This window comes from Amblyomma americanum, chromosome 3 (genome assembly GCF_052857255.1).
Source record: "Amblyomma americanum isolate KBUSLIRL-KWMA chromosome 3, ASM5285725v1, whole genome shotgun sequence".
NCBI lineage: Eukaryota > Metazoa > Arthropoda > Arachnida > Ixodida > Ixodidae > Amblyomma > Amblyomma americanum.
In genome coordinates, this window is record NC_135499.1 from 141839920 (window position 1) to 141912008 (window position 72089).

The window sequence follows — 72089 nt, forward strand, 5'->3', positions numbered from 1 at the left end:
GGCGGCGCGAAATTCTGATTCTGTAATAAGGGCGTCAAGCTCGCGCTGGGGTGAGCCCGCGTAATCAGGGTTCTTGCAAGGGACATCGGGGGTGGTATAGGTGCATTTCACCTGCGCGAGGAAGGCGTTGGATGTGAGCGGGGCGGCGAATACTAAGCCGCGTCTGGGATTTCGATTGCGTGGGAACCTTTGCCTAATTTTTTTAAGCACCTTCGTCACGCTCCATTTTCTGGCATTTTTTAAATCTTACTCGTATTCTTTTCTTAATTTGCCTGTTTATAATTTTTGGCAATCGTCGTGAATGTAAGGAATTGTGAAAATTGGTTTTTGAGAAAAGTAAATGGTGCGGTAGTTGCCTCACATATCTCGGTGGACACACCCAAACCCCTCCGTAAGGGCAGAGAGGCAGAGGGAAGGGGGCAGTGAAAGAAGGAGGAGGCAAAGATGTGCCTTAGTGGAGTCTCCGGTATAATTTCGACCACCTGGGCATTTTAAACGTGCACTGACATCGCATACTACATGAGCCTCTAGATTGCGACGTCTATAAGCAATACTGCCTAAAACAAATTCTGCTCTTTCTATTCGATCACCCGCCGCGGTGGCTCAGTGGTTAGGGCGCTCGACTACTGATCCGGAGTTCCCGGGTTCGAACCCGACCGCGGCGGCTGCGTTTTTATGGAGGCAAAACGCTAAAGGCGCCCGTGTGCTGTGCGATGTCGGGGCACGTTAAAGATCCCCAGGTGGTCGTAATTATTACGGAGCCCTCCACTACGGGCAGCTCTTTATTCCTTTGTTCTTTCACTCCCTCCTTTATCCCTTCCCTTACGGCGCGGTTCAGGTGTCCAACGATATATAAGACAGATACTGCGCGATTTCCTTTCCCCGAAAACCAACTATTATTATTCTTTCTATTCACCTCCCGCGGTGCCTCAGTTGTTAGGGCACTCGGCTACTGATACGGAGTACCCGGGTTCGAACCCGAACGCGGCGGCCGCGTTTCGATGGAGGCGAAAGCGACCACCTGGGGATCTTTAACGTGCACTGACATCGCACAGCACAGGGTTACCTTTGCGTTTCGCCTCCATCGAAACACAGCCGCCGCGGTCGGGTTAGAACCCGGGTGTTGCTTTGACTTGCACCCCACCAGTCATTTGAAGGAGTTCGCGGATTCCTTTATCTATCAGACACAACTGCACGCTGTCGTAGTGAAAATGTGCAATGTTTACCAAATGGTGTTTACAAACATCTGTCGAGAACAGAAAGTATCAGACGGACAAAGCGCCAAGAGAGCCACTCGATCCGCAGTTGATGATCCCAGTGTGTGTTGTTGAACACGTTGCAAAGCGCTAGTAATTAATGCAATCTAAGAGTCATCATTTTGATGGGCTATCTCTATGACTCTCCCGAACACTGGCGATGCGCTGCTTTCCACCACATGCGATGGAATTTATATCAGGTTACTGATATTTTTGCACCACGGTGCAAATATTGCGCGTTGTGCTTGTTTACAAGCTGACCAGTGGTAATAACAAAGAGGACAGCCGAGATATATTTTTGTTAAGGTGGAAAAGTCCAGTAACTGTCTTTGTTGACAGAGATGTCCACTGCCAAGTGAGGTAGTGAATAATAATAATAATAATTGGTTTTTTGGGGAAAGGAAATTGCGCAGTATCTGTCTCATATATCGTTGGACACCTGAACTGCGCCATAAGGCAAGGGATAAAGGAGGGAGTGAAAGAAGAAAGGAAGAAGAGGTGCCGTAGTGGAGGGCTCCGGAATAATTTCGACCACCTGGGGATCTTTAACGTGCACTGACATCGCACAGCACACGGGCGCCTTAGCGTTTTTCCTCCATAAAAACGCAGCCGCCGCGGTCGGGTTCGAACCCGGGAACTCCGGATCAGTAGTCAAGCGCCCTAACCACTGAGCCACCGCGGCGGGGCAGGTAGTGAATGCGCTTCTGCTTTTCTCGAAACTAGTCGTCAGCGTTTGCGACAGATGTTATGTTGATCCTATCCATGGTACTTGCGGACACCACACTACAACGAGTTCAATCTTTCTTTTACAGCGAAGCTGTATACCTCTACCATCCAATTAAATTTTTCGTGTCGTCAGCAAAAACCCCAAGAGCGGAAGAGTACACAGATATGTGCGACAGGCGTCGCTTCCTTAAAGCCAATTTTCAGTTCATATTCCTTCCCTTACGGCGCGGTTTGGGTGTCCACCAAGATATGTGTGACCGGCGTCATTTCCTTTCCTTGAAAATTGGTTTTTGGGGAAAGGAAACGACGCTGTATCTGTCTCACATCTCGGCTGACACCCGAACCGGGCCCTAAGGGAAGGGATAAAGGAGCGCCTAAGAAAAGAAAGGAAGAAAGGGGTGCCTGTAGTGGAGGGCTCCGGAATAATTTCGACCACCTGGTTATTATTAACGAGCCACCGCGGCGGGTGTTTCCTTTCCTTAAATGGGCTGCAATTCAAACGCGAGGCATCGTTAGACGGGTTTCCCGCCCACCCGGTGGCAGTGGGCGGGGCCTGCCGGAGATTGATGCGGCAAGCGCTAGTCAGGCGTCGCACCGAAAAGACGATTGAGTTCCCGGGTTCGAACACGACCGCGGGGGCTGCGTTTTTATGGAGGAAAAATGCTAGAGCTTCGTGTGCTGTTCGATGTCAGTGCACGTTAAAGATCCCCAGGTGGTCGAAATTATTCCGGAGCCCTCCACTACGGCACCTCTCTCTTCCTTTCTTCTTTCACACCCTCCTTTATCCCTTCCCTTACGGCGCGGTTCAGGTGTCCGCCGTTATATGAGACAGTTACTGCGCCATTTTCTTTCCCCAAAAGCCAATTAATATTATTATTAATATTATTTTCTGGCGAATGCCAGCAGTGAAAGCAGGAGAAAAAAATTAATCCGGATTAACTCAGATAATCCAGGATATACAAAGCGAAAGATGTCGGCGTTCACTGTGTTCATTGGTGTTGGCGTGGACAATGTTCTGGACAGCGATTGCTTTGAGGAAAGGAAGTTCGCATAACTGGCTCCATGGATATGCGGACGCCTCATTCGTGTTTTTGTACAAGTGGCGGTGGTGAGAGAGAGATGTGTCTCGAATGCATTAGCGCTGACAGCGTTGTGGCTGACATGCGGCACTGCAGCAATAGCTAGACCGCAGCGTTCATTTGGTGATCAATCTCTCGCGATCAACCATTAACTGCATGCCACCTCCCAGGGTGGCAGGGAGGGTGCGCTGTCTATCCAGTGTGCGGAACGCAATCAAAGCCGGCTTTTGCAGTTGGACACCAACGCCACGTACATGAAAGCGAGATTGAGGTCTCCACTGAGCGACGGAACCGATTGTGCGCCTTTCCTTTCGTGAAAATGAACGGCTTTTGCAAAGTTGTCAACGCCAATGAACTCTATGAACGCCGTCGGCTCACTTGTTTGGTTTGGTTTTGTAGCGATAGCTGCATTACGGTAGCTTTCCGAGCCTTAGGCGTGGCGGCGCTGCAACCATGTGGCGGCGCCGCTACACTGTCACGTGGTTGGTCACGTGTTGCGGAGCAGCTGCCGGCGGCAAGGCGCCGTGGCTGATCACGTGGTTCGTCACGTGGTTGGCCACGTGACCAAGTTCCACTCGACCAGCTGTAGCTATCGCGTCACTTCAGGTTTCACCAGAGCTAAACCACCGCCAATTTTTTTTGAGGAAAGGAAATGGCACAGTAACCGTCTCACATATCATCGTGGACACCCGAACCGAGCCATAAAGGAAGAGATAAAGGAGGGAGAGAAAGAAGAGAAAACTCAAAATTGAAAGTTGGATTTTGAGGAAAGGCGCGGCGCTGCGCAGCGACGGAACCCCTGTGGCTCGGTGCTACTAGTGGCGCATGCGCAGTAGTGAATACAGAGCAAAAAAGAGAGAAATATTCGCGAAGAGGCGCGCGTTGTGACGTCATGTGCCTCCTCGGAGCACCGCCAAGGCCAAATCGCAAGTTCGCGGCAGTAAAGCTTTCGCTTGAAAAGAAATTCCGGGGGCACTTTGGCGACTTAAAGTGCGGTGAGTTGAAATTGTATAGTGCGGTGTTGTGCTTGTGTCGCTGATGCTTGTGATGACGTTCATTAAAGACTACAAAGAGCGTTTACGCGGCATTCTTCCGGATCGGCGTTCAGGAGGCGTCTGGCAGAATTGTGTGGGGAGCGCTCCTCTCGAACAGTGGAAGCGCCACTCAATGACGTCTCACACTCATCAGCCACACGGCTTTATCATTTTATTTGCGATTCAACCTGACGCAACTGCTTCCACATTGGAGGGCGCTTAAGCTTCGTCTTTAAGATTGGGACGCGACAGCGTTGCAGCGTTGCCAAGGGGTCCACGGAAGAGAACCCCACCACCTGTTCGGCGCGAGGCCTTGCCCGCTAGACAATTTAAGGAAAGGAAATGACGCCTGTCTCATATATCTCGGTGGACATCCGAACCGCGTTTGATTGAAAGCTTTAGTAACTTTTGTGCGAACATCCCCGTTAGCGAGTCATGAGCTTATATATAGGCTTTCGCCTTTATAACACGAGCACTCAGGTTCGGTCCTGCATAGCTTGACAAAAAGCCGCCGTGGTGGCTCAGTGGTTATGGCGCTTGGCTGCTGACCCGAAAGACGCGGGTTCGATACCGGCCACGGAGATCGCATTTCGACGGAGGCGAAATTCTAGAGGCCCATGTGTTGTGCGATGTCAGTGCACGTTAAAGAACCGCGGGTGGTCAAAAACACTTTCCTTGCTCAAAGCAACCACGCTATAGGTCGCACGCACGATTTTCCGCATCACTAATAAGGAACATGGCATGCGCGAAGAGGACACACTAAAACTAGTCAGAAGCCCGGTCGTTAGCCGTATCACGTACAGCCTACCCTACGAGTGCCTGAACAGGATCGAAATACAACAAGCGTTTTTCCTGCTGCGTAAAGTGTGTAAGACAGCGCTCCGACTACCGCAGAACACGTCTACAGAAAAAGTCATGGCCCTGGGACTGCAAAACACCTTCGAGGAGCTACGGGAGGCGCAGCTCGAGTTGCAAAAACTAAGACTGCTGCAGACGACGACTGGAAGAGCGCGCTTACAGAGACTCGAATACCGCGAGCAGATGCAAGAAATGACGAGGACGGAAACGATCCCGGAAGAGCTTCGTAAATCCCTCAAGGTAGCGCCAATACCAAGAAACATGGACCCCAACCTCCACCGAGGCAGAAGAGTAACAATAATAATAATTGTTTTTTTGGGGGGGAAAGGAAATGGCGCAGTATCTGTCTCACATATCGTTGGACACCTGAACCGCGCCGTAAGGGAAGGGATAAGGAGGGAGTGAAAGAAGAAAGGAAGGAGGTGCCGTAGTGGAGGGCTCCGCAATAATTTCGACCACCTGGGGATCTTTAACGTGCACTGACAGAGAGCGAGGGCCAAATTGTTCGATAAAACATACGCTCATTATGACACGACCGCCTATGAAGACGCGTCTTCGAGAGGAGGAGACACCAAACTTTCACTGGTCACGGTGGTCGATTCGTTTCTGCACGAAATAACTAGCGTGCCTATGCGAGACTGCACGGTAGCAGAGGCCGAGGAAGTAGCCGTGGCTCTAGCGCTGGCGGAGGGCTATAGAACCGGGCGGTCGCTAACAATACTCACGGACTCTCAAACAGGCTGCCGAAATTACATGAATGACAGAATACGTCGTCACGCGTTCCGTATATTCCTCGCTGCGAACGACGGAATTAAAAGCCACGAAGAAGAAAACGACAAGACCACAGAAAAACTTGTGTGGGTACCGGGACACACGGGGGTGGCAGGGAACGAAGAGGCCGACATGATAGCTCGAGGATAAACTACTTTCCGAGCATCCAACAAGACCGCGGAACTCGTACCAGCGCACAAGGAATACTCGTTCATACTACAAAACAAGAGAGGCAGAAGGATCCGATATCCCCCGTCCCACAAATATCTCAACAGAGAGTAATATTAATAATAATTGGTTTTTAGGGAAAGGAAATGGCGCATTATCTGTCTCATATATCGTTGGACACCTGAACCGCGCCGTAAGGGAAGGGATAAAGGAGGGAGTCAAATAATAAAGGAAGAATTAGGTGCCGTAGTGGAGGGCTCCGGAATAATTTTGACCACCTAGGGATCATTAACGTGCACTGACATCGCACAGCACACGGGCGCCTTAGCGTTTTTCCTCCATAAAAACGCAGCCGCCGCGGTAGGGTTCGAACCCGGGAACTCCGGATCAGTAGTCGAGCGCCCTAACCACTGAGCCACCGCGGCGGGGCTCAGAGAGGAAGCTATCATTTGGAGACAATTACAGACATGTTCTTACCCCAACCTGCACATACTAAACAAAATGCTCATACGATATAAGAGGACAAGCGTCTCTAGTGCGACGAAAAACCCACACTATATCACATCACATGAGCCTGTCAAAACATTGACGTAGTCCCCAAAATACAAAATCCCAGTGCAGAGCAATGGGAGCTCTGCTGTCCAGCGACCCCTGTGAAGACCAACAAGGTCTGGTACAGCGAGCTCAAGCTGGCGGCAGTGGACAGCGGAGCCCTGGACTGAGGGCAACCGACCATTGAGTAGATTTGGACGAGCTCAACAGAGGACTCATGGGTCTACAGCCAAGAAAACATCTCTGAAGTTTCCGCAAAACAGCAGACTACAACATTTTGGCAGTGGCTTAGCTCAGGTATGCCATGATATACGTAGCGAGAGAAGCAGTTCCCCTTTTTACGCATGTTTTCGAGTTTGTTGTTGTGACTATAATGTTAAGCATTTAAGACGTATTCGGTGAAACACATACATTCATACATATAGTCGTGACTGGTATTTCACAATAGACAGATCTGCGTATACGGAAGTGGGGGGGGGGGGCGGGGGATTCCTCCGACTTGCAGGGCGGGGGATTCCTCCGACTTGCACCGCTCACGTCACTTGAATGATCAGACATCTGCACGCTGTCGTGGTGCAACCATGCAATGAAAGGGATCGCCAACCTTATTGAAACTATGAATCAATAAACTAATTAGAAAAAATTTTATTTACATATGTACACATGCCAAGGTTACCGGATACAACTTCGTACACGACCACACACCAAGCGCCAAAAGAGCCAATTGATTCCGCAGTTGATGACCCCAGTGCATGTTCTTGAACACGCTGCAAAGCGCTAGTAATTAATACAATCTAAGCGTCATCATTTTGTTTCGCTATCGCGGTGACTCTCCCGAACACTGGTGATGCGCTGAATTCCACCAGTTGCGAAGGAATATATATCGGGTTACTGATATTTTCGTATCACGAGGTAAATATGTCGCGTTGCGTTTGTTTACAAGCTGACCTGCGGTAATAACCCACAGGACGGCACAGATATATTTTTGTTAAGGTGGAAAGGTGAAGTAACTGTTTTTGTTGACAGAGATGTCCACTGCCAAGCGAGATAATAACTGCGCTTCAGCTTTTCTCGAAACTAGTCGTCACTGTCCGCGACAGCTGGATAGATGGATGTAAAAACTTTTTTAGCAAGAGAATTCGAGGCCTGCAGGCCTCCTGGGTCTCCGCACGACCCCACTCACGGTCTGAACGTTAATGTGGTAGTGGTTCATGACGAATGCGGCCCGGCTGACGGCGACCTTCGGCCTGGCCAGGTCCGCTGACCGTAGTGAGGTCTCCTAGTCCTCCCAGAATCGGAGAGGCACCGGCCCGGTGAGGGGAGGGGACGCCGGGCATGATATGAGGATGTGGGTAAGGGTGGCCTTGCGGTGGTGGTGGTGGTAATGGTTTTATTAAAAATAATGGTAAAAAGGAAGGAAAAGATTTTTGCTAATCCCGGCATCTGCCATCAATACTGAAGCACCTGAGCTGGGGTAGCGGAAATAAAGGACAGCAGGCAGAATGGAGAAATGAAATGAAAGAGGTGAGGGGAGAGGAATAGAGGATACGGGGAGAAGTAATATGTACAAACTATTTACACAATAAGAAATGTGTCCAGGTTGTGCGCGTGATTAGTTCATTTTAGAGGAATTAATCATACACGCGCACAGCACTGTGATGGTTACAACTGGAGTGGGGCGTCCAGTTATTAATCGTTCAAGGTAGAACTCGCGGAGCGTTCGGTCACTGCGTGTAACTACCTGACGGAGAACAGACGGGACGTCAAGCCCGTGTGTTCGAGGAATGCAGAGAGGCTCACAAAAGTGCGCTCACGAGTGCGCGCACTGCCCTGGGGCCACAGTAGCGTCTTGAGGGAATCAGGTAGTATGCCCAGCGCCCTATATGCCGTCAGCATATCGCAACGAGCATCGGCGAACGCGGCACAGTGAAGGAGCAGGTGTTCTAGTGTTTCCACTGCACCGCATCCGTCACACACATCACTCGTCGCGATTCCGTGAAGCACCCGTCGTTCCCCGGGCCACACGCAGCCAATGCGCGCGCGGAGGATCATTGCACGTTGTGACCGTGTTAAGTGCGCGACAGCCGGTGATACTGTCGATGCGCTCACCTCCCGCGATGCGTGGGTCGGGGTGCTGCTTTCGGAGATGGTCGTGGATGGCCGCACGCACGTCCTCTAGCGCAAGGGGCAGATCGCTGGCAGGGAGTTGGTGTGCAGCAGTCGCGAGGTCGTCAGCTTCTTCGTTGCCGGCGATGCCACAGTGACCGGGCACCCCTGTGCACGCACGGCACAACCTCTCTGCGCGAGGCGCTCGATGCGCGAGCGAATTTCCCGCACTAGTTGGGTACCGCGGCCGTTAGATTGCAGGCAGCTGAGGGCGGCGCGGGAGTCGCACAGCAGAGCACTCCTGGGTGGCGGAGGGCCGAGGGTGAGCAGCAGGTCCAGCCCGAGTAGGATCCCCATCAACTCCGCCGTGGTGGAGGAGCCCAGGAAGGCTGCGTGTTGCTGGCTGTGCAGTTGCAGGGCGGGGATGGTGGCCGCCGCAGCAAGGGAGCAGCTGTCGCGGGCCACTGAGCCGTCGGTGTACACGAGGAGATGGTCCTGGAGCTCCTCGTGTATGACGGCTCTGGCCAGCTGCTGCACAGCACAGAGGGGTGTGCTGCGCTTTCCCGCAATGTGGGGAAATTGAAAATTGGTTTTTGGAGAAAAGAAAGGGCGCAGTATGTCTCACTATTCGGCGGACACCTGAATGGCGCCGTAAGGGAAAGAGTGAAAGAAGAAATGAAGAAAGAGGTGCTGCAGTGGGAGCACAAAATGCGTATGGGGGGTACCGGCATTTTAGTATATGTGCGATAGTTTGCGTATATTACCTCTCCACCTATCGTCTCTTCCTGCCTCCTTAATAATAATAATTGGGTTTTTGGGGGAAAGGAAATGGCGTAGTTTCTGTCTCATATATCGCTGGACACCTGAACCGCGCCGTATGGGAAGGGTAAAGGAGGGAGTGAAAGAAGAAAGGAAGAGAGAGGTGCCCGTAGTGGAGGGCTCCGGAATAATTTCGACCACCTGGCGATCTTTAACGTGCACTGATATCGCACGGCACACGGGCGCCTTAGCGTTTTTTTCCTCCCTCTGATTTCATTTCTGGATTCTGCTTGCTATCTTTTTTTTACGCTGCCCCAGCTCAGGTGCTTCAGTATCGATGGTAGATGCCGGCCTAGCAAAAATCTTTTCCTTCATTTTTATTATTACTTTAATAAAACCACTTACTTACTACTACTACTACTGTCAGTCAGTTGTTGCCAGGAAGAAAGAAAAGGAAAGTGCACAGGCCTGCCCACTGGCTCAAGCCGAGCCACAATCGCTACCACGTGCAGATAGTAGGAGAGTTGAAAGATGGGATAGAAACACAGGATAGCATAGACGCGCTTAAGACAAGGCCGATCCCGGAGGTAGTGCAATACCAGGCCAACCGGTAGCGTGAGTGAAGCATCCTTCAAACTCTCCGCCACATTTCCAAAAATAAGTCCATTAAACCCGTAACAGATACTCTACGGAGTCCGGACATTCGCTACTACTACTACTACCGGCATAAATTTAGAAAGATTGGCTGGTGTAGGAAGCGTTCGCGTCTGCAGGGAACGCCAGATTAACCGATCTCTGGTAGTGAGGGATGGGTGGTGTGGCGGGTAGACGTTATCTCGATGCTATCCATGGTGCGTGCGGGCACTATACTACTACGAGTTTAATTCGTTTTTTTTAGGCAACCAACTTGCGTGGCAGGAAGGTGTTTGAAGCATTAAGGGAGTGGAGGCAGATACGTTTTCTTGAAGTTATCAAGATTATTTGTTTTGAATAAACGTTATACGGCCGCAGGGAAGCTCACGCCATTCGATCCCTGGTATAACGACCTCACCCACAAGCCCAAACGACGGCCCTTCTGTTTAATAATGTTTTTCCTCCTCCTCTTCGCAGGTAGAGCTTGGTGTCAAAGGTAACACAGGAGTAGACTGTCTGCACTTGTCAATAACTTGAGGGCACCCTGACTACCGTCTCAAATGGAAAGCGTCGGAGAAATCCTCGTTGAAGGCACAACGTAATGGTACGGTGTTTGCCCCTTGTCTCTACACAGAATTACCGGCGTTGTTCGTTTAAATGTCTTGATTTCTCGTACAGCAAGAGAGGGATAAAAAGACTATGCACGCTTTTTCAGCTCAAAAAGACGAGGACAAAAGAAAGTGGACACGCCACAGGCACCATTGTTCTGTTCTCCAGAGCATATTTCCCCACGTGCGCATCGAAGATTTTGAGCGTTTCATCACTGTCCTGAAACCAGAGCATGGACGACGAGACTGTCGACACACACACACACACACACACACACACACACACACACACACACACACACACACACACACACACACACACACACACACACACACACACACACACACACACACACACACACACACACACACACACACACACACACACACACACACACACACACACACGCACACGCACACGCACACGCACACACACACACGCACGCACGCACGCACGCAGACACACACACACACACACACACACACACACACACACACACACACACACACACACACACACACACACATATATATATATATATATATATATATATATATATATATATATATATATATATATATATATATATATATATATATATATATATATATATATATATATATATATATATATATATGCTAGTAACAGCTACCGGCCTGTGCTCTAGATCATACTCGCGTCAAGTCATTGTTCGCAGTAGCTCAAAGGGGGCTTCTACGAAGTCTCAGTTCTTATGAGAAACGTAAACGCAAGTGTAGCTCCGTAAGTGTAGCTGCGTTTGAAGCTAGGGATCACTTCCTTAGTACCATCGTTTGGTTAGCAGTTGTAGACATTCTCTTTTTAAACGGACTGAACTAAGCCTCTTCAGAGTAGTTGTTAGGAAATTAAAAGATGAACAGACGGCTAACACCACCTCACAGATCACTACTTATTCTGTTCTAAAACTACAGCACCAGCTTTGATTTGTCCCGTCAGTCGATCGCATGGTGTGAGGCCTATAAACGTGCCCTAGCACAGTCCACCTTCACTTTGCCGGAGGAAGTAGGCGGATAGAAACGAATTTGAGCTAGGCCTGAATCTCGCAACCTGGCAATTCCTTCAGTCGTATTGAGTTAAAAGCTATACAAGAGAGTGAGTGCCCTTATTATGCAGTACACCTCAAAGCAGCATGGTCCCTAAATTGGTTCGCTGTGGTCAATTTTATCCTTTCGCGTTCTAGAAGTGCTAGAATTGGAAGCAAAAAGCCAATGGAGGCAAAATTCTGGAGGCCCATGTAGTGTTCGATGTCAGCGCACGTCAAAGAACCCCAGGTGGTCGAAATTTCCGGAGCCCTTCACTACGGCGTCTCTCATAGCCTGAGTCGCTTTGGGACGTTAAACCCCCATAAACCAAACCAAACCAATCCATAATAATTCTGCGTCTCTGAGGACAACTGTAGCTTCATATTGCACCACAATTGTAGGATAAAATTGCCTCCCAGCAGTTTTTATTCGCCTCAAATGCCACGTGTCGGAGAAAGCGTCAACTAAAACATCTAGATCATCAGGTTGGGTCTATGAACTGCAAGCTACTGTGGCGTAACGTGAGGCGACACATGGCGCGGGTTAAACGTTACACATCCTAAGGAGCCTCATGTCTTGAAACGCTGCGTCGGGTCTCATTTAAACGAAGAGGTTCATTATCGAAACGTGCTGCCTCCAGCAAATGTTTAATAATGCCTGCTTTATCCCAACCCAGTGAATTTATTCCTCTATACGTACACGTGTTCGTTTCATCGCCAAGCAAGGCGAAGGCCGTCTATACCCGACAGCCTTTTAGAATGCTCTTACGGATCTGTGCAGCAAACGCATAAGAATGTCTGCGTTTACAATACATGCAGCCTACAAAAGACCGACAGTTTTAAATATTTAAGCAGTATCGCCTGCTCGCGCATCCTGCATCCCTCTAGATGCCTTTTCATCTTAATTTTTAAGCGAAAGTACTACTCTCCAAATGTTTCGGCATGGCCCATCGCACACTGAACGGCTTCATAAACCACGCAAGTTGAGATACATCCTTGTAATTGATGCCGGCGCTTGTGATGATTTCAAGCACTTTTATCCTGCTTCCATGCGGCTTCAACGAGAAGTGATTAAAAGTGTGGAGAGTTTCTCCCTGCAACCACTTAATCAACAACGCAACACATAATATCCTTTTGAGGATCACAACTGTTGTAATTTTCCACGTTTCAGACGAAACGATACGTCTAATCTATTTATTGATTATTCGTTCTTCAAAGATTCCACGCCGGAGAGGAGAACCTGACAAAAAAAGAGAAGGACGAGAAGTGACGAACACCAGGACGACTCTTCTGCAAATATTTCCATACCGGTTGTCACGTGAGGAATATATGGTCACGAAATCGCCGCAATTTATGATGTCGATTCCATGGGCGAATGTATTTCTTCGTCTTTTGTCTTTATTTATCAATGTTGGTGATTGTGATGATACGGTACACAAGGCCATTCCATTTTCGGGTTATGCCGTTTCGCTGTTGACACTTTAAAATTATGTTGAGCAGAGCGCACATAGCCCCCATACGTAAAAAACTCGCCGTGACCTAACTTGGCTAAACCTGGAAATCAGCGAAAAGCAAGGACGCTTGCTAAGCGTCTGAGGCTCGTCCATGGTAGCTCCGATACACGCTGACGACAGCCGTTCTATATATACCCACACGACCACGTGGCTATGACGTGGTTCACACGGTCTTACAACACGCCCATCGGATGTCATCACGTGGCTTCTTATCACCCAGTCGGATGTTCTTAAGGTCAAATTTCAACCCAAAGGTCGCCCTATGTCAAAGGTTTCAGGTCAACTCAAGGTCATGGGTCAAGGGTTCGACACCATAACTGCACCACATATATTCATAAACGACTAACGTTGTTGGGCTGAAGGTCGTTCAGGGTCATTCTTCGGCCTACGCGACGATTGCTTTACCTAAGTGTAGTGAAGGTTTTCGCTTCAAAATTTACATTCGTTTAAAATCTCCAAGACAATTTTAAGCTCGTGTCGGAAGTGTTTCTTCGGTTTCAGATATAACTGCTACAAAAGAAACACGATTTATTCAACCCACCAAACCATCTGAATATGAGATGAGACCCGAAATTTTCTTCCGGCACAATCACAGGGGCAGCGGGGTGCGTTCCTTTGTTCCTCTGCAGATTCTCTGGCACTTCCTGCGCGGGCAAATCCCCAAAGCGAATTATACGGGCGCGAATTGAAAGCGGGAGTAACGCGGCGCGTAGCGTGGAAGATGAATTCATATCTCTAGGCTTTCTGCAGAAACGGTAACGCTGCTCCGGCAGATGTTTTTAAAGCCTGTGACGCCCAGCTCTCGTGACATTCTGTTGCAGAAGGTATGTGAAATTTCCGACACGTCCGCTTTCGACTGCTCGTGCAGCCTCGAGTTACGTTGTCAGAGCGTTAAGGCGTCCACGTCCACCAATATTTAGGCGGCAGCGTGAGCAGACTAACTGCAATGAGCGTAAGCATTGGACCGGTAAATGAGTCAGGAACTGTGTTTCCTCGCGCGGAACGACTGGGGGCTAAGCTGCACATTTCTGTGTCAGCTTCTGCGCTGGCAATGAGCTGGAGGTGTTATAAAACTGATAGCTGAGGCGACTTCTGTGGACCACGTGAATAGAATAAAGTTGAGACGTCGCAACTCCCAAGGAACAAGGAAGGAGAAAATGAAATATTGGTCTAAAGATGTATTTTTAGCTGTCAGCTACCTACTAGTATCGTGTTGCAGCGCGTGAATTCTTTTTTTTTTCCGCGGCTGTCATACTATTCTGCACCTGAAAGCATAGCAGCGTCACACATCCACACATCTTACAAAGCTGCGAAGCGCCAGGTGGGGTACACAAGTGCAGTTAAAAGAGACAAAGACGGGTGTTGAACATTGAGAATGGTATAGTGATGCATTACCCGAAGCCGAAAATTAAACCCACAACGTGGTGCAGAGTTCCAGAACGCCTTAGCTTCTTCAGCCATTCGTCAAAACGACCCCACGTTACACTTTGTAATACTGAAATGGGACCCTTGAAAGACTTTGAGTGACGCGCCTAAAAAATGACCGTTAAAAGCGCGTACGCAAGTTCTCCGATACTTGTATTCGCAATTCTACGAACTTGTCCCAAACTGATTACACAAAGATCTGTGGCAAGCTAAGCTTGAAAAGCTTAGAAAGAGCACAAATACGATTTTATACAGAATTCATAATGCTTGGCTGCTGCCATAAGATGAAAATGATCCATAATTGCATAGATCAGCTCAACTGTAAAGGTATGCGTGCCCTAGCAGAGGGTCAATAACCTGGTCACGCTAACGTGTACAGATATTTGAATTACTAGCCCTTTTGCTTCAAAAAGACATTAAATTACCTGTATATAGGTCGCTTCTCACGGGCGTCAGGGACTTTCACGCGAATCGATTAAACCTGATATCGTAGTCTCGGCAGATCATGGGTCAGAGAGTTGTGGCTATTTTAGAAATATTTTAGCCCTAGTAAGGATGTTGACCACGTTTATAGACAGCCCCGAAAAGTATGCACACCAGATTACATCCGGTACTAACCGAACCGCGATACATGCAGTCCTGAACAGTTGCGGATATTTCCTGATACCTCACTGTTCAATGGGAGTCAAGAAAAACTTGGTTCCATGGACACCGGAAATATATCTGTACCGGTTACCAAATAGCATGTTTCTGTGACATGCCTGATGCTCAGGTGCTCCGAAGTGAGCTCTAGGATAACAATGGGAGCCTGTTATTATTGTTAGCCGGACAAGCTCTACTTTCGCAAGTTTTTCCGGTTCTTCATATCTGTGTCTTGCAGCGCAGGTCCTCCGAGCAAGTCTTAGTCAGCATTTCGTTTTGGACATCCATGTTCAAATCTAATACCCACACGATATTCAATTTTTTTAAGGATGATATTGTAAGCGACAGAAGAGATCAAGCACACGCTCACAAAGCGGCGCTCCCTAAACAGGAATTCTTATCGAAAAGCCAGACCACGTGGAATGACCCAGAAGGAAAACTAAGGTCTACATAGTAGGAACCGTGTGGTGGGGAGCGGAGGAGGGTTCCGACGTTCGAGGACAGCCCGTTCTTTCCTTGTGGTTCGCACAGGTTGTCGGAAACAGCGGGCGGAAAACAGCGAAGAGATAGCACGAAAATGCGGGTAATGCGCTTCCTCCTGTTTTGAAATTGCTTCCCCACTCGGGCCTAACGGGATCGGTCGCTGTGCTCAGCTACCGAGGGCTTGCGAGCCACTTATGCGAAAAGCCACTCAGCAAAGCGCGCTCTGCGAGACCGAGTATTTTCCTTTATTTTCCTTTATAGAGTGGCATGTGGGCCACATAGTTTAGAGGAAGGGTAGTAGACCCCAGTGTATATGCGGGCATATATTGCAGGGTTGGCGACGGTGTTCGTTTAGAGTTGCCTCCACACAAGCTCTTGGGGTTTGGCGAGAGAAATATGTGCGGGGGAATATAGAAGTCTAGCCAAGCGGTAGTGCATGGTTATTTCACACGCCACCCTTTTCCCTTCATGAATTCTGGTCTCAGCTCTACTTCTGTTGCAGTTTCGTAGTTTAATCCCGTTTACACTGCGAGTAAATCTAATTAGAAAAGAAACAGCAGTTGACTAGCAGATAGACAAAGGAGAACTGCTTCTCTTCCGATCCGAGCTTGTTACTTGGCACCCCATGTCAATAAATACTTGGAGCATTGTGGGAGCCACACTCGGAGTCAGCGATTGTGAATCCGAATTCCGCATTTGCACGTTGCCGCAGTTCGTAATTGCCTGTCTTTACCATCTGACGCTTGTCTGCCAAAAGTGACGCGATAGTCAGAAGTCATTCTACCGTGAGAAACGCTTTCAAAGTATAGACATGAATATTGGAATAAAGGGTGTGCGAGCCTACTGTATCAGCACCGACAAGCATAAAGGCTTCTGAAGGAGGAGGAGGAGGGGGGGAGGGGGGGCTTGCTCTTGATTCCGGCACGGCTGGTAAATAATCTCGAGAGGCCGTTTTAACGAATTCGCCCACGCCTGTGAAGTGCCTAGTATTGGAAATAAGGGGTCTCCAAATTAGCTACGCCAGAAAAGATAACATCCCGCTTTGTTATGGAAAGAAAGCAATTTATTATTTAGACACAGGCTTCAGTGAAGGAATACCCATTTTTTTTTTACCATGTGTGCATTATATTTCTAAGTCCAGACACATGAGACCGTTGCTTACATTCACTTTTATTACATTACTCGTTGTAACGAGATTGCCTCATCCAGTTTTCGGCGAAGGCTTGAAAACGGCGTAGCAAAACTACGCACAAAGAATCTACCCGCTTGGCTTTCAGAAGACTTTTGACAGGTATAAGTATGTAGATACAATTACAGTTCAATACGACGATACAGTTTTATACATTCAGCACCAATTCCATGGCACGAACCTACAAACTGCTTTTTGAAATCACCCTTTTCGCTAGTGCATTCTTGTATCTATGTTAACTTTCTTCGCGCCCGAAAGGATATTCCTTGCGTTATTCAGCAAAACTAGCATTTGTTTATGAGGTGCGTCTCGACGAAGTTTCATGCAGTGTACTGGATGAAAAAAAAAAGAGAGACTGGCTTACAGGCCAATCCTTGCTATGGTTGGACCATGCGATTGTCTTCACGCCGGAGGGCAGTCATTTGTGCGGTTGCGCGCTGTCATTTGAGAGTTTCTGCGGGAGCTTATGTGTACCTTGAGGCTATTGTCTTCGTTTACTCGCTCTTTCTTGCTTTCTTCTTTTCCTCCCATGCACGCCTGGTTGGTGTGAATAATATAGCCTCCTTCCTATAACGCAGACACGTATGCATGTGCTGTCAAGATCACAATATTACGGGAAGTGGGAAAGCGTGAAATAACTGCCCTCTGCGCCACCTAATGGCGCACGCCCGCTCGTTCTTCCTTCGCAGGCATGTCTGTGACCACACCCCTACCTTATGCGCGCGAACGTAGATCGGAACCGACGCCAGGCGCCGCCGTAACCCGCCGCAGTGGCTCAGTGGTTAACGCGCTCGGCTACTGATCCGGAGCTCCCGGGTTCGAACCCGACCGTGGCGACGGCGTTTCGATGGAAGCGAAATGCAAAGGCGCCCGTGTGCTGTGCGATGTCAGTGCACGTTAAAGATACCCAGGTGGTCGACATTATTCCTATCGCGCGCGAACGTCTATCGGATCCGGCGCCAGGCATCTCTTCGATATTCGGCTTTCGTCTGCAATGTCGTACAGTCCTCGTGCAGACTTGATCGATGTGGATGGCGATTTCAGCGGGCATTAGCAACGTGGGACTAGACAAGCGGAACACGCTCAACTTGTTCATAGGTTTAGAAGCCTGTATTCTTGCTGGTATTTTTTTTGTTCCGTGAAAGTAACGATTCACATATGCAAAACGCGTAACGCGCGCTACTTTCACTGTTGCCTCCTTTCTGTCCTTCTGTATGGCATCTCTTTTCCGTACGTTCTCGGTCTCGATGTGCCTAGCGCACTCTGGTTGACGCAAGAACAGCTTCAACCAGTGAGCGCCGTAGACGCCAAGTTCACGGGCATTAGCGTCGCTCAGTGCTGTACTAGCGTACATATCTGATGAAAGTGTTGCCGAGCCTTATGATTTTAATTTTAAAGCGAAAGCTTTACTGCTCGCATCCCCAGCTTCTTCGCCGTGTGCGCCGTGTGCTCGAGTGTTACCTTGAACCGAGAAGAACCCACGTGACAGCTATGACGTCACTCAGCCTCCACCGCCGAAATCGAGCGCTCGCCTCTGTTTCTATAGGCCGTCGGCGTTCATTGTGTTCTTAGCGTTGGTGTTAACATTACAGACTCCAATAACATGGGCATGTCAGAAGAACGATCAGGTATCCATAGTAGAAAACCCGTGTGCGGAACAGGGGGAGGGGATGCTCTCCAGCGACAACGTGGACATCCAACGTGGATTGGTCTGGCGAGCCTACTGGACAGCCATCCTCAGCGGTGCCTTGGACCAGGGGGACCGACCCGGTGGAAAGAAGACGGAAGACATAATCAGAAGATGGAAGGCGTCGTCAGAAGCCGCGAAAATCACAACTCTTTTAGAGCACAATAACTTTTTTTCTCCTCCTCCTCCTCCAATGATTTTGAGGAGAGGAATGCGCGTAACTGGTTCCCTGGGACACTGGACGCCCCAATTGCGCTTTGAGACAGGAATTCAACATAGGCAATTAGACAATTATAAATACTAATCCTACTAGGTTTCAACAGCGTAATATTCTTATTTAGCCTAATGTGAGGACTAATTATGGAAAATTTACAGCAATATTGGCCGGCATATCCTGTTGGAATACTTTACCATGTGAAATTAAAGCGTCGTGTACTGTTTACTCATTTCATCATTGCATTATAGAGCATTTAATTCATTTGCTGTGTAGTGCACATGTCTAAACAGCAGTAATCCCTGTTTGAAGTCTCCTTTTCTTTGCATTATATTTCACAAATGTTACTGTATATAGTTTTTATTCCGTTTTTCACACATAATATTGTTTTCGTCGCTTTCTGTAGGTCGTATATTTATTCTAATTACTTAATATACCGCATTCTATTGTTTGCGATTTTACCCCACTTGCTTTGCTCTATAAGGTCCCCCCAGACAGTAGTGTACCATGGGACCTCCTTCTGTACTGATTTTATTGTATTAATTATTACTGTGTGCGCTACTCAACAAACTTGAAACTTGTAATTTGATCGGGTCCGGGAGCGGTATTGAGAAATTTTAATAGGGCGGCGCGAAATTCTGTTTCTGTAATAAGGGCGTCAAGCTCGCGCTGGGGTGAGCCCGCGTAATCGGGGTACTTGCAAGGACATCGGGGGTGGTCTGTCTGTCTGTCTGTTGCTGCCAGGAAGAAAGGAAAGTGCACAGGCCTGCTCACTGGCTCAGGCCGAGCCACAATCGCTACCACGTGCAGATCGAAGGAGAGTTGAAAGATGGGATAGAAAGACAGGATAGTAAAGACGCGCTAAAGACAAGGCCGATCCCGAGTGTAGTGCAATACCGGGCCAACCAGTGGCGGGAGTGAAGCATCCTTCAAACTCTCCGCCACATTTCCAAAAATAAGTCCAACTTAGACCCGTAACAGATTCTCTACGGGTCCGGACACAACGCCGGATACATCGGGGGTGGTATAGGTGCATTTCACCTGCGCGAGGAAGGCGTCGAATGTGAGCGGGGCGGCGAATGCTAAGCCGAGTCTGGGATTTGGATTGCGTGGGAACCTTTGCCTAATTTTTTTTAAGCACCTTCGTCACGCTCCATTTTCTGGCATTTTTTAAAATCTTACTCGTATTCTTTTCTTAATTTGCCTGTTTTTAATTTTTGGCAATCGTCGTGAATGTAAGGAATTGTAAAAATTGGTTTTTGAAAAAAGTAAATGGTGCGGTAGTTGCCTCACATATCTCGGTGGACACACCCAAACAACTCCGTAAGGGCAGAGAGGCAGAGGGAAGGGTGCAGTGAAAGAAGGAGGAGGCAAAGAGGTGCCTTAGTGGGGTCTCCGGTATAATTTCGACCACCTGGGCATTTTAAACGTGCACTGACATCGCATACCACGTGAGCCTCTAGATTGCGACGGCTATAAGCAATACTGCCTGAAACAAATTCTGCTCTTTCTATTCGATCACCCGCCGCGGTGGCTCAGTGGTTAGGGCGCTCGACTACTGATCCGGAGTTCCCGGGTTCGAACCCGACCGCGGCGGCTGCGTTTTTATGGAGGCAAAACGCTAAAGGCGCCCGTGTGCTGTGCGATGTCAGGGCACGTTAAAGATCCCCAGGTGGTCGTAATTATTACGGAGCCCTCCACTCCGGGCACCTCTTTCTTCCTTTGTTCTTTCACTCCCTCCTTTATCCCTTCCCTTACGGCGCGTTTCAGGTGTCCAACGATATATAAGACAGGTACTGCGCCATTTCCTTTCCCCCAAAACCAACTATTATTATTATTCTTTCTATTCACCTACCGCGGTGCCTCAGTTGTTAGGGCACTCGGCTACTGATACGGAGTACCCGGGTTCGAACCCGAACGCGGCGGCCGCGTTTCGATGGAGGCGAAAGCGACCACCTGGGGATCTTTAACGTGCACTGACATCGCACAGCACAGGGTTGCCTTTAAAGGCGTTTCGCCTCCATCGAAACACAGCCGCCGCGGTCGGGTTAGAACAAAGGTGTTGCTTTGACTTGCACCCCACCAGTCATTTGAAGGAGTTTGCGGATTCCTTTATCTATCAGACACATCTGCACGCTGTCGTAGTGAAAACGTGCAATGTTTACCAAATGGTGTTTACAAACATCTGTCGAGAACAGAAAGTATAATCGACGGACAAAGCGCCAAGAGAGCCACTCGATCCGCAGTTGATGATCCCAGTGTGTGTTGTTGAACACATTGCAAAGCGCTAGTAATTATTGCAATCTAAGAGTCATCATTTTGATGGGCTATCTCTATGACTCTCCCGAACACTGGCGATACGCTGCTTTCCACCACATGCGATGGAGTTTATATCAGGTTACTGATATTTTTGCACCACGGTGGAAATATTGCGCGTTGTGCTTGTCTACAAGCTGACCAGAGATAATAACAAAGAGGACAGCCGAGATATATATTTGTTAAGGTGGAAAATAATAATAATAATAATAATAATTGGTTTTTGGTGGAAAGGAAATGGCGCAGTATCTGTCTCATATATTGTTGGACACCTGAACCGCGCCGTAAGGGAAGGGATAAAGAGGGAGTGAAAGAAGAGAGGAACAAATAGGTCCGTAGTGGAGGGCTCCGGAATAATTTCCACCACCTGAGGATCTTTAACGTGCACTGACATCGCACAGCACACGGGCGCCTTAGCGATTTTCCTCCATAAAAACGCAGCCGCCGCGGTCGGGTTCGAACCCGGGAGCTCCGGATCAGTAGTCGAGCGCCCTAACCACTGAGCCACCGCGGCGGGGAGGTGGAAAAGTCCAGTAACTGTCTTTGTTGACAGAGATGTCCACTGCCAAGTGAGGTAGTGAATAATAATAATAATAATTGTTTTTTTGGGGAAAGGAAATGGCGCAGTATCTGTCTCATATATCGTTGGACACCTGAACCGCGCCATAAGGGAAGGGATAAAGGAGGGAGTGAAAGAAGAAAGGAAGAAGAGGTGCCGCAGTGGAGGGCTCCGGAATAATTTCGACCACCTGGGGATCTGTAACGTGCACTGACATCGCACAGCACACGGGCGCCTTTAGCGTTTTTCCTCCATAAAAACGCAGCCGCCGCGGTCGGGTTCGAACCCGGGAACTCCGGATCAGTAGTCAAGCGCCCTAACCACTGAGCCATCGCGGCGGGGCAGGTAGTGAATGCGCTTCTGCTTTTCTCGAGTCTAGTCGTCACCGTTTGCGACAGACGTTATGTTGATCCTATCCATGGTGCTTGCGGACACCACACTACAACGAGTTCAATCTTTCTTTTACAGCGAAGCTGTATACCTCTACCATCCAATTAAATTTACGTGTCGTCAGCAAAAACCCCAAGAGCGGAAGAGTACACAGATATGTGCGACAGGCGTCGCTTCCTTAAAGCCAATTTTCAGTTCATATTCCTTCCCTTATGGCGCGGTTTGGGTGTCCACCAAGATATGTGTGACCGGCGTCATTTCCTTTCCTTGAAAATTGGTTTTTGGGGAAAGGAAACGACGCAGTATCTGTCGCACATCTCGGCTGACACCCGAACCGGGCCCTAAGGGAAAGGATAAAGGAGCGCCTAAGAGAAGAAAGGAAGAAAGGGGTGCCTGTAGTGGAGGGCTCCGGAATAATTTCGACCACCTGGTTATTATTAACGAGCCACCGCGGCGGGTGTTTCCTTTCCTTAAATTGTCCAACTAGTCAGGCGTCGCACCGAAAAGACGATAGAGTTCCCGGGTTCGAACCCGACCGCGGCGGCTGCGTTTTTATGGAGGAAAAACGCTAGAGCTACTTGTGCTGTGCGATGTCAGTGCACGTTAAAGATCCCCAGGTGGTCGAAATTATTCCGGAGCCCTCCACTACGGCACCTCTCTCTTCCTTTCTTCTTTCACACCCTCCTTTACCCTTCCCTTACGGCGCGGTTCAGGTCTCCAAAGATATATGAGACAGATACTGCGTCATTTCCTTTCCCCCCAAAACCAATTATTTATTATTATCACTGGACTCTTTGGCAATGCTGCAACACACTGTCGTGTAACGCTCTTAAAGACGAATCACAAAAGAGTCGTGATGTAGAAAAATAAAGAAAAGTGTAAAAAAAGTTATAGAAATAAAAATTAAATAAATAAAAAGCAAATAAAACACAGCTAAAACTTTAAAAAGAACAGGTCAGTTCTTAAGAGCGGGACACGACAGCGCGTTGCAGCGTTGTCAAGGGGCCCACGAACGCCATCGTCCACGGAACGCCATCGCCCCCGACCTCCCTAAAATAGTGCTCAGACCGAAAGGTGGTCTCAAACTGATCGTGGAAGGTACTGACGCAACAGTGGCGGTCGCGGTGAAGATGGCAGCACGTTTTAAATCGGCGGAAGTTTAAGAATATATCGTACTTGTCAACCACAAGCAAAACTCGATTCTCATAGGCACTGACATTCCGAAGAGGATGCAAAAGTACCTGAAAACTGAATCCATTCCAACGCCAAAAGGACGTGTTCAAGCATTCGCCTACCTGGCTACTGCGGACGGCTGTGGGAAAGGAGTTATACATTGAATTCCGGTCTCGCACACCGTGGAATTCATTCAAGATATGTTGGACTGCTCGCGTAACCCGAAGGTGACGGGAGTCAGGCGACTTGGCCGTGAGTCTCACACCGTGTTGTTACTCTTTGAAGATGAGACAGTGCCGCACTGGACGTATTATGGAGGCTTGCCGCTACGCTATCATCTCTATAAGAAGAAATATGAAGTCTGTGTGACATGTGGCCAACTCGGACATCGAGCCGACGTATGCCCGAACCCAGACAACTTTAAGTGTCGTGGATGTGGTATGAACAACCCCCCTAAGGAACATACTTGTGATCCAAAGTGTGCCTTATGTGGGCAAGGGCACACACTCGGAGACAAGAAGTGCCAGGAACTGTATAGGACCCCGCACATAAAGAAGCGACAGTGGGAAGAACGAGCGCGAGACAATGAGAACAAGGCAGCAACAGACAGCGAGAACAACGCATCTGGACGACAGAGCAGACCAAGAACCAGGGCAGAGGGGGATTTCGCATGCGACAGGAATCCTTCCCGCGCCTGGACTCGTTGGTCGCTTCATTGTTGGAGGGGGAATCGGCTCTGCGCCTGGACGCGGAGAGAGGCTCTGGCGGTCACTCCAAGTCCACAGGTCCCTCCAACTCCCGAGGTCACTCGGGTTCCCGGGACTACCTCAGCTGCAAGGGCCCGTCCAGCTCCCGGGATCGTTCTAGCTCCCGCGGTCGTTCCAACTCCCGGGGCCGCTCCAGTTCTCGCAAGCGCTCCACCTCCAGGGGACGGGACACCCCTGGCACCACTTCTTCCTCCCCCAATCATGTCCCTGTCTGCTCCCCTCACCGCAAATTTTTAAGTTCTCAAAATTTTTTCAACTGTTGCTGCTATTTTCAGGTAACATTTGTTTTTCGCTCTCCTCCTCTGTGACTCACAAACTTAAAACGTCAGTCTGACGCGATACCACTGCAGTCCTGAAGAAGATTTCACCGCGGTCGAAAGGTTGACAGATAAATGTCTCTCTCCAGATGTGCCCACTTCTCTTAACTTTTTCCCAGCAAACGCAACCTACTTATATATATATATATATATATATATATATATATATATATATATATATATATATATATATGTATATATATTAAGGAAGCCAACAGTATTTCTCATGCCAATCAATTGGCATTAGTTTAGCGCCACCCTCGACCATAGCGGTGGACGTAGCACGTCCTGTAATACCGCGAGTGTGACGTAGAACGTCATCTAACGGCGAGGGCGGAAAGTGTGCGAGAGCCCTCTTATGCTACCTATGGCAACACTCTCAAGGTTCGCTTACACCCAGTAGTAAACATAAATACCCACGGAAGCAGCAGATTGGACAGCCGTCACCATAGCTCCGTTGGTAAGAGCACCGGACGCGATATTCGGAGGTCGTGGGTTCGGTTCCCACCGGCGGCATGGTTGTTTTTTCAGCTGCTTTATAAGTAATTTTCTTTAAACCGTTTGATTGGCACTACTAATCAAAAAAAAATTAAAAACATTCCCCTATGCACCTTGGTTTCGGCGACTGTTGACTTCTTTATTATATATATATATATCACATGGGGAATTGTCACCTTGCAATCGAGGGTCGGAAAAGACAAGGGGGGTTTCAACCGTTTCCTTTGCCTTCAGACATTAAGGCCTAAAGAACTAAGAGTATTAAGTGCCAAGTAGGCCTTCGACTCATATCTCTTGCAGAGCTGCTGGAGAAGGGACCGCCCAGCTGCTGTCTCTCCTAGGCGGCCAAGATGCATTAGTAGTCTCTGAGAAGCGACAAGGCTAAGAGGTTTCGATCGAGACTCATGAAGTACTTCATTGTTCGCAGCCTCCTGAGGAACTCCAATGGCTCTTCTTAGGCCCTTTCTGTGGACCATTTCCAGACGTTCAAGCTGTGATGCCGAAGGGGAAATTAGAGGTAATTGATACATTATGCGACTGACCACCAGCGCTTCGTGAAGTTTGACCATTGAAGAAGGATGGTTTCCCCATTGCTCACGTGCAATTCTACGGATCACATTGAGACGCGAAGATATAGATGACACAATCGCGTCCACAGATTTTTGCCACTGTAGACGGGAGTCAATAATGACGCCCAGGAAACGCTGTGGTTGAATTGACGGATGCAATAGTTACCGAGGTCTGTCTTCAACCGCGCTTGACGTCTTCCTATACCTGGAAACAGAACAAAGCCGGATTTTTCCACTGATCGAGACAATTCCACGCCTTGAAGGTAAGCTTGTACCGAAAGTAGAGCCTGTCGAGCTATCAGGGCTAATCGCTTGTGTCGGTAGCCAGTAATCCAAATACAGATATCGTCAGCATATATTGACATACGCACCTGCCTGCAACTTTTTTTCAACGAATAGGGAAGGTCAGCCATTACGACGTTAAAGAGCGGGGGGGAAAGAACACTTCCTTGAGGCACACCTGACCGCCGCCGAGTCCCAAGGGATTCCGGCCGAAGGTTAGGGTAATGAATGGTGGTTTAGACTATAGCCTTCTCCCCCGTCATTTTTGACGGTTGCAAATAAAAGTTATTTCTCTCTCTCTCTTGCCCCTTTCCTTACGGCGCGGTTCAGGTGTGCACCGATATGTGAGACAATGTTTGCCGTTTCCTTACCCTCAAAACCAATTTTCCAATTGCCCATACGGACCCGCCGCGGTGGCTCAGTGGTTAGGGCGCTCGACTACTGATCCGGAGTTCCCGGGTTCGAACCCGACCGCGGTGGCTGCGTTTTTATGGAGGAAAAAACGGTAAGGCGCCCGTGTGCTGTGCGATGTCAGTGCACGTTAAAGATCCCCAGGTGGTCGAAATTATTCCGGAGCCCTCCACTACGGCACCTCCTTCTCCCTTTCTTCTTTCACTCCCTCCTTTATCCCTTCCCTTACGGCGCGGTTCGGGTGTCCAACGATATATGAGACAGATACTGCGCCATTTCCTTTCCCAAAAAACCAATTATTATTATTATTATTATTATTATTATTATTATTATTATTATTATTGCCCATACGCACCCGCCGCGGTGGCTCAGTGGTTACGGCGGTCGACTACTGATCCGGAGTTCCCGGGTTCGAACCCGACCGCGGCGGCTGCGTTTTTATGGAGGAAAAACGCTAAGGCCCCCGTGTGCTGTGCGATGTCAGTGCACGTTAAAGATCCCCTGGTGGTCGAAATTATTCCGGAGCCCTCCACTACGGCACCTCCTTATTCCTTTCTTCTTTCACTCCCTCCCTTATCCCTTCCCTTACGGCGCGGTTCAGGTGTCCAACGATATATGAGACAGATACTGCGCCATTTCCTTTCCCCCAAAACCAATTATTATTAACTATTATTATTATTATTGCCCATACGCACAGTTAAATGTGCCACAATGTCGCATTGTTACACTTGAGTAGAACAGTACCTTCGCCTGCGTTCCTGGTCTATAAAAAAAAACTCACTGAACAGACAGGCTACGCAAAGGTTGTCCGAGATGTCAGTGCACGTTAAAGATCCCCAGGTGGCCGAAATTGTTCCGGAGACCTCCACTACGGCACCTCTTTCTTCCTTTTTTCTTTCACTCCCTCCTTTATCCCTTCCCTTACGGCGCGGTTCAGGTGTCCGCCGATACGAGACAGTTACTGCGCCATTTTCTTTCCCCAAAAGCCAATTAATATTATTATTATTAATATTATTTTCTGGCGAATGCCAGCAGTGAAAGCAGGAGAAAAAAATTAATGCCGATTAACTCAGATAATCCAGGATATACAAAGCGAAAGATGTCGGCGTTCACTGTGTTCATTGGTGTTGGCGTGGACAATGTTCTGGACAGCGATTGCTTTGAGGAAAGGAAGTTTGCATAACTGGCTCCATGGATATGCGGACGCCTCATTCGTGTTTTTGTACATGTGGCGGTGGTGAGAGAGAGATGTGTCTCGAATGCATTAGCGCTGACAGCGTTGTGGCTGACATGCGGCACTGCAGCAATAGCAAGGCCGCAGCGTTCATTTGGTGATCAATCTCTCGCGATCAACCATTAACTGCATGCCACCTCCCAGGGTGGCAGGGAGGGTGCGCTGTCTATCCAGTGTGCGGAACGCAATCAAAGCAGGCTTTTGCAGTTGGACACCAACGCCACGTACCTGAAAGCAAGATTGAGGTCTCCACTGAGCGACGGAACCGATTGTGCGCCTTTCCTTTCGTGAAAATGAACGGCTTTTGCAAAGTTGTCAACGCCAATGAACTCTATGAACGCCGTCAGCTCACTTGTTTTGTTTGGTTTTGTAGCGATAGCTGCATTACGGTAGCTATCCGAGCCTTAGGCGTGGCGGCGCTGCAACCATGTGGCGGTGCCGCTACACTGTCGCGTGGTTGGTCACGTGATGCGGAGCAGCTGCCGGCGGCAAGGAGCCGTGGCTGATCACGTGGTTCGTCACGTGGTTGGCCTCGTGACCAAGTTCCACTCGACCAGCTGTAGCTATCGCGTCACTTCAGGTTTCACCAGAGCTAAACCACCGCCAATTTTTATTGAGGAAAGGAAATGGCACAGTAACCGTCTCACATATCTCCGTGGACACCCGAACCGAGCCAAAAAAGGAAGGGATAAAGGAGGGAGAGAAAGAAGAGAAAACTCAAAATTGAAAGTTGGATTTTGAGGAAAGGCGCGGCGCTGCGCAGCGACGGAACACCTGTGGCTCGGTGCTACTAGTGAATACGGAGCAGAAAAGAGAGAAATATTCGCGAAGAGGCGCGCGTTGTGACGTCATGTGCCTCCTCGGAGCACCGCCAAGGCCAAATCGCAAGTTCGCGGCAGTAAAGCTTTCGCTTGAAAAGAAATTCCGGGGGCACTTTGGCGACTTAAAGTGCGGTGAGTTGAAAGTGTATGGCGCGGTGTTGTGCTTGTGTCGCTGATGCTTGTGATGACGTTCATTAAAGACTACAATGAACGTTTAAGCGGCATTCTACCGGATCGGCGTTCAGGAGGCGTCCGGCAGAATTGTGTGGGGAGCGCTCCTCTCGAACAGTGGAGGCGCCACTCAATGACGTCTCACACTCATCAGCCACACGGCTTTATCATTTTCTTTGCGATTCAACCTGACGCAACTGCTTCCACATTGGAGGGCGCTTAAGCTTCGTCTTTAAGATTGGGACGCGACAGCGTTGCAGCGTTGCCAAGGGGTCCACGGAAGAGAACCCCACCGCCTGTTCGGCGCGAGGCCTTGCCAGCTAGACAATTTGAGGAAAGGAAATGACGCCTGTCTCATATATCTCGGTGGACATCCGAACCGCGTTTGATTGAAAGCTTTAGTAACTTTTGTGCGAACATCCCCGTTAGCGAGTCATGAGCCTATATATAGGCTTTCGCCTTTATAACACGAGCACTCAGGTTCGGTCCTGCATAGCTTTACAAAAAGCCGCCGTGGTGGCTCAGTGGTTATGGCGCTCGGCTGCTGACCCGAAAGACGCGGGTTCGATACCGGCCACGGAGATCGCATTTCGACGGCGGCGAAATTCTAGAGGCCCATGTGTTGTGCGATGTCAGTGCACGTTAAAGAACCGCAGGTGGTAAAAAACACTCTCCTTGCTCAAAGCAACCACGCTATAGGTCGCACGCACGATTATCCGCATCACTAATAGGGAACATGGCATGCGCGAAGAGGACACACTAAAACTAGTCTGAAGCCCGGTCGTTAGCCGCATCACGTACAGCCTACCCTACGAGTGCCTGAACAAGATCGAAATTAAACAAGCGGATTTCCTGCTGCGTAAAGAGTGTAAGACAGCGCTCCGACTACCACAGAACACGTCTACAGAAAAACTCATGGCCCTGGGACTGCAAAACAAACACCTTCGAGGAGCTACGGGAGGCGCAGCTCGAGTTGCAAAAACTAAGGCTGCTGCAGACGACGACTGGAAGAGCGCGCTTACAGAGATTGGGTACCACGAGCAGATGTGAGAAATGACGAGGACGGAAATGATCCCCGACGAGCTTCGCAAGTCCCTCAAGGTAGGCCCAATAACAAGAAACATGAACCCCAACCTCCACCGAGGCAGAAGAGAACGAGGGCCGAATTTATCGATAAAACATACGCTCCTCATGACACGACCGTCTATGCAGACGCGTCTTCGAGAGGAGGAGATACCAGAACTGCAGTGGCCACGGTGGTCGATTCGTTTCTGCACGAAATAACCAGCGTGTCTATGCGAGACTGCACGGTAGCAGAGGCCAAGGAAGTAGCCGTTGCTATAGCGGTGGTGGAGGGCTATAGAACCGGGCGGTCGCTAGCAATACGCACGGACTCTCATACAGCCTGCCGAAATTACATGAATGACAGGATAGGTCGTCACGCGCTACGTATACTCCTCGCTGGGAGTGACAGAATTAAAACCCACGAAGAAGAAAACGACAAGACCACAGACAAACTTGTGTGGGTACCGGGACACACGGGGGTGGCAGGGAACGAATAGGCCGACATGATAGCTCGATGATACAATACTTTCCGAGCATCCAACTAGACCACTGAACTCGTACCAGCACACAAGGAATACTCGTTCATACTACAAAACAAGAGAGGCAGAAGGATCCGATATCCCCCGTTCCACAAATCTCTCAACAGAGAGGAAGCTGTCACTTGGAGACAATTACAGACAGGTTCTTACCCAAACCTGCACATACTAAACAAAATGCACCTACGATATAAGAGGACAAGCGTCGCTGGTGCGACGAAACACCCACGCTATATCACATTACATGAGCCTGTCAAAACATTGACGTGGTCCCCAAAATACAAATTCCAGTGCAGAGCAATGGGAGCTCTGCTGTCCAGCGACCCCTGTGAATACCAACAAGGTCTGGTACAGCCAGCTCAGCTGGAGGCAGTGGACAGCGGGCAACCGACCATTGAGTAGATTTGGACAAGCTCGACAGAGAAGACTCGTGGGGCTACAGCCAAGAAGAGAACATCTCTGAACATCTCTGAAGAATATCTCTGAAGAACATTTTGGCAGTGGCTTAGCTCAGGTATGCCAGGATATACGTAGCGAGAGAAGCAGTTCTCCCTGGTTACGCATGTTGTCGAGCTTGTTGTTGTGACTATAATGTTAAGCATTGAAGGCGTATTCGGTGAAACACATAGTTATAGTCGTGACTGGCATGTCAAAATACAGATAGATCTGCTTATACGGAAGGGGGGGGGGGATTCCTCCGACTTGCACGGCTCCCGTCACTTGAATGAGAGTTAGCGGAATCTATGAGGGCTTCTTCGGTGGGCGTTTGAAGCGAGCGGACGTGTTTTTTAGCTCTCTGCTCCTTCGGACGCTGGGCCTAAGGCTTCGCGGCGTTGCGGGGTCTCCCTATGGAGGCCACAGACACCGTGAACGAGCGAAGGCCTGTGTTCGGCGGTGACAATCAGCAACGCAGGCCAAGCCGCTCACGCTCACGATCACGGAGACGAACGCCGTCCACAGGAAGGTCGTCCAGCACCATTCGGCGAATGCAGGCCGAGATCGCTCATCTGCGGGACACGGTGAGGTGCCTGACGGCGGCGCTCATCACCACCTCGGAGAACCTTGAGTCCGTCATCGGGACCTTGGACGTGTCGCTGGCGGACCCACGCGTTCTAGCCTTGAGGGACGCCATGGCGCTCGCTCACCAGACGCAGAACTCCATGGCGGCTCCCTCCCTGCCATTTCTGGCCACACCTGCGCTTCCTGCCGCCATTGCTACTCCTGAGGAACCGGCTGTGATGCCCTCTCCCCCTGATGCTGCTGCTGCGGGCTCACCGCGGACACCTGCAGCCGAGGAGAGCATGTGCACCCCAATGGACGAGTCTGCTCTCCGGAAACGGCGACGCTCAACGGGGTCCGAGGAGGAGAGGGACTTGGAAACCAAAAGAGACATCGCGGTGGCGAAGCGGGAAGCTCGAAGGCCCCCCACCGTCACTGTTCCCTCTCCCTCCACACTCGAAGGAGCAGGGCCTTCCCAGCACGAGCCCCATGGAGCCCACGTCCGGCCTGCTGCTGATGCTGCTGCTGTTGCTGGTGGGGCGATGGCGTCCGGAAGAAAAACGGGTGCGACCTCACCAAATCCCGCCGCACGAGACCAGGCTGCGGCTGGGGCTTCGTCTGCTGGCAGCGAGCGCGCCCAACTCCGCGGCGCGCCGCATCAATGCCCCGCAGGCAGCGGCGAAGCTGATGCTGGGGCCAGCCTGGTCCCGTCGCGCATTATAACTACCAAGGCGCAGCGGCGTCGGAGAGCTGCCCTGGAGCGAGCCGCTGCTGCTGTGGAGGTCCCGTCCAGCTTGGTGGGGACGGTAATGTTTCGGCCGGCGAACCGGGGCACCGCCTTCACCAGGGAACAGGGCTGGGAGTTGACCGAGGAGATCGGATCCCGCCCGGGCGTCCTCGCCGTCCGGGTAAACATGCGGCGGAATGTGGTGGCATTGGACGCAGGGAGCAGAGATGCTCTCCAGGCCCTGCTAGCCACGGCCGCAATCCGCGGCGTGCCGGTCTGCGCCAAGGAGCCTCCTCCTCGGAATCGATGCTCCGGCCTGGCCTTCGGTGTGGACGGGCGCAGGACGGCGGAGGAGCTGCTAGCGGCTGCGGAGTCAACGGTGCCGATGGTGTCGGCGTCTCTGTCGGGCAGCACACTCGCTCTCCGTTTTTCGGCGCCGACACCCCCGGCGTTCATCACCATATTCAAGCGCAGGCTCGCGGTCCGCCCCTGCCGTCCCCGGCCGCTCCAGTGTGCCAAGTGCGCCAGCCTGGGACATGCCATTGAGGTGTGTCGTGCTCCTGCCCGTTGCACGCGTTGCGGCGGGCCGCACGAGCCTGCTACCTGCGCGAGCAAGCCCCGCTGCATTAACTGCGGGGGGCGGCACGCAGCCATTGACCCAGCGTGCCCGCACTGGCAGCGAGAGCGTCACGTGGCCAATTTAATGGACACATCCATGGCCCCGATGTCCAGGCGGGTTGTCCGAGCCGTCGTCCAGGCTGAGACAGCGGCCCCAGCCCAGCAACATCAGCAGACGCCGCGCGCTCTTTCTTATGCGCAGGTCGTCAGGGGAACACCCCAGCAGCAGCAGCAGCAGCAGCAGCAGACACAGAAGCAACGGCAGCGCCGGCAGCGGCAGCGGCGATCCGGTTGCCCGGCGTCCCGTACAGCGCGGCCCGAGCATGCGGCCGCTTCTCACGGCCAGCCCCCTGATGCACGGGACGCGGAGATCGCGCGCCTAAAGCTGGCGTTGCGCGCCCTCAGCGCACTTTTCCCGGAGGGCACCGATGGACACCGGGCTTGCTTAGAAGCAGCGGGTGCTCCCGCACAGATAAGCCAGCATGATGGCTAGCCGCCGGGCTCCCTCCCGCATACCATCCATCCTGCAGTGGAACGTGCGCTCACTTGCGGCGCGGTACGCCGAAATGCGAGTTCGCATCGCACAGGATTCGCCGGAAGTTATCGCGCTGCAGGAGACGTACGTACGTTCACATGACGGGGAGCCCCAGATGCGGCTACCTGGCTACATTGGCTACCACTCAGCCACCACGTGCGAGGAACCCACCTGTGCTGCAGTGCCCTGTTGTGTCACATCTCATCGCCCCGGTAAATCAAGGTGCGCGATATACGTGCGGCAGGACGTCCAGCACACCCTCATCGGCTCGGCGGCGGCGACATCTGATGCCCAGGAGTGCGTGGTGGTGACAGTGCACGTCGGTGGTGTTGACACGTCGGTGGCCAGTGGTTATGTGCGTCCAGCTGTAGCGTGGAACGCGCTGTGTTTTCGTGCTGTGTCTTCGTGCTGTGCCCCGCGCCAAATCATCTGTGCTGATTTTAACGCCCACCATAGTGCGTGGGGCAGTGCGCGCCACTCCGCGCGTGGAGACGACCTGCACGACGCAGCAACGCAGCTGGGACTCACCACCTTGAACACCGGCGAGCCCACCTTTCGACGACGCGGAACAACCGGCTCCGGCATCGACGTTGCCTTCGCATCCAGAGGCATCGAGGCGACATGGCGCCGATCACCATCTTTCTGGGGCTCGGATCATTACTCCATCCTAATTGAACCCACTGCGATGGAGGCGCGCCCCAAACGTGCCTACTCCATTACCAACTGGAGTGCGTTCAGGCGGGCGGTCGACGAGGTGGCGGCCACTGGCGCAGATTTCTTTTCAAGTCTAGTCCGAAGCGCTCTCGCAGCCACCCAACGAGCAGAGGTAAGGGCAGGGCAGCCCACACCTGATATGAAGCGGCTCAATCTGCGCGAGAAGAGAGATCGCGCAGAGCGACGGGCGCGACGGACTGACAGAGCCGCCGACTGGACTGTCTACAACCGCTTGGACGCAGCAGCGCGCCGCCACGCCAACCAGCTATATCGCCGGCAGTGGGCTTCACTATGCCAAAGGATGGAGGAAGATGTCAGCTCGCGGAGGCTGTTTGACACCCTGCGGCGCATCACCGAACCACAGGCAAACCGTCAACCGCTGGCCGCCCTCGCAATCTCCAGCGGCCTCAGCTTTGTAGAATTGGCAGAGCGGTTTGCAGATCGGTTCGCGCCGCCCAGCCCCGCAAACGCCGCTAACATAGCTGCTCCTGAGAGCCCCAGAAGTGACGCCAGTCCCTCGCCCGTCGCCTCGGAAGGTCCATGTGATGCGCCGTTCACCGCGGCGGAATTGAACAATGCGCTGCAGCGCTGCCGCCGCCGCTCGGCGCCCGGACCGGACGGGGTGACATACCAAATGCTGCGAAACCTGGATGCGCAGCAACGACAGATCCTCCTGCAGCAGATCAACCTGGTGTGGGAACGCGGGGAGCTTCCGGAGGATTGGCGAACCGCGGTCGTTTGTCCCATCCGAAAGGCAGGGCGCCCACCTACGGAGCTGAGCGGATACCGGCCAGTGGCATTAACATCGGCGGCAGGTAAGCTCATGGAGCATATGGCGTTGCAGCGTCTGAACGAGCGGGCTGCGGAGGCTGATTTGTTTGACGAGTGGCAGACGGGTTTCCGTGGGATGCGGTGCACGGCTGATTCTATATCGGACGTTGTTACAGCGCTGGAGCATGCCAGGGCAGCAGGCCAGGTTGCGCTGCTGCTGCTGCTGGACGTCTCGGGCGCTTTTGACAACGTTCACCGCGCACCAATTCTCGCGGTGCTTGAGGGGGCCGGTGTGAGCGGGCGCCTTTTGCGATACGTTCATGGCTTCCTGAGCGGGCGCACCATGCGCGTACGAGTAGGGGGCAAGCTCTCCAAGCCTCGCCCGGTCGACATGGGCGTGCCGCAGGGCTCTGTCCTATCACCATTTCTGTTTAATGTGGCCATGTCGGTGGTGCCGGCCTCCCTCCCCACGAGCGGGCGACACCATGTGTACATGTCCATATATGCAGACGACGTAGCTCTGTGGTGCCGGGGACCACCGGGCGAGGCGTTCCGCGTGCAGGGGTACCTTCAGGGAGCCCTGACCGCAATCGATGCCAGATTGCGCGGCCTTGGTCTGTCACTGAGCGCGGACAAATCGGTGGCCATGGCCTGCGTTTCGCGCTCGCGCGCGCACCTTGCGCCACTGTCACTGGACGGGACTCCGATTACTTGGCGTAAATCGGTGCGGTACCTTGGCCTGGACATCGACTGGCGCCTTTCCTTCCGCCCCGCGGCGACCATGGCCTGTCTGCAGATGAAGAGGATCACCGCCGCCGTGCACAAGCTCACCGCTCGAGGCCAGGGCATCTCCCAGCAAGCCGCGCTGCGTCTATACAATGCCGCAGCTTTGGGGGCGGTGCTCTAAGCGCTGCCGCTCGTCACGGTGCGCAAGCCGTGCTGAAAGAAACTCGAGCTTCAGCACCGTAAGTCCCTGCGCGTGTGCCTAGGCCTGCCCAAAAACTCGCAGTGCGCCGCAACGTTGGCCGAGGCAGGAGCGTGGCCACTTGAGCTCCAAGCAGCGCGCAGGGCAGTGCCTGAACAAGAGCGAAATACAACAAGCGGATTTCCTGCTGCGTAAAGTGTGTAAGACAGCGCTCCGACTATTGCAGAACACGTCTATGGAAAAACTCATGGCCCTGGGATTGCAAATCACCTTCGAGGAGCTACGGGATGCGCAGCTCGAGTCGCAAAAACTGATGCTGCTGCAGACAACGACTGGAAGAGCGCACTTACTGAGACTCGGATACCGCGAGCAGATGTGAGAAATGACGAGGACGGACACGATCCCCGACGAGCTTCGCAAGTCCCTCAAGGTAGCCCCAATAACAAGAAACATGGACCCCAACCTCCACCGAGGCAGAAGAGAACGAGGGCCAAATTTATCGATAAAACATACGCTCCTGATGACACGACCGTCTATGCAGACGCGTCTTCGAGAGGAGGAGACACCAGAATTGCAGTGGCCACGGTGGTCGATTCGTTTCTGCACGAAATAACCAGCGTGTCTATGCGAGACTGCACGGTAGCAGAGGCCAAGGAAGTAGCCGTTGCTATAGCGGTGGTGGAGGGCTATAGAACCGGGCGGTCGCTAGCAATACGCACGGACTCTCAGACAGCCTGCCGAAATTACATGAATGACTTGATAGGTCGTCACACGCTACGTATACTCCCCGCAGCGATTGACAGAATTAAAACCCACGAAGAAGAAAACGACAAGACCACAGACAAACTTGTGTGGGTACCGGGACACACGGGGGTGGCAGGGAACGAATAGGCCGACATGATAGCTCGATGATACAATACTTTCCGAGCATCCAACAAGACCGCGGAACTCGTACCAGCACACAAGGAATACTCGTTCATACTACAAAACAAGAGAGGCAGAAGGATCCGATATCCCCCGTTCCACAAATCTCTCAACAGAGAAGAAGCTGTCACTTGGAGACAATTACAGACAGGTTCTTGCCCAAACCTGCACATACTAAACAAAATGCACCTTCGATATAAGAGGACAAGCGTCCCTGGTGCGACGAAACACCCACGCTATATCACATTACATGAGCCTGTCAAAACATTGACGTGGTCCCCAAAATACAAATCCCATTGCAGAGCAATGGGAGCTCTGCTGTCCAGCGACCCCTGTGAATACCAACAAGGTCTGGTACAGCGAGCTCAGCTGGCGGCAGTGGACAGCGGAGAACTGGACAGATGGCAACCGACCATTGAGTATATTTGGGCGAGCTCGACAGAGAAGACTCGTGGGGCTACAGCCAAGAAGAGAACATATCTGAACATCTCTGAAGAACATCTCTGAAGAACATTTTGGCAGTGGCTTAGCTCAGGTATGCCAGGATATACGTAGCGAGAGAAGCAGTTCCCCCTGGTTACGCATGTTGTCGAGCTTGTTGTGACTATAATGTTAAGCATTGAAGACGTATTCGGTGAAACACATACATATAGTCGTGACTGGCATGTCAAAATACAGACAGATCTGCTTATACGGAAGAGGGGGGATTCCTCCGACTTGCACGGCTCCCGTCACTTGAATGAGAGTTAGCGGAATCTATGAGACATCTGCACGCTGTCGTGGGGCAACCATGCAATGAAAGGGAACGCCAACCTTAATGAAACTATGAATAATAATATAAACACCGTAGTTCCCCCTGGTTACGCATGTTGTCTAGCTGGTTGTTGTGACTATAATGTTAAGCATTGAAGACGTATTCGGTGAAACACATACATATAGTCGTGACTGGCATGTCAAAATACAGACAGATCTGCTTATGCGGAAGGGGGGGGGGATTCCTCCGACTTGCACGGCTCCCGTCACTTGAATGAGAGTTAGCGGAATCTATGAGACATCTGCACGCTGTCGTGGTGCAACCATGCAATGAAAGGGAACACCAACCTTAATGAAACTATGAATCAATAATATAAACACCGTAGTTCCCCTTGGCTACGCATGTTGTCTACCTTGTTGTTGTGACTATAATGCTAAGCATTGAAGACGTATTCGGTGAAACACATACATATAGTCGTGACTGGCATGTCAAAATACAGACAGATCTGCTTATAGAGAAGGGGGGGGGGATTCCTCCGACTTCCACGTCTCCCGTCACTTGAATGAGAGTTAGCGGAATCTGTGAGACATCTGCACGCTTTCGTGGTGCAACCATGCAATGAAAGGGAACACTGAGCTTAACTAAACTATGAATCAACTGTATAAACGCCGTACACGACAACGCACCAAGCGCGCCAAGCGCCAAGAGAGCCACTCTATCAGCAGTTGATGTCCCCAGTGCATGTTCTCGAACACGCTGCAAAGCGCTAGTAATTAATGCAATCTAAGCGTCATCATTTTGTTGCGCTATCGCGGTGACTCTCCCGAACACTGGTGATGCGCTGCTTTCCACCAGTTGCGAAGGAATATATATCGGGTTACTGATATTTTTGTACCACGAGGTAAATATGTCGCGTTGCGTTTGTTTACAGGCTGACCAGCGGTAATAACCCACAGGACGGCAGAGAGATATTTTAGTTAAGGTCGATAGTTGGTGGTGGTGGTAGTGGTTTTATTACAAATTATAGTAAAAAGGAAGGAAACGATTTTTGCTAGCCCTGGCATCTGCCATCGATACTGAAGCACCTGAGCTGGGGCAGCGGAAATAAAGGATAGCAGGCAGAATGGAGAAATGAAATGAAAGAGGTGAGGGGACAGGAAGAGAGGATAGGGGGAGAAGTAATATGTGCAAACTTTTTACACAATAAGAAATGTGTCCAGGTTGTGCGCGTGATTAGTTCATTTTAGAGGAATGAATCACACACGCGCACAGCACTGTGATGGTTACAACTGAAGTGGGGCGTCCAGTTATTAATCGTTCAAGGTAGAACTCGCGGAGCGTTCGGTCACTGCGTGTAAACTACCTGACGGAGAACAGACGGGACGTCAAGCCCGTGTGTTCGAGGAATGCACAGAGGCTCACCAAAGTTCGCTCACGAGAGCGCGCACTGCCCTGCTGCCACAATAGCGTCTTGATGGAGTCTGGTAGTATGCCCTGCGCCCTATAGGCCGCGAACATATCGCGACGAGCATCGGCGAACGCGGCACAGCGAAGGAGCAGGTGTTCTAGTGTTTCCATTGCACCGCATCCGTCACAAACATCACTCGTCGCGATTCCGTGACGTACCCGTCGTTCCCCGGGCCACACGCAGCCAATGCGCGCGCGGAGGATCATTGCACGTTGTGACCTTGTAAGTGCGCGACAGCCGGTGACACTGTCGATGCGCTCACCTCCCGCGATGCGTGGGTCGGGGTGCCGCTTTCGGAGATGGTCGTGGATGGCCGCACGCACGTCCTCCAGCGCAAGGGGCAGATCGCTGGCAGGTAGTAGTTGTGCAGCGGTCACGAGGTCGTCAGCTTCTTCTTTGCCGGCGATGCCGCAGTGACCGGGCACGCACTGTGCACGCACGGCACAACCTCTCTGCGCGAGGCGCTCGATGCGCGAGCGAATTTCCCGCACTAGTGGGGTACCGCGGCCGTTAGATTGCAGGCGGCTGAGGGCGGCGCGGGAGCCGCACAGCAGAGCGCTCCTGGACGGCGGAGGGCCGAGGGTGAACAGCAGGTCCAGCCCGAGCCGGATCCCCATCAACTCCGCCGTGGTGGAGGAGCCCAGGAAGGCTGCGTGTTGCTGGCTGTGCAGTTGCAGGGCGGGGATGGTGGCCGCCGCAGCAAGGGAGCAGCTGTCGCGGGCTACTGAGCCGTCGGTGTACACGATGAGATGGTCCTGGAGCTCCTCGTGTATGACGGCTCTGGCCAGCTGCTGCACAGCACAGAGTGGTGTGCTCTGCTTTCCCGCAATGCCGACGATCTCTCGCTGTACCTCCGAGGCAGCAGGCCAGGGCGCGCAGGAGCCGTAGGGGGGTGGGCCTTGTGTCAATTGCTCATACTCGAGCAGCGCCGCGCCCATTCGTGAGCGTGGGTGCGAGCGCATACGCTGCAGCAGTGAGCCGATGTCCGGTGCGCGGTGAAGCCGGTCGATGTGATTCAATGCCCTGCGCGCTGCTTGGAGCTCAAGTGGCCACGCTCCTGCCTCGGCCAACGTTGCGGCGCACTGCGAGTTTTTGGGCAGGCCTAGGCACACGCGCAGGGACTTACGGTGCTGAAGCTCGAGTTTCTTTCAGCACGGCTTGCGCACCGTGACGAGCGGCAGCGCTTAGAGCACCGCCCCCAAAGCTGCGGCATTGTATAGACGCAGCGCGGCTTGCTGGGAGATGCCCTGGCCTCGAGCGGTGAGCTTGTGCACGGCGGCGGTGATCCTCTTCATCTGCAGACAGGCCATGGTCGCCGCGGGGCGGAAGGAAAGGCGCCAGTCGATGTCCAGGCCAAGGTACCGCACCGATTTACGCCAAGTAATCGGAGTCCCGTCCAGTGACAGTGGCGCAAGGTGCGCGCGCGAGCGCGAAACGCAGGCCATGGCCACCGATTTGTCCGCGCTCAGCAACAGACAAAGGCCGCGCAAGCTGGCATCGATTGCGGTCAGGTCTCCCTGAAGGCACCCCCGGACGCGGAACGCCTCGCCCGGTGGTCCCCGGCACCACAGAGCTATGTCGTCTGCATATATGGACATGTACACATGGTGTCGGCCGCTCGTGAGGAGGGAGGCTGGCACCACCGACATGGCCACATTAAACAGAAATGGTGATAAGACAGAGCCCTGCGGCACGCCCATGTCCACCGGGCGAGGCTTGGAGAGCTCACCCCCTACTCGTATGCGCATGGTGCGCCCGCTCAGGAAGCCATGGACGTATCGCAAACGGCGCCCGCTCACACCACTGTTTTTGTTGACAGAGATGTCCACTGCCAAGTAAGATAGTGACTGCGCTTCTGCTTTTCTCGAAACTAGTCGTCACGGTCCGCGACAGATGGATGAATGGATGGAAAAACTTTTTTAGCAAGAGAATTCGAGGCCCGCAGGCCTCCTGGGTCTCCGCACGACGCCATCCACGGTCTGAACGTTCATGTGATGTTGTGGTTCATGACGAATACGGCCCGGCTGACGGCGACCTTCTGCCTGGCCCGGTCCGCTGACCGTAGTGAAGTCTCCTAGTCCTCCCAGAAACGGAGATTCACTGGCCCGGTGAGCGGAGGGGACGCCGGGCATGATATGAGGATGTGGGTAAGGGTGGCCTTGTGGTGGGAAATTAAAAATTGGTTTTTGGGGAAAGGAAAGGGCGCAGTATGTCTCACTAATCAACGGACACCTGAATGGCGCCGTAAGGGAAAGAATAAAGGAGGGAGTGAAAGAAGAAATGAAGAAAGGTGCCGCCGTGGGAGCACAAAATGCTTATGGGGGGTACCGGCATTTTAGTATATGTACGATAGTTTGTGTATATTACCTCTCCACCTATCGTCTCTTCCTGCCTCCTTACCTCTGATTTCATTTCTGGATTCTGCCTGCTATCTTTTTTTTACGCTGCCCCAGCTCAGGTGCTTCAGTATCGATGGTAGATGATCTCCACCTATCGTCTCTTCCTGCCTCCTTACCTCTGATTTCATTACTGGATTCTGCCTGCTATCTTTTTTTTACGCTGCCCCAGCTCAGGTGCTTCAGTATCGATGGTAGATGCCGGGCTAGCAAAAATCTTTTCCTTCCTTTTTATTATTATTTTAATAAAACCACTTACTTACTACTACTACTACTGTCAGTCAGTTGTTGCCAGGAAGGAAGAAAAGGAAAGTGCACAGGCCTGCTCGCTGGCTCAAGCCGAGCCACAATCGCTACCACGTGCAGATAGTAGGAGAGTTGAAAGATGGGATACAAACACAGGATAGTATAGACGGGCTAAAGACAAGGCCGATCCCGGAGGTAGTGCAATGCCAGGCCAACCGGTGGTGGGAGTGAAGCATCCTTCAAACTCTCCGCCACATTTCCAAAAATAAGTCCATTGGACTCGTACCAGATACTCTACGGAGTCCGGACATTCGCTACTACTACTACTATATAATTGGTTTTTTGGAGAAAGGAAATGGCGCAGTATCTGTCTCATATATCTTTGGACACCTGAAACGCGCCGTAAGGGAAGGGATAAAGGAGGGAGTGAAAGAAGAAAGGAAGAATAGGTGCCATAGTGGAGGGCTCCGGAATAATTTCGACCACCTGGGGATCTTTAACGTGCACTGACATCGCACAGCACACGGGCGCCTTAGCGTTTTTCCTCCATAAAAACTACTACTACTACCGGCATAAATTTAGAAAGATTGGCTGGTGCGGGCAGCGTTCGCGTCTGCAGGGGACGCCAGATTTATCGTTCTCTGGTAGTGAGGGATGGGTGGTGTGGCGGGTAGACGTTATCTCGATGCTATCCATGGTACGTGCGGGCACTATACTACTACGAGTTTAATTCGTTTTTTTTAGGCAACCAACTTGCGTGGCAGGAGGGTGTTTGCAGTATTAAGGGAGTGGAGGCAGATACGTTTTCTTGAAGTTATCAAGATTATTTGTTTTTTTAGGCAACCAACTTGCGTGGCAGGAGGGTGTTTGAAGCATTAAGGGAGTGGAGGCAGATACGTTTTCTTGAAGTTATCAAGAATATTTGTTTTGAATAAACGTTATAGGGCCGCAGGGAAGCTCACGCCAATCGATCCCTTATATAACGACCTCACCCACAAGCCCAAACGACGGCCCTTCTGTTTAATAATATTTTTCCTCCTCCTCTTCGCAGGTAAAGAGATTGGTGTCAAAGGTAATACAGGATTAGACTGTCTGCACTTGGCAATGACTTGAGGGCACCCTGACTACCGTCTCAAATAGAAAGCGTCGGAGAAATCCTCGTAAAAGGTACAATGTAATGGGACGGTGTTTGCCCCTAGTCTCTACACAGATTTACCGGCGTTGTTCGTTTAAATGACGATTTCTCTACAGCGAGAGAGGGATCAAAAGACTATGCACGCTTTTTCAGCTCAAAAAGACGAGGACAAAAGAAAGTGGACACGCCACAGGCACCATTGTTCTCCAGAGCATTTTTCCCCACGTGCGCATCGAAGATTTTGAGCGTTCCTTCACTGTCCTGAAACCAGAGCATGGAGTTGTAACCTTCACAGTGCTGTGCGCGTGTGTGATTTAATTCCTCTTAAATGAACTAATCACGCGCACAACCTGGACACATTACTTAGGGTGTAAATAGTTTGTACATATTACTTCTCCCCCTGTCCTCTATTCCTGTCCCCTCACCTCTTTCATTTCATTTCTTCATTCTGCCTGCTGTCCTTTATTTCCGCTGCCCCAGCTCAGGTGCTTCATTATCGATGGTAGATGCCGGGGCTAGCAAAAATCTTTTCCTTCCTTTTTACTATTATTTTTAATAAAACCACTACCACCACCACCACGACGAGACTGTCGACACACACACACACACACACACACACACACACACACACACACACACACACACACACACACACACACACACACACACACACACACACACACACACACACACACACACACACACACACACACACACACACACACACACACACACACACACACACACACACACACACACACACACACACACACACACACACACACACACACACACACACACACACACACACACACACACACACACACACACACACACACACACACACACACACACACACACACACACACACACACACACACACACACACACACACACACACACACACACACACACACACACACACACCACATATATATGTATATATATATTATATATGCTAGTAACATCTACCGGCCTGTGCTCTAGATCATACTCGCGTCAAGTCATTGTTCGCAGTAGCTCAAAGGGGGCTTCTACGCAGTCACAGTTCTTATGAGAAACGTAAACGTAAGTGTAGCTGCGTAAGTGTAAATGCGTTTGAAGCTAGGGATCACTTCCTTAGTACCATCGTTTGGTTGAGCAGTTGTAGACATTCTCTGTTTAAACGGACTGAACTAAGCCTCTTCAGAGTAGTGGTTGGGAAATTAAAGGATGAACAGACGGCTAACACCACCTCACAGATCACTGCTTATTCTGTTCTAAGGCTACAGCACCAGTTTTGATTTGTCCCGTCAGTCGGTCGCATGGTCTGAGGCCTATAAACGTGCCCTAGCACAGTCCACCTTCACTTTGCCGGAGGAAGTAGGCGGCTAGAAACGAATTTGAGCTACGCCTGAATCTCGCAACCTGGCAGTTCCTTCAGTCGTATTGAGTTAAACACTATACAAGAGAGTGAGTCCACTTATCGTGCAATGCACCTGAAAGCAGCGTGGTCGTTAAATTGGTTTGCTGTGGTCAATTTTATCCTTTCGCGGTACAGAAGTGCTAGAATTGGAAGCAAAAAGCCAATGGAGGCAAAATTCTGGAGGCCCGTGTAGTGTTCGATGTCAGCGCACGTTAAAGAACCCCAGGTGGTAGAAATTTCCGGAGCCCTTCACTACGGCGTCTCTCATAGCCTGAGTCGCTTTGGGACATTAAACCCCTATAAACAAAACCAAACCAAACCAAACCATAATAATTCTGCGTCTTTGAGAACAGCTGTAGCTTGATATTGCACCACAATTGTAGGACGAAATTGCCTCCCAGCAGTTTTCATTCGCCTCAAATGCCACGTGTCGGAGAAAGCGTCAACTAAAACAGCTAGATCACCAGGTTGGGTCTGTGAACTGCAAGCTACTGTGGCGTAACGTTAGGCGACACATGGGGCGGGTTAAACGTTACACATCTTAATTAGCCTCATGTCTTAAAACGCTGCGTCGGGGCTCATTTAAACGAAGAGGTTCATCATCGAAACGTGCTGCCTCCAGCAAATGTTTAATAATGCCTGCTTTATCCTAACCCAGTGAATTTATTCCTCTATACGGACACGTGTTCGTTTTATCACCAAGCAAGGCGAAGGCCGTCTATACCCGACAGCCTGTTAGAATGCTCTTACGGATCTGTGCAGTAAACGCTTAGGAATGTCTGCGTTTACAATACATGCAGCCTACAAAAGACCGACAGTTTTAAATATGTTAGCAGTATCGCCTGCTCGCGCATCCTGCATCCCTCTAGATGCCTTTTCATCTTAATTTTTAAGCGAAAGTACTACTCTCCGAATGTTTCGGCATGGCCCATCGCACACTTAACGGCTTCATAAACAACGCAAGTTGAGATATGTCCTTGTAATTGATGCCGGCGCTTGTGATGATTTCAAGCACTTTTATCCTGCTTCCATGCGGCTTCGACGAGAAGTGATTAAAAAGTGTGGAGAGTTTCTCCCTGCAACCACTTAATCAACAACGCAACACATAATATCCTTTTGAGGATCACAACTGTTGTAATTTTCCACGTTTCAGACGAAACGATACGTCTAATCTATTTATTGATTATTCGTTCTCCAAAGAATCCACGCCGGAGAGGAGAACCTGACAAAAAAAGAGAAGGACGAGAAGAGACGAACACCAGGACGACTCTTCTGCAAATCTTTCCATACCGGTTGTCACGTGAGGAATATATGGTCACGAAATCACCGCAATTTATGATGTCGATTTCATGGGTGAATGTATTTCTTCGTCTTTTGTCTATATTTATCAATGTTGGTGATTGTGATGATACGGTACCCAAGGCCATTCCATTTTCGGGTTATGGCGTTTCGCTGTTGATACTTTAAAATTATGTTGAGCAGAGCGCACATAGCCCCCATACGTAAAAAACTGGCCGTGACCTAACTTGGCTTAACCTGGAAATCAGCGAAAAACAAGGACGCTTGCTAAACGCCTGAGGCTCGTCCATGGCAGCTCCGCTACACGCTCGCGACACCCGTTCTATATATACCCACACGACCACGTGGATATGACGTGGTATCACAAGGTCTTACAACATGCCCATCGGATGTCATCACGTGGCTTCTTATCACCCAATCAGAAGTACTTAAGGTCAAATGTCAACCCAAAGGTCGCCCTATGTCAAAGGTCTCAAATCAACTCAAGGTCATGGGTGAAGGTCATGGGTCAAGGGTTCGACACCACAACTGTGCCACATATATTCATACACGGCTAACGTGGTTGGGCTGAAGGTCGTTCAGGGTCATTCTTCGGTCTACGCGACGATTGCTTTACCTAAATGTAGTGAAGCTTTTCGCTTCAAAATTTACATTCGTTTAAAATCTCCAAGACAATTTTAAGCTCGTGTCGGAAGTGTTTCTTCGGTTTCAGATATAACTGCTACAAAAGAAACACGATTTATTCAATCCACCAAACCATCTGAATATGAGATGAGACCCGAAATTTTCTTCCGACACAATCACAGGGGCAGCGGGGTGCGTTCCTTTGTTCCTCTGCAGATTCTCTGGCGCTTCCTGCGCGGGTAAATCCACAAAGCGAATACGGGGCGAATTGAAAGCGGGAGTAACGCGGCGCGTAGCGTTGAAGATGAATTCATATCTCTAGGCTTCCTGCAGAAACGGTAACGCTGCTCCGGCAGATGTTTTTAAAGCCTGTGACGCCCAGCTCTCGTGACATTCTGTTGCTGAAGGCATGCGAAATTTCAGACACGTCCGCTTTCGACTGCTCGTGCAGCCTCGAGTTACGTTGTCAGAGCGTTAAGGCGTCCACGTGCACCAATATTCAGGCGGCAGCGTGAGCAGACTAACTGTAATGAGCGTAAGCATTGGACCGGTAAATGAGTCAGGAACTGTGTTAACTCGCGCGGAACGACTGGGGGCTAAGCTGCACATTTCTGTGTCAGCTTCAGCGCTGGCAATGAGCTGGAGGTGTTATGAAACTCATAGCTGAGGCAACTTTTGTGGACCACGTGAATAGAATAAAGTTGAGACGTCGCAACTCCCAAGGAACAAGGAAGGAGAAAATGAAATTTTGGTTTAAAGATGTATTTTTAGCTGTCCGCTACCTACTAGTATCGTGTTGCAGCGCGTGAATTCTTTTTTTTTCTGCGGCTGTTATACTATTCTGCACCTGAAAGCATAGCAGCGTCACACATCCACACATCTTACAAAGCTCCGAAGCGCCAGGTGGGGCACACAAGTGCAGTTAAAAGAGACAAAGACGGGTGTTGAACATTGAGAATGGGATAGTGATGCATTACCCGAAGCCGAAAATTAAACCCACAACGTGGTGCAGAGTTCCAGAACGCCTTAGCTTCTTCAGCCATTCGTCAAAACGACCCCACGTTACACTTTGTAATACTGAAATGGGACCCTTGAAGGACTTTGAGTGACGGGCCTAAAAAATGACCGTTAAAAGTGCGTACGCAAGTTCTCCGATACTTTGAATTCGCAATTCTACGAACCTGTCTCAAACTGATTACACAAAGACCTGTGGCAAGCTAAGCTTGAAAAGCTTAGAAAGAGCACAAATACGATTTTATGCAGAATTCATAATGCTTGGCTGCTGCCATAAGATGAAAATGGTCCATAATTGCATAGATCAGCTCAACTGTAAATGTATGCGTGCCCTAGCAGAGAGGCAATAACCGGGTCACGCTAACGTGTACAGATAATTGAATTACTAGCCCTTTTGCTTCAAAAATACATTAAATTACCTGTATATAGGTCGCTTCTCACGGGCGTCAGGGACTTTCACGCGAATCGATTAAACCTGATATCGTAGTCTCGGCAGATAGTGGGTCAGAGAGTTGTGGCTTTTTTAGAAATGTCTTAGCACTAGTAAGAATGTTAACCACGTTTATAGACAGCCCCGGAAAGTATGCACACCAGACTATACCCGGTACTAGCCGAACAGCGATACATGCAGTCATGAACAGTTTGTTGCGAATTTTTTATGATACCTGACTGTTCAATGGAAGTCAAGCAAAACTTGGTTTCATGGGCACTGGAAATATACCTATACCAGCCACCAAATACCATATTTATGTGACATGCCGAATGCTCAGGTGCTCCGAAGTGAGCTCGGCGATAAGAATGGAAGCCTGTTATTACGGTTAGCCGGAGAAGCTCTAGTTTTTTCAGTTTTTCCGGTTCTTCATATCTATCTCTTCCAGTGCAGTCATCCGAGCAGGTCTTAGTCTGCATTTCATTTTGGTAATCCATATTCAAGTCTAATACCCACACGAGATATTCAATTTCTTTAAGGGTGATATTGTAAGCGAAAGCAGAGATCTAGCACACGCTCACAAAGCGGCTCAGCTTAAACAAGAATTCTTATCGAAAAGCCAGACCACGTGGAATGACCCAGATGGAAAACGAACGTCTACATACTAGGAACCATGTGGTGGGGAGCGAAGGAGGGTTCCGACGTTCGAGGACAGCCCGTTTCTTCCTTGTGGTTCGCACAGGTTGTCGGAAACAGCGGGCGGAAAACGGCGAAGAAATAGCACGAAAATGCGGGTAATGCGCTTCTTCCTGTTTTGAAATTGCTTCCCCACTCGGGCCTAACCGGATCGGTCGCTGTGCTCAGCTACCGAGGGCTTGCGAGCCACTTATGCGAAAAGCCACTCAGCAAAGCGCGCTCTTCGAAACCGAGTCTTTTTTTTTATCCGTTTCCTTTCCGTGGGCCTTGGTCGGTTCCTTCTGACGTGTGGTTCACAACCACCGCCAGATGTCCGCATTTTTGATCCTGTTTTCTTTGTACACCTACGAAAACGACAGAGCGAGCAGGTGGTGTCCAGAATGGAATGGCTGAAGCAAGCGAAGGCGCCTTTGCTATTCATGCAGCTCCATAGTTCTCCGATGCACTCTTTGCAAGCGAGCTCGCCGGACATGGCCGCATCGCACGGAAATTGATTTTCGCCGTGGGCGCACTTTTAAGGGTTTCGCGGAGGGCGCGTCGAAGAAAAAAAAAACGGTTCGCTTGAATAATAGCCGTGTCGCATGACGGGACAGTTTGTTTTCTGATCGTTTTTTCTTGCATGGGATGCCTGCTTTTGCGACCATTGGCGCAGGACGGTTTTCTTGAAATTTTTCAACATGGCTTACAACAGAGAATGAAAAAGTTGAAAGCTGTCGAGCGCCAGAAACTTATCTTTGTTTTTGTTTCTTGTTGTCTAGGTGTTTTTATTAAACACACAGGGCTCTGGATCCTCGGAGTTGTGTTCTCTGAGGCACGCATTCTTGGTTGATCAAAGGTACGCTCCTGGAGTTCCGACCACTTATGCCTGTAAAGAAACCGAGGAGCCGAGGGGAAATGACAAGAAGAAAATAAATAAACGAGTGTTCTGGATTGAGGCTGCTTGAACTGAAGTGGTCGTGTCTCGGGACCAGGAAAACTTGCACTTCCGCGCAAACAAGGCGCCCCCAAATTAGAATCTTCCGCTTTCGAAAGGCGCACTCTTCGTAAAGAGTGAATTTGCAAGCTGTATTTATATTCACCAAGGTTGAAGGATCATTTCTTTGTTACGTATAAACCAGGCATCTATATTTGCGTGCTACCTTTTTTTTTGCATACATGCTAGCACCATTCGTGCATTTTAGGGAAAGTGGCTGTGCTCTGTGTGCAGTGACATCACCACGCCGCATTAATTTTCCAGAGCAAAAATAATATCTGCAATGTTAAAATACCGCATGTGGGGAAATGGCGCACGCACTCACGTAGCCAAAACTATGAGAATGAGGTCTTCACATTGGAGCGCCGTAATAAGCAACCTCTGGAAAACGTTTCAACTGTTTCCCCTTCACAGATTGCAACATGAGCGTCAGGACATGCGCAGAACATTTTCTTATCCAATGCTCTCTGACAAAACCTGGCCTACAAGCGGTCGAAAATCTCCGTCTTCCGTATAGAATGTATTGTAACAAAACCATGGCGGCTTGAAAGCGGCTACGAATAGCTCTTGCAGCACGAGAAGAGTCGATAACATAAGCAGTACAGCGGAATCACGTAGTTAATGCTAGTGCAACGACGTTATGAACTCGTATTGTAGAGCTTCAAAGTTCACATGTTGGGGCGAAGGTAGTCCAAAGCAGCAATTGCTTAAGCAGCCCCGTTAACACATGAAGGCGCAATCTTAAACAACATTATCAGAAAAGGAGAAATGAAGATTCATGCATTAAGAGGATTCCGGAAGCGGGTAAACAAATTCATTAGGGAATCATGCTTTCCAGACGCTGAAGAAAAGTCTTTTTTTTTCGCTCCCCTAAGGATTTTGCCCGCAGGAGAGGAAATGATTATGGGGTCATGTGTATAGTATATTTCTGAAGGACTTAACTAAGCGCTGAGGCTGATTCACTCCGACATACCTGATAAAAGAAAAAAATGGCAGTCGATTTGGCGTAGTTAGACAAAATGCGAATATATGCACCGGCATGGTGTGTTTCGCACTTTTATCATTGTTAAAAATTGATACGCTACGGTGTTTGTCGTGGGGTGTAGTATGTTTCACACTCACACATGTTTATACTACACTTTGCTCAGAATTTTTTTAGGCATTTGGTTCATACCTGTTCTTACCTATGTTTACAAGCACGATCTTATTTTCCTTGAAGTAGATGGACAGGATTTTCACACCGAACAAGACGGTATTCTAGATGGTTTGAAACACCAAGCCTCTACACGACCACCTCTGCGTCGTAAAAATGACAATCGGATTAGCCAATCTATGGTCACAGTGAGCAAGTGTGTTGTGTGTGTTTTAATGGCAGGCATGAAGCACCGTAGATATGACACAATGTTTATAGCAGTTATTCTATGCGTGCATATCACTCATGGTTCGAAAATCCGGCACCGTCGTCGGTGTCGTCCTCGGTGGTCCTTTCTCCGGCATCGCCTGCAGCCCTCGTGCGCGGCCTCTCGTAGGACAGGCTTGCTCAGCGAAAAGACGTGAACAATTACAGGGAGTTGCGAAGGCTCAACACGAAAGCATTAATGTGACATTTGCCGCGGCAGCATTATTCTGCGAAACCGAAAAAAAGACATGACAGTTGGTCCGGTGAGGACCTCAATTCGCAGCTGGGGGAGTGTTGAGCTGTGTGGTATTTAAGCTCATAAGATTCCTAGAACTCCTGACACGAAAAGGTCTCAATTTGAGCAACTAATAATTTCATGATTTTAAAGAGCACTGTTTTGAGATATATATGTTTATATCTTGTTATTATCTGATGGAGCTTTGTTTCGAAAGTCGAGGAGCGACTGCTCCGCAGTATTGAAACGAAACAGTGCACCCCACGTTTCTAAGCCAGCGTTTTACAGTAGATAAGGACAACGAAAAGAAAAGGGCGTAATTATTAACGTAAAGTGCCTAGAAAATGTTTCCAGATTACTCTGAGTGTAAAAGGAACAGTGGCTTTAGTTGCGCTCCTGGCGCTGTAGACGATTTCAGGAGGAAGACATAATTCTTCTCGCTGGCTCTTCTTGAACATTTTAAAGCGCGAAATGTGTTCAGCTGGAAGGACGGATACTTGATGGGACTGCAACAGTATACGTTGTGCCGATACTAAAGCTCTGGAGAAATTGGTTTGTGCTGAGCGGAACCTTTTGCATTCCACATTTTATAGCGAAAGCACTACTTCACGAGGTCAAACCGGCTCACCGATTTGTGTGATGCTGCATGTTGAGGACAATCTTGGGCAAACCATAAATAAATAAATAAACATTAGCCCGAAGCGGCGCGAGCAGATCAGTTTCGTTGGCCTATGAGCGAGAGCATCAGGCTTTCGCCGCTGCCGAACACGACTCATGTGTGACTGCAATACACTCTCGCGCTGTGCATTGTACATCGACTTCTTCATCAACTAATCCTGTTATCAAATTAATATATTCGCGCTTTGAGCTATGTGGCGGCAGTGAAAAAAAAAATCGTGTGCTGCATGCATCGTCGTTGACAACGTTGTGGCAGAAAGGAGGCACTGAACGTGGTCCGCCTGCGTACAGTGGGTAAATTGGCATTGAAGATGCAAAAGCTGAAGACGCGCATAACTGGCTCCCTGGATCAGTGTACAGCTCAATCGCGCTATCGGGTACCTGGCGATGGTGTCCACCTGCAAAAAACTGCGCTTTCGCACAATATTTCGTGCTTACCAGTGCTAAACTGCGAGCCAAATTTTTGTGCAATTTGATTGCGACGTAACTAAAAGTAAACAGAATTAACTTGTCAGCAGGTTACTTGCATGTCACCTTCGCCATGCAGTGCTTGCCGGCAAAACCACAGCGTGCACCACTGCTGGATGCCATGCATGCTGACAAAAATTCTGGGCTCCAAATCCGGTACACCAAAAGTATAATCGGGACCACCAATGAAGATTTTTCATTTTTTCTGTTTTTTGTCTTGGCCAGGTGGTCTTGATTTTCAGGTTCGATCTTCTCATTCCTTTCGATCCTGGCGCTTAAATTCTGAATGAGAGTTTTGCAGAGAAAACGTATGTCATCCCTTCTTCATAAGTTTTCAGTCACTATTTTGTGTGTTTTTGTCTGATTTGTTTTATTGATTTTTTCACCCGTCTCTTTTAAAACTGATCTGACGACTCCTTTTCAAATATCCTCCCTTCCTATTAGCTGTAACAGGAAAGAAAAAGCATCGCACTTCTTGCACTCTCCACAGTCGCATCCTTTGATGTCGCACTTCATCTCTGCCACGCCCGCCCACTTCCCCCTTCTTCGGACCCGCAGGACGCCGCAGTGCTTTCGGAAATTTCCTTAAACGGGAACAGAGTTCTTTCAAACCATGCCTAGTTATGTAGCTAACTACGGTTTACCGTTTTATGCGAACGCATTAAAAGCCCCATGGGGCTACAATACGACGAGTGTCATAAATTTTTGCATTGACTGGAGCGAAGTGACTTCATCAGACCGGAGCCATGGTATTGGCTGGAGAGAAGGGATGTAAATTCCGGTCTGGGGACGACACTTTCTGTAAAAGCATAAACAGCTGCTAATGCTATCGCATTAACAGCACAATTGGTTTAGGTGTCACCGTGAATTCTTTTTCATCCAATTCTGGGCTCCAAAGCATGCCATTACTCTGGCAATATGCACGGCAGCGTGCACTGGTGCTGTGTAAAGTCCCCGGAAAAGAAACCAGTTTTTGTTGTTTTTGTGGTGCCAAAGCTCAACGCGCTCCTCACCGAATATAAACAAATCAATACGCGGGTTGCTCGCTCGACAGAAGAAAAAATCAACAAGAGCTGTTGTAGTTTTGATTGTGGAACTGGGCGAAATGGCGGGCTGTGATGCATATCGTTAATGAACAATCTTTGTATGAGTCACCATTTCATTTGATTTTTTTGTTTCGGCTTGAAAAACTGTGCTTGACACGTTCTATTTTACTTGCTAACATGCAGTCTCAGCATGACGTCAGAACTTCTCGCCAAACATTGTTTTTTTATTCGGACAGTGATATTCCCCGGTAGGTACGATGACCAAAGAAGGAATAAGAAGAAACTTGGATAAGTGCCCATTAAAAAAAAATTTACCTCAGGCTTTAATCTAAATAGGGTTTGAAGGTCTTTTTTCTTGCTTTTTAGGCGGCATGCAAGCGCCGCGCTGCTTAAAATACGAACTAAATAGGCACGTAACAGACGCCTAGCTTCTAATCCCTGCAGCCAGAGCTGAGAGGAGATTAAATTAATTCCTTTGGTCTGCTTATCAGCTTGCGTTTTAGTGTCAGATTTCCTGTAATGATCTATCTGCTTCCTTGTTTCGTTCCTACAAGATTCATTTATCGTAGGTGGCATTTTGTGTTTCTTCTGTCAAGGACATGATACCGTTTTAGTTTAAGCCTAAAAATTTTAAACGGAATGCGTTGGTTGAGAGTCCGTTGACAGCTCCCGTCACTCAGGGAAACTGCCAGTTTTTTCCTGGCGTTTAGAGCTTTTTATGTTACTCACAAATGCAATGATAATTATTACAGATGGCAAAATAGAAGGGAAGGGCGCTTCATATCTAGTGAATTTTTTAATTACGTCCTTTGCTGTATAGATCACGATGAATACTTCTTCATTCCTAAAGAAACCGATTAATGATGTGTCTGTAGTGATGGCGCTCAAGAGAGACCAATAAAAAGCAAGTCCAATGACTCAGTTATACCAAAGTTAAGAGGGGACGTATTATGTGACGATTAGTTTCCTTTTGACTTAGTTGGATCCTGCGTCATTTTGTTGCTGCTCCCAGTGACATAGGTAAAAGAGGACGACGTCACTCTTATCGTGACACAAAAAAGTCCATCACCCCCCTTGCATAAATGCACCCCACGCCCATGCCGCACTGGTGGGCCGGCGCCGATGAATGAGAGAGCACGACGACACGTTATACACGCCTGATGAGATTTATCGGCTCTAATCCCGTCTCGGGAAATTGGGTGGTGAAATTCTGCGGCCTGGCCCTTGCGCCCCGGCCTTACTGGTTGCTGCGACAGTATATAGCAGCTAGCTGCGTTGTGTCGCGATCATCCGTGCCTGTGATTAGACGCTTGCTTCCGAAGATTTATTGCTGTCGTAACCGTTGACGCCGCAACCAAATTAAATGAAACCGAAATGAAACATTACAATGTTAAGCCACAGGTTGAATTTTCACATCTTTAATGCATACCGCGAAAGATGAGTTGCCCATTATGCTCAACCATTCTCCAAGCTTGACCGCACGAGAAAGTTACCGCGTGGATTTGTAGGCTTCGATATCTGAAGTTGTATATCTGAGTGATGGTCACACTTAATCAGCTTTTTGCGATGTTATTACTCGCTGTTGTCGAACGCGGCCGTTGGACTACATACACTGACGCCCGTGACATTTCTAGTGATGAAAATTTAACAATGCAGAAATCAGCAAGTTTGAAGCCCGCCGCGCTCCTTGTCCTACCCAGCGGAAACAAAGCAGAATCCATGTGAATTCTGAACTCTGCCTTTTTGAAGTGACCTTGTAGAGGATGCAGACGCTGCAAAATGTAAACAACCGCAATTTCAAGCACTTGCGAAGGCACGGGAAGCGGGAACTGATCATCCACGGGCAGTACAAATGGGCAAGTGCTTGTGATGTCTTTGGGTGTGTCGAAATATTTTGTAGCAACTGGGCTCCTATTCCAGGCTTTGAAAAAGCGCAAGCGGAAAACTGACGAAACAAAAAAAAATAGGCTGTTTAAGCATGGCTTCAACCTAGTTATACCCAAGAGGTTTGCTTCTAAGCTGCTTCGCGGGGCTCCGTAGCACATCTATCAGTTCAAAGCTTGGTAGGATTGAGGACGCGAAGCCACTCGTCCATCGACCGGTTGCGCTAGCTGAGGATGCATAACGAGGCCTGCAGCAGGCCTCTGAGGCAAACCCCTTGGGCCGTATACTTTTGACGGGTGGGGGGGGGGGGGGTACATCTTGTGCCTTACACTTGTTGAGTAAGGCACAGGTGCATATATCTTTTAATGTCACTCAAGCAGCGTTTGTGGCTCCCGGTGTACTCTACTGCTGCGCGCATGTTGGTCGCTCCAGCACCATGCGCCACTCGACAGTGCCACTATAAAACAATCGCAAGAGGGATTGGTGTTCATAAAGGCGAAACGATAAAGAAATGCGGCAAAACTGCTTCATTAGGTATTAATCTGTCGGACTCGCTTGTTGGCCAAACTTGCGACAAGCATAATTAGGTGTGTACAGCTGCAGAACGCTGCCTTTGGCATTCACTTATGCTGCAGTAAGTGAAAGAAGTTTCCTAGAAATGCACCTGCTGGTCGAACCTCCTCGAGAGAGGGTGGTAAAGGTGCATCGGTGCGCTGCACACTGCAAGAAGACTCGTGTCTGACGCTTTAAATGTTCTCAGTTCGCAACAGAGCACGCTCGAAGCATTGGAAGATTCCGAGCAGAGAAAAAAGGTTTGCCGTTCTCCTCCGAGTCAAGTTTGCCAGACACAGAACCCTCACACCGTGCAACGCACGAGCGGCTCGCATTCGTTTCGGCTGTAGCTACGAAGCTGTTTGAGCAGCCCTGCTCGGTACAGGTAAACCAAACTGCGCCGATGCGCCATGCTCTTGCATTCTTCAGCGAGTCGTGGTGCCCGGAGGACAGTTTTGAAAACACACTGCGCATGAAGTTATTCGAGCAGGGCGCACTATAACTAACAGAAATTGCATGCCTGGCTGCCTCAGAGCTTTGTAGCTCTTTACCTGAAACTCTCCTGCTGTGGAACACACCAGCAGCTGCAAGACATGTAACCGGCTGCGCAATTTCTTTAAGCCCCGAGGTGCTGTACAGAGGTCTGTTTGCAGACTTTCATATTACGGGGTACGCTGCCTGGAGTGGAATCGTGCTCTTACGCGCGTCTCATATTGCATACTGATTGAGCCGCAAGCTCTTGGTTCACTGGTTTTCTCTAGAGATTGGAAGTACAATTCTGGTAAGAAATAAAAATACAGCTTCGCGACCTGCCTCTGCAGCTGTCGGGTCTTGCCTTCGGGATTCGACAAAAACAAAGACTATTTAGGGGTTTTCTAGAAATGCGAACATCACATTGAGCGTAGAAGCGCTCACAATGCCCCCTAAAGAGGAAAAGCAGGACTTGGAGACAAGTTAAACTAATTAAGAAGTAACCTGCATATTACCGACTTAAGCTATACGCATCGCTAAATGCGACGCGATATGTTGTCAAGCTATATCCTTTGCGTCCAAGCTTCCTGAATTATTAGGATTTGAACCTTCAGCAATGAAGAAGGCAATATTAGATAGGTCATAGAGCAGTATGAACCTTTTAATGCGTTAGCATCGAAAACCCCACCGTGAAGAAAACGTGTCCGGCGTCCGGCGCAGCAGAGTTGCTTCACCATCTGCCAACCACCTGCCACCTGCCAAATGAAACTGTTGGTAGATGGCAAAAAGGAGCGAGGGAAATCTCCGTCTTCATTTGTAGGAGAGAAGAGGCACAGGATGGAAGGTTGATGCTGTGGGAAGAACCCAAAAACGAAACGAAGAGCGACTCATCAGATATGAAAATAACTAAAAAAAAGACAACAAAAATGGTGGCTACCTGGCACGGAGGATGTTCTGACGCGGGCGGAGGAATGCGCAACCTGAGTGCGGCTGTCACGGGAACAACCCGGCGGGTGGCTACCGAGGAAGGTGTAGGCCAAATAGCCAGTGCCAATCAGCTCTCGCTGATTAACGAGCAAAACCGGCACCTTTAACTCTTCAAGTAAGGAGGAGACCTAATGCTCAAGCGTTCTCATGGCAAAATTATAATATGGCATCCCCGAATTTTTAACTTCGGTCTGTATAATATCGACTCAGAACAGGCTTTAGTCTCCTTCCGTTAAGAACTGCTTAGTTTGTTAGTACTGTGATTCTTTGCATTTAAAGTTACATAAACAGAACAGGAAATTAAAACAGGCGCCTAACCAATTGGAATAACATAGTTATGGCGATTTAGCTTTCGCGCAAAACCCAACACAGCAGCGAAGAATGAAACTCTTTTGTCTTCTGAAACTGTGCAAATGATGCTGTACGTTTGACAAAAAAATCACATTGTTCGAAAATTGTTGGACGAGTACCGGATGGTAGCACCGTACTATACTGGCGATCCGCTAGCCCTTTGAATTACCACTGACTCCTTTATTTTTTTCCATAACAGCTTTTTCTATTCGGAGTGAGTTTGAAGTTTCATGACACTGTATCTGTACAGACCAACACCGATCTGAGAAGTAAGCAAGACGTTCTCGCACTGCTGTGAAAGGAGGTGTGGGGGAGTAACAGCCATGGTTACTACTAGCGGTGGCTCAGTGCTTATGGCGCTCGGCTGCTGGCCCGAAAGACGCGTGTTCGATCCCGGCCGCGGCGGTCGAATTCCGATGGAGACGAAATTCTAGAGGCCCGTGTACTGTGCGATGTCAGTGCACGTTAAAGAACCCCAGGTGGTCGAAATTGCCGGAGCCCTTCACTACGGCGTCCCTCATAGCCTGAGTCGCTTTGGGACGTTAAACCCTCATAAACCAAACCAACCAATCTTACGAATGCACGTGAACGGACATTTTTAAAGTAGCTTGTTGATTGCTCATTCCACTTATGACATCGTCGCTTCGCTACCAAAAGCCGAGTACGTCCTCGAAGAGAGTATGAAAGTATGAAACTTTACTTCAAAGAAAAAGTATTTCTAAACCGTCCCAATATGTGCATGTCGAAATTATCCCCGGCTAAGAGAGTATTGGACGGAAACGCGGCTCATGGAAGAAACAGGCGTAAATAAAACTTACCAAGATAATTTTATTAACCTATTAGGGCCTATTAAAGCAGCCTGGTACTTTTAAAAAGTGCGTGAAAAAGAATGCAACATCATTTTGATGCTGATATCTCTTTAAGACATCGTGAGCAGCACATGTTAGGACCAGCGATGGCGTACAGGTAATACATCCTTCTGCCGATGGATACCGACGGAAAATCCGCGTGTCGATGAAATCGCACAACCAGGCCAGGGATGCAGCCTTACCTCTGTGACCAGAGCCGACCATGCACTCCCTCGCCAGAGCAGGATTTGGTCACCATGGCTCCGGGCAGGCCGCCATTGGAAACTGAACCAGACAACGTTTAACGATAGCGCTTAATGCGGTGATGGTAGTCAAGCAGTGTATTTTGAATGAACTAGCAGGTATTAAATGGGATGTCGTAGGGCTTAGGTTAGGAGGACAGTTGAGGTGCATAGAGTGCTAAAGGGTGGGCAAGTACTACGCCATTAGCGGACAGACCAAAACTAGAGGTGGGATTTCTCATAAATCAGGGCATAGCTGTAAACATAGAGGAATTCCACAGTATTAACGAGAGCGTGGCAGTTATTGTAATTAGTCTAATAGGAGGCGTAAACTGAAGATGGTACCGGCCTACGCGCCTGCATCAAGACATGATGACCAACTCGTCGAAACCTTCTGTGAAGACGTGTAATTGGCAATAAGCAAAGGAAAACACAATGCACTGTACTGATGGGTGGCACCAATGCCAAGGTAGGCAAGAAGCAGGCTGGAGGCCAGGCAATGGGCGCCTATAGCATAGGATCTCGAAATAGCAGAGGTGAGTTATTTGTAAAGTTCTCAGAGAGATATAATTCATGGATTATGAATGCCTTCTTTTGCAAACGGGAGAACAGGAAGTGGACGGGAAACAGCCCCCATGATGAGAGTAAAAATTTATTCTGTGCACTAAAGCCGGAATCGTGCCGGATGTGGAAGTCCTGGAAAAGGTGTACTGTAGCGACCACATGAAGCTAAGGTCCCGAATTAGGCTAGACTTGAAGAAGGAACGGAAGAAACTATTTTAGCGGAAGCCCATCAACGAGCGAGCCGTGATAGAGGGAAAGTAGAATTCATGGTGTCTCTGGAGAGCAGATATTCGGCTTTATCCAAAGAAGACGACCCTAATATTCGAGTAATGAATGATAATCTCACAACTATGAAGTTCGCTGGTCACTGACCATGGCGAAAAGCAAATGACGTTTCGGGAGCGCTACGCCTCCTTTGCTCCCTTGTTGAACAAGGAAGCCGTGGCGCTCACGAAACGTAATTTAATTTTCGGCACGGTCAGTGACCAGTAAACATCATCATCCATGATTCCTCACCAGATGGTACGCCGTCAAACCATCAAATACATTAATCTCACAGCTATCATTACGGAGTGTTGGTTAGGCAGGATATCGGCAAGCGCTCTCAGGAGACGAAAGATCAGATTAAGAAGCGCCAAATCTTGAAAACCTCTAACTCAACAGACAGAATAGACCTGAAAGAGCTATCAAAGCTAATCAATAAGCGCAAGGTAATCGACATAAGGAATTTTAATACACAAATAATGGAGAATGCCCTAAAGAACGGAGGTAGCCTAATAGCGATGAAATGTAAACTAGTCAAAGGCAGAAATCATATGTATGCGCTTAGAGACAAGGAGTGTAACTTCATTAGCCTGTGAATAAGACAGTTAAAGTAGCCGAAGAGTTCAACAGAAACCTATAACGTAACCAATGTAACCAGAACGTTAATGATACAGAGAATACTGCACATCAATTGGACATCCCGCCAGTAACTAAAGAGGAAGCCAAGAAACCCTCAGGAGCAATGCAAAGGGGAAAGGAGCTGGTGAAGATCACGTAACAGATTATCTGTTGAAGGGAAGTGGGGAGATCAGTCAGAAAAAAATTGCGTTGGCTTACCTCTACTATGCCTAGTAAATGTAGCGTAAGCTGCCGCAACGAGCAAGGCTTCTCTTCTTCCATGGTTGCAATTGACGGCCGAGCGCATCGCCTCCCGTATTCATTCGACCCCACGTGCATGCGCAGTAATGCGCATAGCTAGTCGTGGCGTCAACGCGCAGCGGGGGAGGGGACGAGGCAGCGGAGTCGGCGGCGCTCGCGGCGGCGCCGCAGCTGTGACGTCACGCGCGGCGCACCTGTGGCGAAACTCGCGCTTGCGCTGTAGGAGCAGATGGCCAAGACGGGCGAAATCGCTCCAGCTAGCGTAGTGTAGCTTTCGCTACAAAAGCTAGCCACCCTTTATTCGCAATGCCTAATGACCTCGAGCGTAACTGTATCTTGGGAGAATGTTAGCATCATCCTAATTCATAAGAAAAAGGACATCAAGGACTTGAAAAATTACAGACCGACCAGCGTACTGTCCGCTAATAGAATCTGGCCGCTAATACTGGACGCTAATAGTATCAGGACAACATTAGACTTTATTTAGCCAAGTGACAAGGCAGGATTTAGTAAGTGCTACTCGACAATAGCCCGTATATGCGCTATCGATCAGGTGACAGAGAAATGCGCGGAATATAACCAGCACCTATATATAGCCTTCATTGATTACAAAAAATGAAGTTGACTCAGAGGAAACAACCGCAATTATGCAGGCAGAACGCAATCAGGGTGTGGAAGAGCCTTATGTGAAAATGGCGGAAAATATCTAAAACGACTGCACAGTGACCACAGTCCATCAAAAAAGACAGTAATAAAATTGCGAAAAGAAGAGCGTCAAGCAGGGAAACACGATCTCGCCAATGCTATTCACCGCCTGTTTGCAGGAGGTATTCCGAGGTCTGAATTGGGAACAGTTAGTGATAAGAGTTAATTGAGAATACCTAAATAATTTTCGATTCGCTGATGACATTGCCTTCCTCAGTCACTCAGGAGATGAACTGCAACTCATGATCAATGAGTTAGACAGACATAGCAGAACGATAGGTCTTAAAATTACCATGCAGAAAACCAAAGCAATGTTCAACAGTCTCGCAAGACAACAGCAGTTCACAATTGGTAGCCAGGAGCTGGAACTGGTAAAAGAACACGTCTACTTAGGGCCTACTAGCGTTTACTTAGGATTCGGACAAGGTTCTCGAGTAGCCCACCATGCTGCCACGTGCTCTACATTTGCTCGAAAATACAGTTGCAACTAGGCAACAACCGGCGGCTCCAGATATACGTGCGGTGGCCTGAAGCGTCCCCTGTTTTTGCAAACAGGGTGCTGACATATATTTGCTCTCTACAGATATGCGGTTACGTTCTTAGGTAGCCAACGACCGGCGACCACTATAGTTGATCACACGCTCACAGAAAGAAGCGAGTCCATGTAGAGTCCGAAGAAATTATTTTTATGGCGAACTTCCATAGGTGGTGTCGTCGGTCAGTGCCGCATTTTTTTAGCCTAGTAATCTAGAGCCTATTTGTCGCTATGGGCATCTGCTCTTGCTTGGAATAGCACCGTTATTCGATCAGCGCTTCATTCTCTTAAACAGAACAGTACAGATTAACACAAGCATTTCTTGAGCCGTATGCTGCGGATGCGGTCCACAGAGCCGCAATACTCTATCATTTCTTTACGCGTTCTCGCCTCAACTTCTTGCCCATTCATCTTCACCATCGGGTCTCAACAATTTAATTCTGTCTCTGACTGTCGGAGAAACGCGGAAAAAGAATCTGTTTTTTTTTTAAATTTTCAGATAAAGGTGCGTCTAAGTTAAACAGCCCATTGAGGTTAATGGAACCTGTAGCCGTGTCGTTTGCGCCGAATACGCCAAACTTGCAAAAAACGACTTTTTTTCAAAGTTAAAGAACAGCACTTTCTGAGTGCGAAAAAAAAAGAAGTAAGGAAATGACGCCTTTGTAGTTGCGTATATATCGGGCGAGCGTCGCGAACCATGAAATTTGGAACACCACATTTATTCATTTTAAGTTTTCCTTTCCGCTACAAATTTTAATAGAAAGAAAAAATACGGCACAAAAGATAGCTTCAGTCTCGCAACGCCGTAGCTAGCTTTCCTAAAGGACCTAAATGTCTTTTGTTTTAGCGTAGTACAGCGCTTTCACACTTTTGATTCTGAGTGATTATTTTTCGGAAGCTCATGCAATCAAAACTTGCAGTTGTTGACCTGTAAGCTCAAGTTGATATCCAACAAGTAAGCAAGAACTTTAAATAATCCGACTTTTGCAGTCTCACTGAACAAGCTTTTAAGAAGAACATTAGAGGAATAACACTTTTAAAGAAGTACAGTCAGCTTTCCTGAACGTTGCACGGCTTTCCCCGTCATCTCGCTTAGTACATTTTCTTTTTGTCTCAAGTGATTTACTTTTTATTTGGCTATATGCAGCTTACTACTTATTCGCCTTCATTTTGTGCGCCAAAGACAGAATCTTTACATCGTATTGTGAGTGGTGCTCTTATCTAGACTTCAATGGGAAGAAATGTACGCTGTGTTTATCCAAAATGCACTATTAGTAGGCTTTTAGGGAGTGAACGGCGCTTGATCAGATGACAGCGCGTGAAATTATAGAAAATGAAGTCGCATAATTTTGCTTTCTCGGCAATCTTCAACAAAAAACATTCTACGCGGAGTCCTTCGATGAAATCAGAATTCAACTTTTGTGTCCTATTTTAAATCTAAAATTAAGCGCTCTGCTATTTTTTATATATACCTGAAAACAGCTGCAATGAAATACACAGGAGTTAAAACAGCTGTCCTGACTAAGGCTTTTTTCGCTTTTTCTGTTCTGATTCAGTCACAAACTTTGCTAAAAGAGAAAAATTTTGACGGCCTGCCTCCATGCCGTCATTTTAGGCGGAATTTTAACGGTTCTGTTTTGTCTTGTCTAAGCCGTGGGTCTAAAAGAGTGAAAATGAAAATTGATTTTGGGAGAAAGGAAATGGCGCAGTATCTGTCTCGCATATCGGCGGACAGCTGAACCGCGCCGTAAGAGAAGGGATAAAGGAGGGACTGAGAGAAGAAAAGAAAACTGCAAGACAGCTTTTTACGTGTCCCCACTGCAGCTTCGACTTGCAGACGTGTACTGCTCGCGCCTACCAGTCCTGTCAGATTGTACTTGCAAAACTCATCGCAAATAACCCTTACAAAATTTTCTTTAGACAGTCTATAGAATGTATATAGAAATCTGTTTATAAAGTCTATAGACTCTGTATATACAAACCCTAGAGAACAGTCTACAGGCAGTACGAATCTTATAGACAGTCTTTATACAAGCTATAATTTTATGGCCATACACTTTTAGTAAACTTTTTTCTATAGACTGTCTGTAAACTACGAACAGACTAAAAGAAATATCTATAGGAAGGCTACAGAGTCTATTAAAAGTCTACAGACTGGCTATAGACCATTTTTATAACAGAAGAGCGATACGTGGTATTCTAACGGTCGTATACGCCAGCCAGTCATACACCGGATAACGATGCACTGCACAAGGTGGTCAGCACTTGGAGCCACTTAAACGGGCGCACACCGACGGGGTCGGTTATACGCGGACGTTGTGTGCAAGTCCTTTTCTTGCTCTTGAGTCAAGTTTTTTTACGGATATCAGGAACTTGTTTGAGTAGATGGCGACAGCGCCTTCGAGGGGTACTGACTGCGCCCACGATGCTGTTCTGGTCCTATAATTTTAAACCAGGTTGGTGTTATGTTATCTTTTGTTACGCAATTTATTCAGATTTCATTCAGTGTGAGAATTCGAAAAGAGTAAGCATCAGAGGCATTAAATGTTTTTTTTACACCGGGGAAAGGGCTGTCCTCATTTCATTCAGATGGATGTCCAGTACGGCTATGATATGTGAAGTTTTGCCTGTGTGGTCAGAAAAATAAAGGGTAATATAAGAAAGTAGGAAAAGAAGAGAAATCTATATATATATATATATATATATATATATATATATATATATATATATATATATATATATATATATATATATATATATATATATATATATATATATATATATATATATATATATATATATATATATATATATATATATATAATAAATTCTTAAATCTAGAAAAGTAAAAACAATTGATTATATATACAAAAGTTTCCCACAAAACAAATTAAAGTTTAGTACAGAAGTGATAGCAGATATCACAGCACTACGGACACATTACCTAAGTAAATATGTAAATGCGGAAGGAAACCCCCAAAGTTTAAGAAAACAGGTTGGTCTCCTTTAGGACGAAATGAAAAATAAACTGGTAACGGCGCATTACCACATTTCTCAGACTCTTAAAATCACTCTGCGCTGTTGAAGTGTGAACTGTGCCCTGCTTTGAGTTTTAGTGAAAGCCTGCTCTTGCTTTACTCGTTAACTTTGCTCTTAGGTCGCGTATTATTGTGTTCTATTTCTAGCCTGCGAACTTTCTGTTTGTTCTGAAACTACACCAAACCTATATGCTCCTCTCTATCTCGCCCTTACCTCCTTATGTAATGCCTCCAAGTCTTTAGGTGACAAATAAATGATATAAAAGAAAAATGAACGGCTAACTTTTTCTTGGTTTTGGTTCGCTCCTCCAATCGCTAGCGAGCTCTAGAGGAAGCACCACCGAAAGACTCTTCCGAGTCGAAATTCCCGGAAAGATTCCGGTGATTTATGAAACCGGCAACCGATCAGTACCATTAAGCTTAGACGTTTGCATAAAGTCTTCGCTGGACACAGGGGGATGCATACGCTTTTAACATCAACGTGGTGGACGCCAGAGGAGAGAATGTTTTTTTCACTTTCTTATTGTTCTAGCCGCTGGCATCTCTTTTTCGTGAACATCGAAAGCATAAAGAAAGCAAAGCCGAATCTAAAAAAGTTCACGAAGATTGATGCAAGGTCAGGAAGTCGTTTAAGGAAGCAGCGAGTACGTCCTGAGTATTTGTGTTCGCACTACTGTACCAAGAAATTTTCGTCTGGTGACATCATCTTTTAACAAAAGTTTCATGTGTTGTCTTGAGGTAATATAGCGTAATGTAGCTTGAACTGAAAGGACAGAAAAATATTCTGCCTTTCGGTTTATCGCACGCATGCCCATCAGCCACGCTGAATTGTTTTGACGTCACTGGTTATGATTACTTGTGGAAGTGGTGACGTGAGCGCAATCGCATAGTTTAGGGGACGATTCTTTCAGCAGCCAATACTGATAAATATTTTTCATCTGCTCTGGCTACAGGTTCTCTTCCTCATCGAGAAGCCTCACTTATCTAAGGTAGTAAAGTTTAGTGAATAGAGAAAGTCTAGCATTGACAATAAGAATGAGAACTATGATAGAAGCAAAAATGAACGAGACGTTGATGTGGAAAACACAAACTGTATTTAACGCTAAAACCTGTTTTACCGAAAGCAGATTTAAGCGATAAGAACGATCCTCCCCAATGGGAGACTATCTGCGTAACACGGCCACAGTGACTATTTTTCGTAACCAATAAGTGCCTTTTGCTACGAAACCACTCTCCTCACTTATGACAGCTGACCTCGAATCCGCGGATGTCCCATTCTAGCAGTCTTCTTGCAGGAGTGGTGCATGCAAGTAGGGAAAGCTGGATAAATGTGGAGCGGAACTTACAAACAAGGCGTATATACACGTATTAACACCGATATTTGAAGTAGGCATAAAAAGTACATGTCAACACCTGCACATTGCACTGACCTCCGTCTTAAAGACAAGTTTCGCTGATTGAAATGTTTCGTCGAAATGCCGGCACCACAGTTTTCTGCATTGTGCGCTACCGTCGATTCACCGTTGAATTAACTATTACCGATTTTCCCACCCAAATTATGTAACAGATACAACCTATCGCGACCACGACACGCATAATAAGAAATTGGTCGTTATCTTCAGGCTACAAAAAACGTCGGTTTCCTTGCCTTCCAGAAATGTACAAGTTACACATATTTAGCGTTTAAACCAATATACCTCCATTTCATGTTATGACTACAAGGTTCAGTTTCTGTTTTTGTAGTTTCTGGGCAGATATGAAGCTCAGATCTTTGTTTTTCAATGCAAAACATTTATAGGACCACCCCTTAGGACACTACTGATGAATGTCCGTTATTCGGTTTTACTTCGATAGATTTGCTTAGAAAAAAAAATGTTGCGTTCCAACAGTAACCTAAGTTTTGAAGTTGGGGTTAGGAGCCGGAGGTGTTAACTCCAGACCACGTCTGAAAGCTGAGGCTACAAAGTGTATCGGTAGCGTTGCTCTACAGTTGCAGCGTTCCCGAGTGTAATCGCTATACCAGTGCAGGTACAGAGTCTAGGGAGAGCATGGGCTCAAAACCTTCTTGCGTATTAGAAACATATTCTACAGTTTCTCTTATCGACGCATCCTTCACATCCTCCCAAAGCACGAGTATTTATAACGCCTTTGCGAGGTATTTGAGATACCTATGAAATGGCCATGACCAGTTTAACTTTATTTTCTTTATTTATATGCGACACGTCTAAATTCGTCATAGATAGGCCTTCGATACATATGTCACCGAATCCAACTGCACCGTGAAGTTTTTTTTAGAGAAGTTTGTGCGCATAGGCAGCCAAGAGCAAAGGCAACTGATCTGCAGCCTATAAGGTGGAAACCTGAGTGCTTAGGATTTGATTTGATTTCAATCATTGCTGGTTGTCGGCTCCTTTGTGCACATTATGTTCATTCTTTCTCTTCGCTTCAATCAAAAACAGGCACTGTTGGAGGATTATCGTATCCTCGCTTTAACGGCTTTTTATCCGTCAACTGTAAAGTCGCAAAATCGTGTACATGGCAATCGGAGCCTGGCAATGTACGCCCTTGGTCAAAAGTGCTAAGGTTACACGTTTTTTTTATCTAATTAGTGGAGCACCAACGGCATCCTGAAAATTCAAAAGATTCTTAAAAGATGATGACAAAGGGGCTCTCACTATAAAAAGATTTGGAGCTCCACGGGTACAAGTGGCCATAAAAAAACAGAGTTGAGGCTTGAGGATTTTGTATCAAGGCTTTTACCCAGGCAGAACTTTTGGTACCTTGCTCTCACCTTTCGTGCATTTCCTTGGGCAAAAGAAGAAAAGAATTTGAATAAGGTATAAGGAATACGGGCAGCCGGCCAAACGGGGACCTGCACCCCTCTAAATATTTTAAATATACGATTTATTTCTGCCACCCTCTCAAAGCACGATGGCTTACCGTTTGCGCAGCAGTGATTATTCCATATGCGTGCAAGATTCAGTGCAAATTTTTGATCGAATTTTAATCGGCCTGTTGGAAGTGTGTTCAGACGTTATAAATTATTCACGTAGCACCGTTTTTCCCATGAATGACTTGCTGTGCAAGACACGCGGGCATCGAGGGCTTTGTGTCTTTAAGCCGAAAATGCGAAGTCTGCATTAGTCAAAGGAAAACTGTCCTGCGCGTGCTCGGCGGTCTCACCTACATCCCATTAGTGACGCGCCGGAGAGTGGCCAGAATAAGATACAGAACGGGCTTTTGGGTGGTCACTCCAGCAGCCTTGACATCTCTCCGCACATAACTCTTCTCGAAGTTCGCATATTGTGGACAAGAAGAATAGGGCTAATGAATTTGTGAATTTAGTTTCGATTTCGAGCATCTAATACCGTTCCGCCACCCTGCTTCCGAATTCTCGGTTGCAGTCAATGAATCATGAAATCTAAAACGCATCTTACAGTTTTTACTAGACACCACCGAAGCCCCTTTTGCTGCAATCTTTATCTTTGTTTGAGAAAGAGAGAGAGAACTCCGCCAGTGCTCCGGCTGACTGCCCAGCCAAGATCCGCTCGGAGCGGGTGGAAGACGCAGCGAGCAACACGCGCTACCTACTGGCACGATATGTTTGATCAATGTGCGTGTCTTGGGCGGACGGAGGCCAGAAAAGGCGGCAAGATTTTCAGACACGATGCGGCGCTCTGTTTGCGCACTCGTTCCCCAACTTGCAAGCCACTTCTTCCCTCCCCTCTATAATTTCCCCTTACTTCTTTTTTCTTCAGGGTGCCTAGAGAGATTGAAGGCATGCCCAGAAAGCGACAGGCCTTGACGCGAGCCTTGATTGCGGCAACAACCGTTGATTAATGACGTCCACGGACGCGCTCATGGCTGAACAGCGCTGCACTTCTGCTGCGAAGGAAAGCACAGAAAAGCGGCCCAGAACGCTTCAGCTAGAACACATTGCCCGCTCCGCTGCGTCCGTATTCTGGTTGCACGGGGTGCCCGCCCGATTCTAATAGTTTTCTTGGCGTTACCGGGGCGCATTCCGGCTTTTCTTTCTTCTTTTTATGGGTTTATGAAAGAACAGAAAAAGGGTGCATTGTGCCTGGAAAGCAGAGAAGGGTTTTTCTGAGTGAATTTGTGAGAACCGACTTTTAGTTCACTCAGAGTTAGGCCATAAACTCGCGCTACTTTTCTGGACAAACCGTTGAAGGAACTTAGGCGTACAATTTCGTTTGCGACATTTTGTTGCAGTGTAATCACGTAACGGTGAAGTGGCAGATGTGGAGCCGGTATTCGTTATGCTGGATTTGTGCAAATATAAAATAAGTTCTGTTAGAGAAATTACCGTGGCGGCGATTTGTGCTACAGCGATGGGTTGTGGTGAGAAAGTGCAGTACGCGTCATGACCCCTAGTGATTAGTAAGACGGTTAAAGAGAAACGTTTAACAAATAGATTTTGAATTAATTTACAAGCCAAAACTATGACTCGGCTGTGAGGAGTTTCTTATTGGAGAGCTGCAATTTAACTCCTTATAGTTCAGAATCTCGATCACAAACCGAAATACGAACATAATGATACAAGTGCGTTTCGCCTGAACAAAAGTGTTTGCTTGCACTGTCGTTAGGTTCAAGCCTGCGAGCTCATCTGGCTAGTAAAAAAAAATGGCGTAGCTGTGGAACCTTTTTTGTTTTCCGAACTAGAACGGGAAATAAAAGCCGCTGAAGTCCTTGTCATACTAGAACTGTTTCTTAAACCTCTATATAGCGCTGCTTGAAATATTGCTCGCGTTGTGCCTTTCTGCCCTGCGCCCCTACTCGCGCTTCATGAAGATTTTCATTTCACTAAAACCGATTAGAAAGAACGCAGTGAAATGGTTGACACTGTCGCAAACTTATCGCTGCTACTGGATGGAATAAGAAATAAGAAAATCAAAGGGGAGAGAACGTGACGGGAATCAAAACTGCGCACTAGAAGACGTTTTCTTTTCTTTTTGCAAAAGTGGTCGCTTGGTTAGCGTTTGGCGGCCTAGTGGAATCTGTTGCCGTTTTCTTGGTCGTGTTTCATGGTTCAGTTTTCACATTTCGAATGATTAAAGACCTCTGCGGTAGATGTTTGTTCCACAGCAAGCGTTCGGCGAAATTTTAGTCGATTCCTGGTTGTAAAAAGGTTCGCGTAATGCGCGCTTCATGGTTTCTTGTTTTATTGTTTTCTCAAGGTGCTATTCTAATGTAATGTGCTTTGGACAGCATGCTGTTGCAGCCGTCCAAGAAAATGAAACAAAATGAGAGCATAATATTTTATAGGAATGCTTGCACTTACTAACCATGCACCGCTTTAGGAAACGCGAGTGAGTGATACGACTGAAAGGCATGTATTGCCATCATATTGAATTTTCCGCTCTTGTTGTGCCTCTCGTGGAACGCTTATCATTAGCCGAGGTACAGAAAATTGTATTTTGTAAGGAATGCATGCTTTTGTTCTCCTGTAGATATTGTTCGCTGTGTCTTTCTGATATCTCTTCGCATTGCGACTAACATCTTCCTAGCTCGTTTGACTTTTTTTGAGAGGTTAGCGGTCCTAAGCTTAGCCATGCGACAACGAAGCTGCGTGTAGCTGTCCGTGCGCTCTTCGACTAACGTGCTCAGCTGGGTAATTCTTCCATCTTCCAGAGCCAACGCGCTACTGCTATGCCAGATATCTGATCCCGAGTGACACGCAACTCATGTGATGTGTTGTGATGCATGCTGATGGCAGACCTTCTGCGCTTCCATGCCACTTCTCTGGCTACTTCTGATAAGAGGAAGAAACTATAACTTGTGAATGCTGCTTTTTCTGACCCTCACTTTTATGCGAAGCATAATAGGGACACTACTTAGCTCAACCATAGCCCAGCCTGGCGCGGCCGCAACCACCAAGGCTAACTCCCGCTCCTCCTGCTAGGGGGCGATTGTCGTCGCGGCATTGTATAAAAGAGCCCCGCTCCTCACGCCGAGGCAGTCATACAGCGACTAAAACGTCTATTATGCTTCGCATCCTAGGCTTAACCTTAGCTAAGCCAGGCAATTTTTTTTCTCAAAGAGCATCAGTGACATACATCCTGTTCGAATGAATAGTAGAAAGCCTGTATCCACCACACGTGCTCGATAAAAGAAAAGGTGTAAAAAGGAGGAAGAGATTTCTGCTTGAACTTCAACTGCCGTCTTGCCAGGAAACCAGCTGTCGGCAACTACTGATGTGAATATATTGCTGTAAAGTTGCTTCTTTCTGTCTAAAAAATGTCACTTTTTACAAAAAAAAAAACAGGTCGATATATGAACATGCCATTTAAGAAAATCTATACAGGAAAAGTGAAGTGCCCAGCCGTAAGCTTTTCAATATTGCTTACTTGGCACTGGCAGCGAGCCAGATGGCTCGTAATATACCGCGATCGAATTCCTTGAAATTTTTATCTTTATTTTGTACTTGCTCTTCATATACTAGAGGAACTTGCTGCAATAAACTATACACGCTAGCTGATGTTTATTTTGCCTGGGCAGGCGAAGTTCTAAGGCAGGAGACATGGCTTACATGTATGTGATTTAGGGCAGCCTTGGAAAGCAAAATGAGGTTTTTCTCCCTTTCCTCACATGCTCTCTCTCTCGGGGACAACTCACAGAAGGCGTGAGTGGGGCTATACATGCCAGCTGGGCAAACATCCACGACCTCTCTTTAAACAAGTTTAGTCCGTGTAGCTCGACGAATGTTCATCCTTGGCCAATCGTCCTCAAAAGAAGAATTTCACACGCCTCACGGATTGTGAAAGACTTTATATTCACCTTGTGCTCAAGTAAAAGGAGCTGACGTCTGAGACTGCGTTAAAAGAAGGCTGTTTCGTTCTGCACAAAGTGAGTTATTTATACGAGGGCTGCTAGCGTGACGTAAAAAGATACGAACACGAATTTTATAGAGCAAAAGCTTAATAACCACCTAGAGCACAGTTGTCCCTGCAGCAAGTGAAATTAAGAAGAAAGAGCTGAAAGAAAACGTGCGTACAGAAATTATGCAAATCCAGAGCATATTGTGTCATATACCCCACTTTTCATTTGAGAGAAGGTCTAGGTTGAAAATTAGACTCCCTTCGTCGTAAGCCTGTAGACAGGAGTTATCCTTCAGTCTATGATTTTATGTTGTTTTTCTATTCTTTCTTCTATTAATGGTATTTTGGTATTAATGGTATTAATGGTATAGTGCAGCGTTGTTGCCATGCTTGGGCGGACGCGGCCCCCCTCCAGTTCTGTAATAAAAGCTAGAGTGCACTGCACCTGGCGTTCGCTCCTGCAGCTATTGCAGAAGTGTAAACTTAACGAGTTCTATTTAATTAGAATCACGAGCACGGCTTCGCCGCACCCTGGAACGATATAACCCCACGCCATAAGAGGCATTAGAGTTCGACTCGTACTAATAAGGGTAATTTAGATCACAAACAATTTTTTTTAGTTCAATGAAAACTTTTTTTGATATGGGAGTCTTTGGCGGTACAAATGCAATATGGCCGTCTTTCCAAATCAACAGTCCCACGAATGTCTCCTGCACTGACATTCTCTCTTTTTTTTTTTGGCAAATAAATTAACTTCTTTTTAGCGATAACTTGTACTAGAGACTGGTGCAGAAAAATACGACGATTTTACAGGTTTGAAAGTTGTAAATGAGTTGACTGAATGATAGATTGCATATAGCTTCGCGCGAATGAAGTAGTTGAAAATTTAACCTGAGTCCTGCACAGACTATATTTCGAAATCTATGCAAGAGTTAATTAGGCGCCGCTCAACGAAGCTCTGAAATCACTGCCTCTAGGGAGATGTCTTGAGTTTGACAGTGAACGGTGTTGGAACAGCCTACAAGTGTTAATAACGAAGAAATCAGTTCGAACAGCTGTCGGCACCGTTTTGGGCGCGTTATTAAATGTCACCTAGAAAGACACACTGCACATGTACGCCGCTGCAGGCTGCAGGCCCAAGTGACGTGGGAGTGCAAGTCGTTTTCACTTCATCCCCTGAGTTCTACGGTGCTCCTGAAAGTTTATTATTTTTCCTCCATTTTATCGGCATGAAAACTCGGCATTGTGGCTTCGTTTCTGGAGAAGATCTTTAAGAGTACAGAGACAATACTGGCACAAAAATTTGAAAAAGATATTGTCTACAGTACTGTTGGCTTTCTGATAAAAACTCTTGCTTCCTCACATTGGAGCAATGAACTATTGAGCTTTCAACTTTTTACGTCGCACTGAGGGAAGCTTTTTATTTTTATTTAGTTTAATTTGTAGATAAAACTCTGGCGTTGGCATGGGTAGCCCAAGTAAGCAGCCAAACTTCAGAGGAGTACGACCCAGACAAAACACGAATTGATAACAAGGGAAACTGAGGAACGCGCATGTGAGTATTATTGATAAACGTGAAG